General features: G+C 39.6%; 1 pseudogene; it reads right to left on the reverse strand.

The window, feature by feature from the left end:
- Positions 1-9,259: 9,259 nt before the first annotated feature.
- Positions 9,260-35,998, reverse strand: LOC129620726 (protein NipSnap homolog 2-like; annotated as a pseudogene).
- Between the last annotated feature and the right edge of the window lie 36,091 nt (positions 35,999-72,089).

Consider the following 72,089-nt stretch of genomic DNA (forward strand, 5'->3'; position numbering starts at 1 on the left):
CTTCTCCTGCTAAGATGCAACCCAGGCATGGGTATGTTGGCCTGCTTTTAAGGAATAAACCTTGGTTGTTGTTTTCAAAGGAAGGGATAGTAATAAAAGTAACTATGGAGTATTTGTTTCTAAGTGCTTGTTTCTTTGTTTTTTTAATACAATGTATTGTTTAGGGCAGATTTAGATTTACGAAAGTTTCAGTGGAAAGTACAGAGATTTCCCACATTCCCCTATTATTAACATTTTTCATTCACGTGGTGCATTTGTTACAGTTGATGCGTCAAATCGATATATTATTAACTGAAGTCCATAGTTTATATCAGGGCCCACTCTTTGTGTTGTGTATTCTGTGGGTTTTGAAAACTGTGTAATGACGTGTAGCCACTGGTACAGATTCAGAAGAGAAGTTTCACCGCTCTAACAATTCCCTGTGCTCCACCAGCCTGCTCGCCACCACCAAACCCCTGCAACCTCTGACCTATTTACTATGACTAATAGTTCTACCTTTTCCAGAATATGTCATTAGAATCATACAGTAGGCCTTTATTTTTAAGATTAGGGGTTTTTTAAGGTAAATTCACCCTTTTCAGGCATACAGTTCTATGAGTTTTAACCAATGTGTACAGGAGTATGAGCACCACCACATTCAAGACATAGACTGCTTCCATCACCCAAGCAGCTCCTTCTTGGCCTTTGCTATGAATTGTTTGATATGGACTTTCAGTCCTCTCTACAGATCTTTGAGAAAGGTGCTCTTGTCATGGCCATTTAAAAAGGGATCTAGGACCCAGAGGTCCTAGATCCTAATCAGGAATGATTAGCTCAGGGGCATACAGTTACTAAAGAGGTGGGGCTAGTATTTGAATCTTGATGATCTGATTCCACAGTTCGTTTTTTACTGCCTGGTAATAACGTCTTAATGTCCTACCTGTATACTCAAAAAACAATGAAATTGTATTTTATCATACAACATAGTATTCAAAAGAATCTCCTAGTTCACTCCAGTCGCTCAGTCATGTCCGACTCTTTGTGACCCCATGGACTGCAGCACGCCAGGCCTCCCTGTCCATCACCAACTCCCAGAGTTTACCCAAACTCATGTCCATTGCGTCGGCGATACCATCCAACCATCTCATCCTCTGTCATCCCCTTCTCTTCCTGCCTTCAATCTCTCCCAGCATTAGGGTCTTTCCCAATGAGTCAGTTCTTCGCATTAGGTGGCCAAAGTATTGGAGTTTCAGCTTCAGTATCACTTCTTCCAATGAATCTCCTAATTTAATAAAAAACATCCACCTCCTCCCCCAACAAAAAATAGAAACGGCTTTCTCAAAGTCCCAAAGTGAGCGGCCAGATGGAACCAGAACCCAGGACTCCTGACTTTAAATAAACCCTCAAGAGCATGCTTTGCTCATAGTAGGCAATTTACAAGTATCTCTTCATTGGAACTGAAATAGTCACATTCTCAGGGAAAATGAGGACAAGTCAGAATGACCATAAGTCTGAGAAGCACTGAGGCGCTGCACAACTCCAGGCTTTGAGGTCATGTAGTGATCTCATCTGTACCCTCGTCAGAATGTTGAGAAGAAAGCCTAACACAGAAGAATCTGCAGGGAAGGGGCACAACATTAGTATAAAGTGCCTTTGGGGCTTTGGGTTAGCAACAAGCGATACAGAAGAGTAGATTACACATATGAAAGTAGAAAATTTACACTACACAGCCTCACTTTTCCCCCTCCCTCCCCTTCCACCACCTTTTGGAGAAAAGTTTGACTGTTGACAGCCCATCCCTGAAGGTGGTCTAGAACTCCTGTCTCCTGCCTGAAGCTCATTAGCAGATTATTTGGCCTCTCCATAGAAGGGATACTTAGAAAATGGTTCATGTTTTGCAGGATGTTAAGTCTTTATTATGAATATTCAGTGTGGGGAGGAAGGCTGATGGTTCTAGTCTCCAGCAATATTTATGTAAGCAGCTAACAATGGCTTGTTGTATTATTACCTGTTAGTATGCCTATGATTTTTGTTTCCCTTGATTTAAACTTTTCCTAAGCCAGAGCTGAAGTAATCAAAGAAGTTCCCTTATTAAATGATAAATATTGGAGTTAAAGTTACTTTTGTAAGCAACAGTATTTGTCAACTGGCTATTAAGGGAGGGTATACCAAGCTGGAAATGAGAAGAAGTATAATTGTTTTCCTGCTCTCAACTAACTCATGGACTATATGAGAAAATACCAACAAATAACTAGAGAGCAACCAGGTTTTCTCATGTTAGCACAATAGCAAGTTTGGAGAAGAACATTCTGTTGACACTAGAGTATGTCCAGGGGCTTCATGGAGCTTGATACATCATAAGGGAGGAGTAGGATTTAGGTAAGTGGCTGAACCAATACCTGGTACCTAGAATGCTCTCAATGATCATTTGTTGAATAAAAAAAGAAGGAAAATGTGTATCTTACAGGTGGAACAGTACTGGCAGAGGCACAGAGATTGAACTGATTGAGGCCAGCCTGACCTGACCAGGGCAGAAAAATGTAGAACTGAACCGGGCAGGGTAGAGTAACACGAGACTGCAGCTGCCCAGCAGGCAGATGACATTTCACTGACACCTTCCACATGCTGCCAACTATAGTGAGGATGACTCATCTCACTCGAGTCTCACAACAGTCTCCAGAAATGAATTCTTACTATCTCTATTCATACGTGTGACTATTTCAGCTTTGAGCAGTAAAGGAATCTTAAGATAACACACTCAATGATCAATGGGTTAGTGGTTCATACCCATTCTGTCAGACTCTAAGGCCCTGGTTCTCTCCACCGTGTCACACTCTTTCTCAGGAGATGGGTTTGCAGGTAATGTGATAAAGCCTGATCACTTTTGTTCTTAAGGAGAAAAGGGATACAGGAAAGTGATTTAGGAAACTGTTCACTGGGCTGCTTACTAAAGACAAGAGTGTTAAAGGATGAGAATGGATATTGGGGGGCCCAGATAGAAAGGCTGAAATGAATAGTGGCAGCAGTGATGGGAAAGGCAAATATCAAGGCTATTTGAGACAAACTAGAGCAATGAAGCTTAGGTACAGGTTAGACATGAGGGATGACGGATGAGGGGAGCAGTTCAAGTTAATCAAAAGATTCAAGGGCTGACAGAGGAGAAGAAAATGACACTGCCTTGGAGCAAAAAGACGGTTCTGGGAAATAGAATCTTGTGGGTGAGGGGAAGAGGATGACAAGCTCAATTTGGGACATGTTGATTGGGAAGTGATAACCGGAGACATAAATGGAAATATGCTACAGGCATCTAAAAATATGGGTCTAGACAAAGATCAGGCTCAAATATAAAACGGGAAACCTTCTGCATTGAATACAGACTCCATCAACAGAGGAGTGCAGAACAGAGTTGACATCACACCCATGATGATGCAGAAAGACAAAAAGAACCCAGGAGAGCCACTACCCAGGGAGTAGTTGGAGAAGTGGAAGAACAGAGCTGATAGATAGCCAGACAGATAAGTGGGCGGAGAAGTTGTCATAAAGACAAGATGGTAGATGGGTTATGGGGAAAATGACTAGCTCCCGACACTGTCAAATGACTTAAAGACACTCTATGAGTTAGAATATTGGCTGAGATTCTCTAACTGAAAAAATCAAAATGGCCGCATTAAATGGTTCAGGGTTGGAATGTTAATTCCGCAATCATCAGAGCCCCAGGATTCTTCTACTTTATTGCTCTGCCTCCTTAACACTGGGTACAGTGGACTGAATGTGGGTATCCCTCAAAATTATGTGTCAAAATCCCAACTGCCAGCGTGAGGCTATTAGGAGGTGGGGACTTTGAGAGGTGAACTAGGAAACTATGGATTAATACTCTTGTAGAAGGACTCCAGAGAGCTCTCCCGGCCTTCTACCATGAGAGGATACCACAAGGAGGTGGAAGTTTGCAACCTGGAAGAGGGCTCTTACCAGAACCTGACCATTATGGCGTCCTCATTTCAGATTCCAGCCTCCAGAACTGTGAGAAATAAATCTCTGTTGTTTATAAGCTTCCTAGTTGATGCTCCCTTGTTATAGCAGTCTAAATTGGGCTTTGTGCTCATGGTTTAAGTCAGTTCCTCCAGTTCTTGCCATCACATCTGTATTCAAGTTTGCAGAAAGAAGGAAAAGAGGAATGGGAAAGGCCAACCTTGGAAGTTGCACGTTTCAGTTTTCCATGACTGTCCTTGGTTACAGGGAATCTGGGAAATGTAAATCTTTGTTTGGGCAGCCACGTGCTCACTGGACTCTCAGCTTCATACTTTGTAATGAGGGAAGCATGGATATTGGGGAACATTAGCCATCTCCATCTTGAATGGAAAAGATAATAATAATTCAGAAAAGATGCTTTTTGACAAGTGGTTGGCTATTTAAAAGGCCTATTTAACTTTTCTTCCTGCCTCCAGTCTTACTGTCTTCCAAACCATTGTCCGTGCAGCAATTAAAATTAGTTTTCCAAAGTGTCTCACTCTTCTGCTTAAATGCTGCCTTGACTCCTCAGCACTTTTAGGATGAAGCCTTAACCTCCAAGTGTAGCTAGGCTGTTGTCATTCGAATCCTACCTGCCTCTGAAGACTCACCTCTCTGTTCTCCTCCTCATAGAGCCTGTTACACCCTACATTGTTCCCTCAGGGGCTTCCCTGGTGGCTGAGAAGGTAAAGAGTTAGCCTTCAATTCAGGAGACCCAGGTTCAATCCCTGGGTCGGGAAGATCCACTGGAGAAGGACATGGCAACCCGCTCCAGTACTCTTGGCTGAAGAACTGCACAGAGGAGCTGAGTGGGTTCCAGTCCCTGGGGCCCAAGGAGTCGGTGCCACTGAGGACCCACTTCCACTCGCTCCCTCCCCCTGTGTCTCATGCTGATTGGCAGCTCCTCTCCCACCCTCTCCTATTCCCTCTTCTTAGTATACCTTCCCCACTTCTGCTTGGATTCTTCCCATCTTCTTTATAGCCTAGATACTGCCCCCACCAGGACACTTTCTTAGGTCTTCCAGGACAGAGTTCTGAGCCACATATTGTGGTTGTTCTTCTGTCACTCAGTTGTGTCCAACTCTTTACGACCCCATGGACTGCAGCACGCCAGGCTTCCCTGTCCTTCACCATCTCCCAGAGCTTGCTCAAACTCATGTCCATTGAGTCCATGATGCCATCCAACCATCTCATTGTCTGTCATCCCCTGTTCCTCCTGCCTTCAATTTTTTGCCAACATCAGGGTCTTTTCCAGTGAGTCAGTTCTTTGCATCAGGTGGCCAAATTATTGGAGCTTCAGCTTCAACATCAGTCCTTCCAATGAATATTCAGGACTGATTTCCTTTAGAATGGACTGGCTGGATCTCCTTGCAGTCCAAGGGACTCTCAAGAGTCTTCTCCAACCCCACAGTTCAAAAGCATCAATTCTTCGGCACTCAGCTTTCTTCACAGTCCAACTCTCGCATCCATACATGACCACTGGAAAAACCACAGCTTTAACTAGATGGACCTTTGTTGGCTAAGTAATGTCTCTGCTTGTTAATAAGCTGTCTAGGTTTGTCATAGCTTTTTTCCCAAGGAGCAAGCGTCTTTTAATTTCATGGCTGCAGTCACCATCTGCAGTGATTTTGGAGCCCAAGAAAATAAAGTCTTTCACTATTTCCATTGTTTCCCATCTGTTTGCCATGAAATGATGGGACCCGATGCCATGATCTTAGTTTCTTGAATGTTGAGTTTTAAGCCAGCTTTTTCACTCGCCTCTTTCACGTTCATCAAGAGGCTCTTTAGTTCTTCACTTTCTGTCATAAGGGTGGTGTCATCTGCATATCTGAGGTTATTGATATTTCTTCCGACAATCTTGATTCCAGCTTGTGCTTCATCCAGCCCAGCATTTTACATGAAGTGCTCTGCATAGAAGTTAAATAAGCAGGGTGACAATATACAGCCTTGATGTACTCCTTTCCCAGTTTGGAACTTGCCCGTTGTTCCGTGACCAGTTCTAACTGTTGCGTCTTGACCTGCATACGGGTTTCTCTGAAGTATATATGTGCCATATATACTTGTCCTGAAAGTACCCAGAGTGTCTTGTGTATCACTTATCCAAATCTGCCTTGTAATGCTTGGCTTCTCTGTATTACCCACCAAACTCTCAGCTCCTTGAAGGAAAAGAAGCCCCTCTGCAAGTCTGAGTGCCTGGAGGTTAGCACAGTGACTAGTATGGAGTGAGAGACTGAAAAGTATTGCTTGCATGAAAGGAAGGAATAATTCTAATGAGAGAAAAACTTAAAAGCTATTATTTATTAAAGCAGCAAAAACACTTTAGATTTCCTGCCCATTTTCTGTTGTTTCTTCGGCTCAGGCTCTGCAACATAATGAGGAACTTATTAATATGCTGACAAATGGCAAAGAAAATGAATTACTTTTACAAGAAACATTAGAATGTGGCATTTATCTTACAACCTGAAACATTGCTGAATGTCATGATTCCATGTCTTAGAGCTAGTCAGATCGTTTTTGGCAATGCCCCTTTCAAGGGAGGGAAAATTGCCTATTGTAAAGGAAGCATCCACAACCCACTATTTAGCGGAGCTGTAAGAGCTTATTTGCTTATTACCATGACAACCACCAGCCCAACACTGCACATTAGTGTACTTGTCTAGACAGTACCAAATTCATCAGCACTTCCTCTGCTGTGTGCCTGATTTTAAACAGGCAGGTGTGGCTCCAAGGTGCTACAGGGAAAGAAAAAAATTTTCTTTTCATGTGGGCAAATGAGAGTGTTGAAGGTATCCTATGAGTGTCTAAATGGCTAGCATTGAAGTATGCACTAATTTGAAAGCTCTAGTTAATCTGTGTTTTTCTTTTTTAATAAAAGCTTACTAGAAATAAAGAACTAGAAATACATCCATATGGTTTGCCAACTGTGTCTAAAAATACTTTATATGAAAGAAGGAGCTTACTAACTTTCAAATTTATGACAAACTAAAAATCAAAAATGTCTTTTAATTACACTTTTCTTCTTGTCAACAGTATTTCAACTCAAAGACACCCAAAACCATAAACCAGACATCTATTGACTTAGAGTATTTGTAGTGTTCTTCAAGGGAGGAAGCTGAGAAAGACTCAGCCCTGTGGATCCAGTCTCTTGAGCCCTGCCGAATCTCTGGGCTGGGCATTCCTTGGTCAGGGCCCTCCTGAGACTTGGTCTTAAATCTCTGGCAGTGCCGGAAAATGAAATAGCAAGTGTCCTCTGGGAATATTTTGGAATGGAGGACCTAGAAAGAACACGTGTATATTTACCCTGGAAATTGATGCAACCAGTAGTTTTAACTAAGTTCATGGGTATGAATAGAAACTTTGAATTCTATTTGTGTACAGTTAACTATGTGACTGGTAACTCTGTATGCAATTTATTCTAATTTGATAGTAAATAACTGAGGTTAGGCAGGGACATTTGGCCTAGGCCTTATATTCACAAAGGGCAGCAAACTTAGGAAGTTGACCTTGTCTCCAAACAAGGACATACAAAGAGTCAGATGTGCTGACAGAATTAGAACCAAACTGCATGCATCATATACCTAAACTTGGGCCCCTTGCTAGACTGTACTGTTTTGCAGAGCACTGTGAGATTGTAGAGTTTATAAATTCCATCATTATTGCATGGAGAGCACAATCATATCACATTAATTTGTGTGTGTAAAAAGCATTGGTTTTTTAAAGAATAAGTAAATAACATGGAAAAGAAAATGTGTTTCACATGTCTTCCTTTTTGAAAATATACGTTGCTGTTGTTTGTTGTTCAGTTGCCCAGTCGTGCCCAGCTCTTTGTGACCCCATGGACTGCAGCATGCCAGGCTTCCATGTCCTTCACTGTCTCCCAGAGTTTGCTCAAACTCACGTCCATTGAGTCAATGATGCCATCCAACCATCTCATCCCCTTCTCCTCATGCCTTCAATCTTCCCTAGTATCAGGGTCTTCTCCAATGAGTCAGTTCGCATCAGGTAGCCAAAGTATTGGAGCTTCAGCTTCAGCATCCATCATTCCAATGAATATTCAGTGTTGATTTTCTTTAGGATTAACTGGTTTGATCTCCTTGCTGTCCAAGGGACTCTCAAGAGTATTCTCCAGCATCACAATTTGAAAGCATCAGTTCTTTGGTGCTTAGCCTTCTTTATAGTCCAACTCTCTGTACATCTGTACATGAACATCTGTACATGAGCACTGTACATGAACATCTGTACATGAACACTGGAAAAATCATAGCTTTGACTATATGGACTTTTGTCAGCAAAATCATGTCTCTGCTTTTTTTTTTTTTGACATTTGATATGAGATTTACCTACACTTTAACATAAATTATTTGATCTGGGGGTCAGATATAATTTTTTATTTCAACAGGACTTTCACATGATTACAATCACAAAATTGGCACTATTAAAAAACGAAATCAGAGCTAGACAAAGTATGCAGTTTTATGCCAATTTAAATCTCAACATGCACACTCCCCTCCCCCATTCATGAACTTCGAAGAATCTGCTGTGAGCTTATTAAAACACAGGTCACAGATGACTGTTTACAGAATAAAACCTCTTTTCCTAATGCTACTAGTTTTGTTGTAGAAAAATATTACAAATAAAAATTAGTGCTGTTCAGGGTGTTCATTTCAAAGTCACATATGATACACAGGTTCAAGCCATCTTTTCCTCCCGTATAAAGATATCACAATACGCAAAATGGAGACTGAATTACTGACCAACCACTTCCCCCTCAATGATGACACAGTTTACTATGCTGACATTAAAAATGAGAGTGAAGTAAAACATTTCCAGGTATTGAGTACACATATAATTTGTTCCTAGTCTGAAATTCAGAAAAAAAAGCTATAGAAACATGATGAAATTTATATTTCTTCCTGATACAAGAAATTTGTCTAAAAAATTTGTAATTATAAAGCAAAGTTGCTCTTTATAAAGAAATGGCTAACTTTTTTCCCCCCATGGTTAGAGTCTTACTTGGAGATGACTCCAGTTTTCAGTTGGGCTCTCTTTTCCTGGGTGGGTGGGGAGAGGTGGATTGTTGTTACTATTATACAGCACATTCGATAAACCTAAGGATGTTCCAGGGGACTACAGCCCACTGTTACAATCTGCCAAACTGTAATAGTTTCCTGTCTTGTGATTATGTAAATTTTAAAGAAAAGAGGTCTCTTACAAGCTATATACAGCAGTTTACACTTCAGTGTTTCTCTCTCACACAGTTCAAATTGATTGATGACAAGCACTTGTCACATAAACTTCTGTAGGCACATCTCCATTCCGGCGCTTCACTGGAGGGGTGAGGTCTTCTGTGGGATCATGATTCTGGATTCCATTTCCTGAATAAGCGGGACTGTATAATATACTAGTTCTTCCCAGCCATGTTTATGCCATGCTGCATTCCGTGTATCTTCCCTGGTCTGAAGATCCTTGTAAGCCCAAAGATGGTGCACCATATAGAGCTGCCCAATTTGGGAGAAGAAGCCTCCAACCGCTTCATTGCCGTCCTGTCTGAAGCGAAGAGCAAGAGCCCAGTAATTGCCCCATTGAAACATAGTTCCTGGTCGGAGCTGGCAGGATCTGAGTTCATGTATGTTTGGTCTGGACCGTGGGATGGGCTCATTCCAGAAAATCAACGCCACCAGCAGCTGATTCTCTAGAGAAGCCTGTTGCTTCTTGCCTTATGGAATTCCAAAATTCCTGATTTTCTTTGAGTTTATTCATCACCTTGGTGAGGGCTGGATAGCCTCCTTCATACCCCCTGAGGCGAACAGCTTGATCCTGCTCGCCATACCACTTTCCAAGTCCCCACCAAAGTACAAGGGTAATGTTTATCTTCATGAATCTTTTGCAACACCTCTTGACCGATTTTGTTGTATGCTTCTAGGCGTTCCGGTGTCACATCGTGAAACTGTAATTTGTACAGACTGCTGGTTTCCTTTTTGGCTAGGAGGTTAGAGTGAGCATCTGTCCCTGGGTCAACTTTCTGGACAAACAAGGATTTTAGCCAGCCGTCCTCTCGAGGTCTGTTATTGGAAGATGTCAGTTTCCGGAGATGGGGCAGGAGGCGGCAGGGGCTGGCCCGCCCAGGAAGCCGCTGGCCAAGGCTGCCGCGGGTGCGCAGCCCTCCAGCCGCCGTCTTGCTCAGGTGGCTCGATCCCACCGCGCGGGCAAGGTCTCTGCTTTTTAATGTGCCGTCTAGGGTGGTCATAGCTTTTCTTCCAAGGAGCAAGCCTTTTAATTTCATGGCAGCAGTCACCATCTGCAGTAACTTTGGAGCCTAAGAAAATAAAGGTCTCTCACTGTTGCCATTTTATCCCCATCTATTTGCATGAAGTGATGGGACCGGATGCCATGATCTTAGTTTTTTGAATGTTGAGTTTAAAGTCAGCTTTCTCACTCTCCTGTTTCACCTTCATCAAGAAGCTTTAGTTCCTCTTTGCTTTCTGCCATTAGGGTGGTGTCATCTGCATATCTGAGGTTATTCATGTTACTCCCAGCAATCTTGAAAATATATAGTCTCATGAAAATGAAGAGGCCATGGTTCTGTTATGACAGAAGCCTCTGGGGTCAGGCATCACTTTTATTAGTGTTTGGTCCAAGTCTTTTTGCTTGACTTTATGACTTTTGGTGGATGCTTAATAAAACAGTTTAATACATGTATGAATGAACCATGAATGTGAATAAACATGTTTTGGTTTCTAAGCAAGGTCTCTTAAATTATATACAAATAACTATAAAATATGCCATGGTTAGCTAATAAATGTCATATACAGGGAGCAAACCCAGAAAAGTTTGATATCATCTCATTGAACTCTATAGCCAGAGAATCACCTAGAAGAACACTAATATATCACTGGTTGAGAAAAAAAACAGTGGGAGAAGTAAACTTGAAAGAATGGAAAGTGAACTGCAAAATATTTTATTTAAAAAAATGAAGTTTTATTCTTCTCAAGTTAATGTAACTCAGAATAGACTGTGATCTAATAGAGGTCAAGCTCTCTGCTTAATAATAGCAGCAAGAAGCCCTTTGTGGTGTTTCCTCCAGCTGCTTTAACAAATTTCCACACATTTAGTGACTTTAAACAATACAAATTTGGAAAAGATCTTGATGCTGCGCAAGATTGAAGGCAAAAGCAGAAGAGGGAAGCAGAGGATGAGATGGTTAGATAGCATCACTGACTCAATGAGCATGAGTTTGAACAAACTCCGGGAGATAGTGAATGACAGGGAAGCCTGGCGTGCTGCAGTCCACAGCGATCACAAAGAATCAGACAAGACTTAACCACCAACAATAGCATGTTCGTAATAGTTTGTGTTATCTTGGGAATATCGTTTAAACCTTATCTCAGCTTCAGTTGGGAATGCGTTTAGCTATAGGTAATAGAAAAGTTATCTTCATTAGTCTCTTAAATAAGGGTTTATAGTCTCACATAATAAAATCCAAAAATAGGCTGTTGAACCAGTATTTTTTTTTTCTTTTCATTCCTGGTCACATAATAGCCATGGCGGTTCCAGTCCTCACAATCACATACAAAGCAGGAAGGGAGAGTGGAGGAGCGTTTCAGCTGTAGTTTAGTTCTTTTAAGCAAAAACCAACACACGTACAACCAAAAAAGATGCCCCAGAAGCCCTAGCAGATTTCTACTTTATGAGACATGAGTCTGAACTGAAGCACATACTCCTACAGCAGGACTAGGAAAAACGAATACCTAGATTGAAGCAGGGCAATTTTTCTCTTGAACACATTGAGGATTTTGTTAGCAATGAGGTTGGGATGATGGAATGAATGGATGTCAGGTAGGCACACAATTATGTCTACCACGTTCCCACTTTGCAAAATGAAGCTAGTAACACCTAACCTACAAACTCCATAGAGTCCTATCAAGTACGTGTGTGTGTGTGTTTTGTGTTAGTCACTCAGTCGTGTCGGACTCTTCACGACCCCATGGACTGTATCCCACCAGACTTCTCTGTCCATGGGAATCTCCAGTCAAGAATACTGGAGTGGGTTGCCGTTCCCTTTTCCAGGGGATCTTCCCAACTCAGGAATCAAACTTGGGTCTCCATGAGGTTCTGATAGGATCACATGTGTGAAAGAGCTTTGCAGAATGCCTTGCAAACTATTGAGTAGTTTATTTTATGCATAAATTAGACAGTATTCTATCCTACGCTCAACTAAGTACATAGTAGGTACACAAATATTTATTTAGATTTTATGTTGAAAAGTAAACTTACCTTGTATTTCTGACAGAGGACTTTTATAAAATAATGCTATACACTGGGCTGATATGGTTTTTTCTTCTTTTGGAATGTATAGATTATCACCATGGTAATAACAGTAACCATAACAGCAAAGACTATCAACACTTCATTACAATTTAATGACAGAAAGGAAGGGAAAATATCTTGTCAGTTTAGTTGTACGGGAGAGTTTTGGTAAGAACATACTGTTACTTGACCAGTAACATCTGTACTCTTAAGAAAACAACAGGAAAAGCCAAAATATTGGTTTTATAGCTGATTGTGAAAAGTCATCATTCTGAGGCATAGTGTCCTGGGGTGTCACGTGGAGCTAGGGGCCAAGTGGGAAACACTCACATTTTGAATCGTCCACATCACTTCCTGTGACTCTGGTCATTGCTCTTCATGCTCTGGAAGGAGAATGCTTTCTGGTCCCTCAGCTAGTGAAAGCAAACTGCATCGCACCCTTAGGTTCCCTCTCATTTAATTTTTAAAGACCAATTTATAATGCTGTGAAGCTCTATTAAATATTAGGCTAAAACTTTATTAACTATTGTTATGCTAAAGCTAATGAAGGGGACAACAGAGAATGAGTTGGTTGGATGGCATCACTGACTTGATGGACGTGAGTCTGAGCAAGCTCCAGGAGCTGGTGATGGACAGGGAGGCCTGGCATGCTGCAGTCCATGGGGTCGCAAAGAGCTGGACACAACTGAGCAATGGAACTGAACTGACTGAAAGATAATGTAGTTTATGTCAATGGGGATAAAGGCTGGATTTATTTTCTTCATTTTACTAAGCATTATGACTTCATGTAGATTTAGTCAATAGAGTATAATCCATCATCATCATGGCATCTAATCCTTTATTACTTCAAAAGGCATCTCTAGACAATATTGATGTTTTCCTCCATAGATAAGTTTATATTATCTCACCTGTAAAACTGACAATTGCTCCTTAATTATTCAAGAAGTTCATGTTCAAAAATATCCAGTTGTCTCCAATATACCTTTTAGATCTGGTTTATAATATATAGACATAGATTATATATAAAAATAGACTCTATATGTAAATATCATATATATGTGTGTGTGTATGTGAAAACCATGTATCTGTATATGAAATGTATGAATTGAATGAAATAAAGAATTGGTTTATGGGATTATGTAAGCTGGCAAGTCTGAAATCTAAAGGGCAAGCTGGCAGGTTAGACACTCTCAGATGGCAGCTTCTCCCTCAAGGAAACCTCAGTTTTGCTTTTAAGGCCTTTCAACTGATTAAATGAGACCCATCCACATTATCCCATGGATAATCTCTTTTCCTTAAAGTCAAGTGATTGTAGGCATGAACCACATCTAAAAAATACATCCATAGTGATGCCTAGATCAGTGGTTAGCTGAAATCTGGCTGCTATAGCCTAGCCAAGTTGACACATAGAACTAAATTCCACAGTGTTGTTTAGCTTTTTCTTCTAGTCCTGTGGTGTCCTATATGGTGACCACCAGCTCCTAATAAGCACTTGAAATGTAGTTAGTCTGAACTGTAGTGTGAAATCCATCCCAAATTTAGAAGACGTAGTACAAATAAAGAGTATAAATGATGTCATTAATAATTTTTTTATTATTTGGTTATCATTGTTTTTATTATTGCTTATATGAAATGATAGTATTTGAGGTATGCTGGATTAAAAATGTATTAACCACTACAATTAATTTTATTGGTTCATTTTACTTTTTAAAGTGGATGACTAGAAAATTTTAAATTATATATGTGGCAACATATATATGTGGGGAGGGCAGTGCTACTCTAGCCTCTGTATTTTCTGTAACCTAGAAATTAGACTCTAAAGATTTGGTTCAGTTCAGTTCAGTTCAGTTGCTCAGTTAGATTAAGCCTCAAGTATCCCAATAAGATTGCATTGTCATGGTACTTCATATGGAGTATAAAGTATTATCTTTGTATATACTATTAGTGATTTAGAGCTTGGTCGCAGGATTAAGGTGATGAACACTGAATCTCCCATGGTAAAATTAGGTTTGTCTAATGGCCACCTCATGCGAAGAGTTGACTCATTGGAAAAGACTCTGATGCTGGGAGGGATTGGGGGCAGGAGGAGAAGGGGACGACAGAGGATGAGATGGCTGGATGGAATCACTGACTCTATGGATGTGAGTCTGGGTGAACTCCGGGAGTTGGTGATGGACAGGGAGGCCTGGCGTGCTGCAATTCATGGGGTCGTGAAGAGTCAGACACGACTGAGCGACTGAACTGAACTGAACTGAATGGTAACCCATTCCAGTGTTCTTGCCTGGAGAATCCCAGGGATGGCAGAGCCTGGTGGGCTGCCGTCTATGGGGTCGCACAGAGTCAGACACAACTGAAGCAGCTTAGCAGCAGCAGCAGCAGCAGCAGCAGACCAGAAAGTAATCCACATGGTGTCACTTTGCTGCCATAAGGACATTCTGTTTCTAATTGCCAATTTATCTAATGATTTCAGTAGCCGTTGATAATTCTTGCTTAAATCAATAATTTCATCAGATTTCAAAAATAGCTAATGTTCAATTTTGTCATTTCTTGTACATAAGTAATTATCTTTAGTCCACCAAGTAGAGGTTTCCTGTTTAACTCAGATCATTTGCTATAAATACTTATTGAAAAGATTCTTGTCTCTTTCCTTTCATTCTTACCTCTCTCCTTCAATTGCCAGTTTTCAGTGTAAAGAATTGATTTAGTGAATACCGTAAATGATGATAAATTACTTTTTTCTTGGTTTCTCTTTTTTCAATATCATTATAAACTTGTGGGTTTTCTTTACATACAGAATATCTTTCAGTCACCTTCAATCATTATTCTCTTTGATGCTTGAATTTTTATACTTCAACTATGGGTGGCCCTTCAGTTTGTTTCCAGTATCCTCTGACACAATCTCATTGATCCTGGAAAGCTTTCTTGCTTTCTGGGAAAGCGATATATCCCAGACCAGACTCACCTTGTGCCTTCCTGCTCATATTTGAATCCACCATTTCTTTTAAAAAGCCTTGTATTAGGAAATGTGTTTAGAAACTAAGATCTTGTGCTTAGAGTCATAACTTTATTTACTTGTAATTATATCTGAATTTTATGGTCATAAACTTGGGGTTTAAAAAAATGGAATTTTATTTCCCTATAAGCAACCTGAATTTCCACTGATGTTAGTAAACTCTTTCCAATCCAATTAAATTCAGTCCCTTCTGGATTTTTCTTAGGCTTAGTTGGATTTAAATTCAATCAAATTTAGATCTCTTTTGTTTCTTGCAATCCTTACCTTTTCCCCAAAGATAGTATAGATGTCAGGGCTGGGAAACACGAGTGTTTTAAGTTGTTCTAGAACCTAAAAGGAGGTGTCATATTCACGCGTAGGATGCCAGACTTTGAAAGTAATAGCACAGGATCCCTTTTCAGCAACATCCACACCTAAGATGTATGTGTTCTCTCTGTTCCTTGGTCCCCAGGTCTCTGCAGACCACTCTCCGTGCTCTCTGTCCGAGCTGCTAGGAATTTCTAGGTCTAATCATCCACTCACAACTGCTGCCACCTGCATTTGGATTGTAAGAAAATTTAGGATGCTCTCTTTCCCTCCCTCTGGGGCTCCCTCTGGGGCTCCCTCTGGGACTGTCTTCCTGTTCCTTACCACATATTTCTACTTTAATGCTGGCTTCTCTTGAAGTGTTTTGTCTCCTACCCAAGACAATAAATACCACTAATTTTGGTGTAGGAGGCCCAAAGAAACACGAAGAAAGAAAGACTTGTGTTATTGTTTCCAAATATTACTTTGCTGCACATCACTTTGGAAAGATTTGCTATTCCCTGCCTTAGCGCCTACCCTTTCTCACCTCCAGAATTTTGCTCATGTGTTCTTTTTGCATAGATTGACCTTTCCTACTCCCTCCCAGGCTCTGTATATTCAGATCCACCCATTCTTCTGGCCCACACAAGCCTAGAAAATAGTCTTTTCTCCTTCTATTCTAATTATACTTCATTTCTACCTTTCTTGTTGAACTTATTTTTTTATTCATTATTCATTCTATGAACATATACTAAGAATTTTCTTCCTACCAAGGATTGTGCCTTTAAAATCTGAACTGGATTGTATATTCTTTGGAAGGAGAATCAGTGTCTAGTTCATCATTGTATTTCTGTACTCATCAGATATTTCTGAAGGAAGGAATGGCTGAATGAATAAGCATGCAAATTGCTGACCACCCAGACTGCAGGAACCTTACATTTTCTCTAGCTCTTAGGGCTCAGATGCCTAAATTCTTGGCTTTCCATACTTCTCTTTCAAACCTACTTTCATCTGCACCTATTTTCTCTTTTTCCTCTCTAAGAGGAGAAAGAGATCCATTTTCAACCTCAGACAAGCCTTTCTACTCATCTTATGTCTAGAATACATCTCCTAATTTCCCTAGGATCTTGATTCAGCAGTGGTCTCCCTTGTTCTATCTTTGCCCTTCCTGTTAGCTCCTTCTACTGCTGCTGCTGCTAAGTAGCTTCAGTCGTGTCTGACTCTGTGCGACCCCAGAGACGGCAGCCCACCAGGCTCCCCTGTCCCTGGGATTCTCCAGGCAAGAACACTAGAGTGGGTTGCCATGTCCTACTCCAATGCATGAAAGTGAAAAGCAAAAGTGAAGTCGCTCAGTCGTGTCCGACTCTTAGCTACCCCATGGACTGCAGCCTACCAGGCTCCTCCGCCCATGGGATTTTCCAGGCAAGAATACTGGAGTGGGCTGCCATTGCCTTCTCCAGTGAGCTCCTTCTACTCAGCATATAAACAGGCTCTAGTATTTCAAATCTTTTAAAGCCCTGTCCCTCTCTTACCCTAAAATGCTCCTACCTGCCTCTCTATCTTCATCTCCTGTAACTTGCAGCCCTAAAGCTATGTTCCTGTCATACTGAAATATCTGACGCTCTATCTTAGTTCACCTGTCTTTTTTACTTTTCATATGCTCTTTTGCTTGAATATTTTCTCATTCTTTGCCTCCAAGTCTCAGCTCAAGAATTCTCTCCTCTGAGGCGTCCTCTACGGCTCCCACAGAATAGATGGTCATGATTTCACCAGTTTCAACTCCCCTCTATAATTTCACCAGTTTCAGATGTGTTATAATTATCTGTTGATTTATCTGCCTCCCGCAAGTGATTGTGGGATCCTTGTGGGCAGTTACATGGTCTTATTACTAACATGTATATTCCCAGTGGTTGGCTGTAGTAGGTCCTAAGGGCTTTAACTGATATACTGATTAATGAATGAACCAATGAGACTGACCATCTCATTGTCTCTAGCTGCTCCACTGTGCTCAGGAAAAATCCGATGGTAGTTCAAGCCAATGTGTGTTCCTCCTGTAGCCAGCTCTGGCAAGGGCACCCTGACCTTGGCAAGGTTGTGTCATGTATTGAGTAGGAAATCAACTAACTTTCTTGTTTGTGTAATACGCTGGCCAAAGGAAAGATGTCTGTGTGTGGTGAGGACAGCAAATGAAAAGACCTTCTGTGCAAGGAATGTTCCTCTCTTTCATTTCACAGGAGTTACCTCCTTGGAATGTAAACCCTAATTCAAGGAGGGTTACAACAAATCTTGCTCACAAGGCCTTGGACAAGTAGACGGTTGTGGAAATCTTTATTCCAGTGTCTGAACGTTCTGCTAAAGCAAATAGGAAAAGAAAAAGAAAAAAAAAACCTCATAATTATCCATCTTGGCTATAAGTCCTTTCTACCATTCATTGAAAACAAGTACTAGGGAAAAAATCTAAAAAATAATCTAACAAAACCCATTCATTTTGCCCACCCTAATTCACATTTTAAAGATGAAGAGTCTAAGGTCCAGAGTAGTGGGAGGAAACCTGTCCAGTGTCTTGCAACCAGTAACTGGCAAAACTGGTATTTGATCTCAGGTTTCCTGATATCCCACCCAATACCTTTTCCACTTCATTATGCTAATTATATGCATAAATAGAAAAAGCACATGAAGAGGAAAAGACTTGACCACAGCAGCTGGAATGTATTATGATACTGTAAGGTAATTTACCAGCATACATATGATTCCAAACATTACTGCATTTGTCATTTCCTAATATTGGTCTATGGAGAAGGCAATGGCACCCCACTCCAGCACTTGCCTGGAACAGCCCGTGGATGGAGGAGCCTGGTGGGCTGCAGTCCATGGGGTCACTAAGAGTTGGACACGACTGAGTGACTTCATTTTCACTTTTCACTTTCATGCAGTGGAGAAGGAAATGGCAACCCACTCCAGTGTTCTTGCCTGGAGAATCCCAGGGACGGGGGAGCTTGGTGGGCTGCCGTCTCTGGGGTCGCACAGAGTCATACACGACTGAAGCGACTTAGCAGCAGCAGCAGCAATATTGGTCTATGACCTGGTGTTGATCTTTCCTGATACTAAAAATATTTTAGTTTGAAATAATTGTTTCACATTTTGGTTCTTCAACTACAAAATGCATGGTTCTACTTTGGAAAGATCATGAAATCAATGACAGAATTAACATGTGATAATGAAGCACAGTATTTGATAATGAAATTGCCAGATTACCATTAGATAGATGTTAAGAGCTGGAAAGGGTCTGAAGTTTTACCATCCGTACAACCTTTCAAGTCAGCTTCATGGCTGCTGATGAAGACACAAAACCCCTGGGTTAGAATCACAAGACTTTATCAGTCCTGGCAAGAGCAGTAGTCAGAGTGCATTTGCCTTCGCACTGGTTTCCTAAACCCCAAGTCCTGCAGGGCAACACAAAGAAGGCTGGGTGATAGTAGCTTTCACAGTGGGTTGGTGACAGAAGAACCTGGAGGTTAGGGAATCTGAATCTTCTATAACATGGAGTAAGGCTGGCTGCCTTTTGCTGTAAAGGGAGACACCATCTCTATCTCCAAAGGCTGCCTGCTGTACAAACAAAAAATATCCCTGGAAAACTCATCTGAAACAAAGATTGTCAGAACCTCTATTTACAAAACATGCAAAACCAAGATGGATCCACAGAATATCCCCTTGTACTGATACCTGCCTACTCATTTCTTTACCGTCTTGGCTTCTGGTGATTTTTTCCATGAGTATGCCAGCAGAAGCTGGGGCCACTCTGCTTAATCTGGCTGAGAGAAGCTGGGACTGAATCTGTGAATTAGTCTTACACAGTATTTAATTAAGGATACTCTCACTAAAACTTCAAGCAACAGGATGAGGCCATCTGCTGTGCTTGCTTTAATCGTGCACCTAGGGCTCAGACCCACTTAGCTAAATAAATCCCATAAACCATCCGTGTCTACTGTAGAAAGTGTCAAGTGGTTTCTCCTTGAATTGCTTGGCCTGAGGCATTAATCCAGGTGCAGTAAGATGTATTAGTGATTGGACAGATTCCATCTTGGCCTGCAAGGAGGAAGGAAGTCTAGGAAGATTCTGTCCTCCAGACTAACTCTGGCCTGTGGATTGAGACTGACCTAAATGCCTTCCAGCACCAAAGTGAGTCATCAATCAGTTCAACTAAAGTCAGGGGGAAAATGTGTATTGTCTTTTTTAGTTGAAGGATTCCTTTTGTAGAGAAAACTGTCTTGAGGGTGCCCCTAAGTTACAAGTCAGTTCTCCCTTGAGAATTTTCCCTGAAGTAACCTTATTTTGGAGAGGTCATTGCCGCTGTCTGAGGACTACATGCTCTAGAAGTGGTATTTCTTTCAACACTTTTAGGTCTCCTATGACCATCTCTAAGGTGCAAAGCACTGTGTTTTAAGGAGGGAGGCAAGTTAGTGCCTGGCTTTCACAAAGAAACACAGTCCTGGGCAAGCCGCTGTTGTTTACCATCCTTGGAGCCCACCAGATGGGGCAGACTTCAGTCAGGGGCACAGGCTGCCAGCGCTTCACAGCCCATGTGTCCTCATGGCCAGCCCACAGTTCCAACTTCACTATAGGAATTGAATCTAATCCTTCTTTTTGGAGGAACTGCCTGAGTGTGTTCAACTTTACCAATTTGTCCACAATATCATTGCATTCATCCAGTCTATGGACAGACTGAATATCAACTATGGGGCTAGGAGTAAAGAGATCCAGAGAGGCTGGCGGATATTTTGCATGGAAAGTGCAGAAGTTGGGGCCTTTATAAGACATACAGAGGTTGTTTATGTCTACCACTTTGGCCTGTATGGGTCACTTGGCAAGCAGTGTACCCAACCAGGTGACCCTTATCCTTAGGCCATCATTGGACCATGTAAAACCCACAAGAGAATAAGATGGTAGCACCAGAATTAAGTTTGGATTCTCTAGGTTTCTGTTAATCTGGCTGCCATCAAGAAGTTGCACCAGTCAGGTTGGCCTGAGGTTGCCATTAGGGAAAAGAGAGAAGTGTCATGTCCAGAAATGTCAGGGTGGAACCTCCAGTTTTCAAAACAGATGCACATAATTCCTGATTATTACCCAGAACATGTCTGAGAGAAGATGATTCCTTTCTGGGGGTAGCCACATTCAATGAACAAAACTCCTTGTTAAAAATATTGTAGACCAGGAGGTGAGACAGGTAGAGTCAGAAATCTTTGGGCTTTGTCCTTTGAGAAGGTCAACATTCCACAGTGCAACAAGTTTATGGGTGGGAGGGAGAGTGAAAAGTCCACTGAATCCATTGACAACCATCCCACTATAGGGTGGTTTTTGCAGTAAAACTCATGTATTTTCAAACTCTAAAAAGCAGAAAACATGACATAAATTAGTTTTAAGCACCAGAATGGTATGATCAAGACCAACTGGTGGGACTGAAGCAGTAACATGGGATTTTGTGAGCATTTCAGTGGAAGAGAGGAACTACCAATAGCCCCAAGAAAAAATAAAAAATCCAACTTAGTCTTTCAGGAGCAGATGGAGACACATGCATACAGTGTGGTCTCCTTCACCTTGAGACAGACAGGTCAGCTCTTGGCAGGAATCACAAATCTGGCATGTAGCAGTAGCCTTGGAATTAGAACAAGTGTTTTTGCTTTTGCCCAATCTATGATGGTGGGCATGTTTCCATATCTGGTAAAACATGGATTTAGATGGGAATAGTATCAAAGTGCGTGGTGCAGCTTGATTACAGTTGTCTCATTGAAGAACAAGCCCTTACTGTGGGTGTCTACATAAGTGACTCAAATGGTTGAATCAGCAGCTGTAATTTATTTTTGCTATTCACAGCCCCAAAGAAGGGCTTTCCAAAATGCTAGGCCATTAGTAACAACCCACGAGTCAACAAAAATGGAACAAGGTTCATCAAAGGGAGTATTGGACAAAGAACAGCTTGAATCCTGACCACTGAGGAGAGCAACCATGTCCACTTTTGGTTTGGCATTGATGGCATTGAGATTGAAATACCACAGCAGCACCTGAACACCATTTGGTTTTAGCTGGACTGAGCCATGGGTGAACCAGTCATTTAGGGAAACCTCTGTGCATTGTTGATCTCATTGAACTAGTGGCTTTGCCTTAAGCAATGTCAATTCAGTTCAGTCACTTAGACTCTTTGCGACCCCATGGACTGCAGCATGCCAGGCCTCCCTGTGCATCACCAACTCTTGGAGTTTACTGAAACACATGTCCATTGAGTTGGTGATGCCATCCAATCATCTTATCCTCCATCACCCCCTTCTCCTCCTGCCTTCAATCTTTCCCAGCATCAGGGTATTTTCTAATGAGTCACTTCTTCGCATCAGGTGGCCAAAGTACTGGAGTTTCAGCTTCAACATCAGTCTTTCCAATGAATAGTCTGAACTGACTTCCTTTAGGATGGACTGGATGGATCTCCTTGAAGTCCAAGGGGCTCTCAAGAGTCTTCTCCAACCCCACAGTTCAAAAGCATCAATTTTTTGGCACTCAGCTTTCTTTATAGTCCAACTCTCACATCCTAACATGACTACTGGAAAATGCATAGCTTTGATTAGGTGGACCTTTGTTGGCAAAGTAATGTCTCTGCTTGTTAACATGCTGTTTAGGTTGGTTATAACTTCTCTATGAAGGAGCAAGTGTCTTTTAATTTCATGGCTGCAGTCACCATCTGTAGTGATTTTGGAGCCCAAGAAAATAAAGTCTGTCACTGTTTCCATATTTTCCCCATCAATTTGCCATGAAGTGATGGGGCCAGGTGCCATGATCTTCATTTTCTGAATGTTGAGTTTTAAGTCAACTTTTTCACTCTCCTCTTTCACTTTTATCAAGAGGCTTTTTAGTTCTTCTTCGCTTTCTGCCATAGGATGGTGTCATCTGTGTATCTGAGGTTATTGATATTTCTCCCAGCAATCTTGATTCCAGCTTGTGCTTCATCCAGCCCAGTGTTTCTCATGATGTACTCTGCATATAAGTTAAATAAGCAGGGTGACAATATACAGCCTTGACATACTCCTTTCTATATTGGGAACCACTCTGTTTTTCCATGTCCAGTTCTAACTGTTGCTTCCTGACCTGCATACAGGTTTCTCAAGCGGCAGGTCAGGTGGTCTGGTATTCCCATCTCTTTCAGAATTTCCCAGAGATTTTTGTGGTCCACACAGTCAAAGGCTTTGGCATAGTCAATAAAGCAGAAATAGATATTTTTCTGGAACTCTCTTGCTTTTTCCATGATCCAACAGATGTTGGCAATTTGATCTCTGGTTCCTCTGCCTTTTCTAAATCCAGCTTGAATGCCTGGAAGTTCATGGTGCACATTCTCCATGGCTTGGAGAATTTTGAACATTACTATGCTAGCGTGTGAGATGAGTGCAATTGTGCGCTAGTTTGAGCATTCTTCGGCATTGGAATTGAGCCTTTCTTAGGAATTGGAATAAAAACTGACCTTTTCCAGTCCTGTGGCCACTGCTGAGTTTTCCAAATTTGCTGGCATATTGAAGGCAGCACTTTCACAGTATCATCTTTTAGCATTTGAAATAACTCAATTGGAATTCCATCACCTCTACTAGCTTTGTTCATAGTGATGCTTCCTAAGGCCCACTTGACTTCACATTCCAGGATGTCTGGCTCTAGGTGAGTGATCACACCATCATGATTATCTGGTTCATGATCTTTTTTGTATAGTTATGTGTATTCTTGCCATCTCTTAATATCTTCTGCTTCTGTTAGGTCCATACCATTTCTGTCCTTTTGTGTGTATCTTTGCATGAAATGTTCCCTTGGTATCTCTAATTTTCTTGAAGAGATCTCCAGATTTTCCTATTCTGTTGTTTTCCATTATTTCTTTGTATTGATCTCTGAAGAAGGCTTTCTTATCCCTCCTTGCCATTCTTTGGAATTCTGCATTCAGATGGGTATATCTTTCCTTTTCTCCTTTGCCTTTGCTTCTCTTCTTTTCACAGCTATTTGTAAGGTCTCCTCAGAAAACCATTTTGCCTTTTTGCATTTCTTTTCCTTGGTCTTGATCCCTGCCTCCTGTATAATGTCATGAACCTCTGTCCATAGTTCTTCAGGCACTCTGTCTGTCAGATCTAATCCCTTGAATCCATTTGTCACTTCCACTGTATAACCATAAGGGATTTGATTTAGGTCATACCTGAATGGTCTAGTGGTTTTCCCTACTTTCTTCAATTTCAGTCTGAATTTGGCAATAAGGAGTTCATGGTTTCTGCCACAGTCAGCTTCCGGTCTTGTTTTTGCTGACTGTATAGAGCTTCTCCATCTTTGGCTGCAAAGAATATAATCAATCTGATTTTGGTGTTGACCATCTGGTGATGTCCATGTGTAGAGTCTTCTCTTGTGTTGTTGGAAGAGGATGACTGACCCTCTGACCAGTGAGTTCTCTTGGCAAAGCTTTATTAGCCTTTGCCCTGCTTCATTCTGTACTCCAAGGTCAAATTTGCCTGTTACTCCAGGTGTTTCTTTTGCACTTCCTACTTCTGTATTCCAGTCCCCTATAATTGAAAAGACATCTTTTTTGGTTGTTAGTTATAGAAGGTCTTGTAGGTCTTCATATAACCATTCAACTTCAGCATTACTGGTCGGGGCATAGACTTGGATTACTGTGATATTGAATGGTAGTGTAATGGGGAATAAAGTTTCCCCCAGGAGGATGGCTGTCATTTCCTCATGTCAAGCCAAGATACTCCCTGGGCTAGGTTAGCTGTATCTTGAGCATTTCATTTTCCTTTGACAAGTGAGGCCTGTTGTGATGTGCCATTCACATCCTGTTAATCGTTGTGTCTGAGTTGATGGCAGTACATAATGGAATTATCAGCCTAAAGAGTTACAAGGGCTCCATGGTCAGGTGTTCAGTGTCAACTGGAGCCCAGTAGCAAACTAAGAGCTGCTTTTCAAAAGGGATGTGCCCAGTAACTTTCTCAGAGAAGTGATGGGTCCACAACCATAGGAGTGCCCCTGATGGAAGCTTCCAGATGAAGGCATCTTCTGCCAGAGGCTTCAGTGGGCGAAATCATTAGCCAGAAGCATATAGCTCCAAGAGGCCATTAAGATTGTAAAGCCCTATTTGGGATGGGCTAGAGAGATGATTAGAAAGCAATTTACATGGTTTTTTTTTTTGTTGTTGTTGTTGTTTTTAACACTTCTCTACATGCAGCTTTTACCAATCAGAATTCCTCCTGGCACTTATGGGACAAAATGTACAAGCATATAACATATTATTTCTCTTAATAGTGTCAGCTGGAGAATCAGCAGCAACAGTACATTGAATTGGTCCAAATGCCCCACTCATAAAGTCACATTAGATTCCCTGTCCCACTGTGGGCCCTGCCAGTACTTAGTAGTAGAATTCTGATGTCCCTACCCCTCATGGAACTGGTAGAATGGTGAATTGGGCATCTGTAGCCACTCCAGTACTCTTGCCTAGAAAATCCCATGGATGGAGGAGCCTGGTAGGCTGCAGTCCATGGGGTCGCTACATGTCGGACGCGACTGAGCGACTTCACTTTCACTTTTCACTTTCATGCAATGGAGAAGGAAATGGTAACCCATTCCAGTGTTCTTGCCTGAAGAATCCCAGGGACGGCAGAGCCGGGTGGGCTGCTGTCTATGGGGTCACACAGAGTCGGACACAACTGAAGTGACTTAGCAGTAGCAGCAGTATCCAACAAAGTCATAAAAGTTTGAGTCTCTCTCCTTCCTGAAATTTCTCAGCATACTCAAATGGGTCTATCTAGCCACTGGAGACAAAAATACCTTGCCTCACCTCTAATCATACTTTCTTTTAAAGTCCTTTAGCCTGGAGAGAAGGGAGGGATCAAGGGGCAGGGAGGGAGAAGATGGCTCTGTTCCAGGAAACACATCTTTGTAGTCACTTTCTGGTTAGAGTGCCTTGGCAGTGGATCATGGTTCCATCAAATGAACTTCCAATGTTTTGGGCTCACTTAATTCTCTGGGTTGAAAGATGAGATCATCATGACAGATACCATCAGGTCAGTTTGGGGTGCCTTCTGACTCAGCTGTGGCAATCACATTGCTTTCTAGCTCAGACATATTTGCTCCTGTTGCCTGATTGGGCTTGATTCTTTGAGTGATGCCTTTTTATTTTAAAAGATTCCTCCTTAATTTGGGGCATTTCCTGATCCTTCATTGTAATAAAAGCTCCTAAATTTTCTCCTGTTTTTAATGTATGTTCTAGGAGAATTTTCCAGGGAGGTAGGGCCAATCATAAGAGTGTATCTAGATTGCTTTGGGTAAGTTTCTCATCCTCTAGTGAGTTACCTTCGTCAGCATTGTAAACCCAATATAGGGCAGTAAGCACTCATATCATAGTCAACAACACATCTATAGTTTCTTACAGGAGTTTGTCTATGGCAGAATATGTGGGAGAGGTAGCTGAGTTTAAAGGACCAGGAATGGGTTGGACAAATTCAGTAGCTATTCGATGTCTAGGTCCTCTGTCCTCTAACACAGAGGAATAGCAGGATGAATGGGATGCTAGCCCCCAGCCTATGAGCTGAGTTCAGGTGAGGTCTGGACTGTCATAGGGTCAGACACAAACAGGTATTAATATTTACTTTTTGAGCTCATCCGTTGTTAGGTAAGAAATTTAATGAGGGAACTGAGCTTAGAAGAGTAAGAGTGTATATAAAGGGACAGAATCGGGACTCAAAGATTGAAATCCCATTGGGAACTTGATATATTTGGGTGCGGATTGGGAAGAAGTCTCAGGAACATTGTTTTTATGGGCCAGTGGGTGTCAGGCTCTCTTGGAGGAACAGGTTCAAGATAATCATCTTTTACTGGTCTTCTGCAATAAAACACTAGCTAGTTTCCCTGAGTTCAGACTCTCCCCCTGCCAATACCTCTTCCAGCTGGCTGCCAGAGTTCCATTTATGAAACCCAAACCTTATTGTGTTGGTACACTGCTAGAAAACCCTTCTTTGGGCTTCCACTGCAAAATAATGAAGTCTGAACTCTTTTGTAGGGCATATAACGTACTTCACAAGTTGGACTGTCTGCTCTGCAAGCTCAGCTCTTATGTCTCCCTAACATGCACCCAGTGTTCTAGCCACATGGAATTATATGTTTTCCCCTGAATACACTGGGCTCTTTTATGCCAGTTTGCCTTTACTGTCTTGCCTGGAATGACCTTGCCTTTCACTGCCTGGAAAACTACTAGGCTGAGCTCAGTCTCCCCTCTAGATGGTTCTCTGGCCGGCAGGCTGCGCTGCTGTGGTATCACATGCACACGGATTATGATGCCGCAGGAGGGCAGAGGCCCTGTCTGTGTTGCTACCAGACTGTGCCCTTTTTGAAGGAACTTGTCTTATTGATTTTGGTAGCCCTGCTACCTACTCTAGTCTTTGGCATATAGTGGGCACTTATTCAATATTTGTTGAATCCATTTATATCTTTATGATGCACATGATTATTTCCTTGAAGCAATAAATATTTCATTTTATCATGTTAAAAAAAAATGGATAAGGACCCAAGATATGGATTATAATAAATAATAACACCAATCTATCAGATACAATATTAATGACTTTATATTAGATATTCATTTTTCATTTCCAAAGCAATCAGCAGTAACTGCTGTAATTAAACACTCTAATCTTTAAGGTTATTAAGTGTGAAATTAAGCTGAAGTCATCCAAGGGACAGTAGGTGAACATTGTTTTAGAGAATGAATGTTTATGAGTTTTTTTTTAAAGAGATACATGTCACACATATACTACATAGATATTTTTCTGCTATACTCTTTACTTGTTCCCCAAAGCAGCACCTCCAACACTCCACACAACCTTTCTCTTCATTCCTTGCCTAAAAAACAAATATCGAAAAGGAATAGAGATATTGTGTCAAAGTATCCATAAATACAAAAGATATTTATGGAAGCACTATTTGAAATGTTGTCTGAAGGAACATTTGGAAAACATTCTTGTGCACTTGGTGAGGTATTGAATCTCCAGAGGATGCACAGCATTTATTCTTCCTGAAGAACAATTTGACTAGACCATTTTCTGGAAAAGCACAGAAAAGGTCTTGTTACCTTGGAGGAATAGCCTGGTTTCTCAGTATCTTAGTCATTGGGTGACTAGTATGTGAAAAACATTCTTTGATTCTGCTAGAGACCCTTCTGGAGAAGGCAATGGCACCCCACTCCAGTACTCTTGCCTGGAAAATCCCATGGACGGAGGAGCCTGGTGGGCTGCAGTCCATAGGGTCGCTGGGAGTCGGACACGACTGAGCGACTTCACTTTCACTTTTCACTTTCATGCATTGGAGCAGGACATGGCAACCCACTCTAGTGTTCTTGCCTGGAGAATCCCAGGGACGGGGGAGCCTGATGGGCTGCCGTCTATGGGGTCGCACAGAGTCGGACATGACTGAAGCGACTTGGCAGCAGCAGCAGCAGCAGCAGTAGATACCCTTCATGCTAAATATTATCAAAGTGTAATTAAGAAAAAAATGGCATCCCTTAACAATCCTTTGGATGTCTTCCCTAGCTGGCTCGGCAGTGAAGAGAGCCACCTGCCAGTGCAGGAGACGCAGGTGGGGTCACTAGATTGGGAAGCAGGAAATGGCAACCCACTCCAGTATTCTTGCCTGGAAAATCCCATGGACAGGGGAGCCTGGTGGGCTACCGTCCATGGGGTTGCAAAAGAGTCATATGTAACTTAGCGACTAAACAACACTAATCTTTCTGATGTGACAGACTGACCCCACAAGATTCCCTGACACTGAACTGCAGCCACATGTAGGGTGCAGACCCAAAGTGCACACCCCTACACCGAGAAATATTGTACAGAAGTGCCCATCTTTCCACAAGGAAAGACTGACACAGTTAGAGCAATAACAGTCCTTCAGTATATAAGAAAGTCAACACCAGTCAACCACATTTTCCCACTGAGGATGGGGAAGTCTGCTCCTAATAAGCAGTTAGAATTGGTTTTCAAGAAAACATTTGTTTTCTGCTTTTACTCTGGTCCACAAGAATACATCTTCAAATAAGAAAATAAATCCTGGTTATGAAGAAGGAAATCTAACAAGTACTCATTGAGTGTTGTCACATATTTTGTACATGAAGTCATTCAGTACCCATTTTAACCTTCTTCCAACTTGTCTTCTTCCACTAGAGAGGCTTGAAAGATACAAATTATACTTGCATACTCCTTTGCAATTGTACTACAGACATGTGACCTAGGTGCTACCAGTCAGATGGCTCTGAATAACATTTGAATACTAAAATGAGAAACCCGAGGCTTTAGTCTTAGAGAGAGAATAGATCTTCTGACATGCACAGTAGAGTTGGAAGCTGGTTCTTTTGAAATAGCTATGATAGGAGTTGTTGTGTTCATATCTTAACATGCTCAGTACTAAATTTGGGGCAGTAGCTCAGCTGGTAAAGAATCTGCCTGCAATGCAGCAGACCCCGGTTTGATTCCTGGGTTGGGAAGATCCTCTGCAGAAGGGACAGGCTACACACTCCAGTATTCTTGGGCTTCCCTGATGACTCAGCTGGTAAAGAATCCACCAGCAATGTGGGAGACCTGGGTTCGATCCCTGGGTTGGGAAGATCCCCTGGAGAAAGGAACAGCTTCCCACTCCAGTATTCTGGCCTGGAGAGTGCCATGGACCCAATAGTCCATGGGGGGTCTGAGTCAGACACGACTGAACAACTTTCACTTTCACTTTTCTTTCATGATATGAGTTGAAAGTTTTTCCTGCCTTCGTTGTACCTGGCTTGGTAGTATCCACGTCTTGTTCTCTAGACCACATGGGGATATGAAAGCTACCAAAAATCCCCTTCTATTTCAACAAATTAGTGTCTTGTATTGTTAGTGGGCTGCCGTCTATGGGGTTGCACAGAGTCAGACACGACTGAAGTGACTTAGTGGCAGCAGCAGCAGCATTGTTTGTAAACAAGAATTCTGCTTGTCTTTGGTGTACTAAAGACATATTTCCTGTTCTTTGGTATATTCTAGAAAGGGAGATACATACTAAACACAGATAGAATGAGAAACATAATTGCCACTGTGGAGTTAAGATGGAAGAAAGCACAGGGAGGTATGGGCCCTCCCAGGTGGCGCCAGTGGTAAAGAGGTCATCTGCCATTGCAGGAGATGTAAGAGACATGGTTCAATCCCTGGGTCAGAAAGATCCCCTGGAGGAGGGCATGGCAACCCATTCCAATATTCTTGCCTGGAGAATTCCCATGGACAGAGGAACGTGGGGGGCTATAGTCCATAGGGTCGCACAGAGTGACTTAGGACACACACATAAGGAGATACGGAAAATAATGGGATTGAAGTTTGAAACTGTGGCCCTGCTTTAATCTCCCAACCCAAGTACCCATCAACCCACTTGCAACTAAGGACTAGTGAGAAACAAATGAGCATCTTGCTGCAGTATGAGCATTGCTAGATGGATCTCTTCTGAAAATATAGAGAAACTTGGGCCTTTTTTTTTCATTAATTGTCAAATGATCTAACATTGCTATTCATAAATAGGTATCATAACAGAATACTAAAACAGTTTAAAGCAAAGGAAATTAGAGTCTGCATGATAACTATATAATATACGTATCCCTTAGCCCTAATACAGCACCATTGTTCTCAACTCTGACCAGATAGGAAACAGTTAATGAAGAATCTTACGTTCCTTCTCTGGTTATTAATTAAGTACAACAAAGATGTAAAAAATTATAATGCATTTATTGAACTACTCATAGTTCTTTATATAGTTCTCTATATCTTAATCTTTTTCTACTTTGTGGAATTAATTTATTTTAACTAATCTATACCCTGTGCACCTACCCACTCAAGGCCACATAACTGAACACTGTGTGCTAAAACTTACCTGGAGAAAAATATCAATGGTGGATGCAAAAATTATACATGAAATTCTATACACTTTTGAAATATGAGATCCAAATTTGATGAATTTCCTTGGTCACACTAAAATTTGAAATATAATAAACTTCACGTAAAAATCCTATTAAATTCCTAACAGGATTATATCCTCATCAGTTTTAACATAAATCTGCCCACTCATCTATTTCTAAAGATAGAAAGCATAATGTACTTGAAAGAATATAGGCTTTGAAATCAAATAGAACTGTTTGCATTCCGTTGTTGCCATTTACTAGGTCTATGGCCATGATCATATTACTTAATTTCTCTGAATATCACTGTATAATGGAAAGAGTAATACCTACTTTAGAAAGCTTCAGTTCACTTCAATTCAGTTCAGTCATTCAGTCATGTCCAACTCTTTGTGACCCCATGAATTGCAGCACGCCAGGCCTCCCTGTCCATCACCAGCTCCCAGAGTTCACTCAAACTCATGACCATCGAGCCGGTGATGCCATCCAGCCATCTCATCCTCTGTCGTCCCCTTCTCCTCCTGCCCCCAATGCCTCCCAGCATCAGAGTCTTTTCCAATGAGTCAACTCTTCCCAAGAGGTGGCCAAAGTACTGGAGTTTCAGCTTTAGCATCAGTCCTTCCAAAGAAATCCCAGGGCTGATCTCCTTCAGAATGGACTGGTTGGATCTCCTTACAGTCCAAGGGACTCTCAAGAGTCTTTTCCAACACCACAGTTCAAAAGCATCAATTCTTTGGTGCTCAGCCTTCTTCACAGTCCAACTCTAACATCCATACATGACCACTGGAAAAACCATAGCCTTGACTAGACGGACCTTTGTTGGCAAAGTAATGTCTCTGCTTTTGAATATTGGTCATAACTTTCCTTCCAAGGAGTAAGCGTCTTTTAATTTCATGCTTAGATATTAATAAATATTAATATTTCCTTTCCCTTTTTCTCTAATTACCACTCCCTCCTCTGGCTTCTCAGAATTTCTGGAAAATAAGTGTTCATTTAATTAATCTGTTAACTAGTTTTAAAAGAAATTGTTTATCTATATGTATGTGTTTATTTATGTGTACAGTTACATGCCATCCTAAAATTAAACTCATAAAATACTTAAAAATGCACTTGTAACTAAGAAACATCTGTTAAGAAACTAATTGATTAGGCTCTTATTTGTCATGTGACTTCATAAAATAAAGATTTTATTAGATTAAGTAAGAACTTGAGATTTTTAAGTCAGAGAACATATTGAATTACTCCAGACTCCTCCTAGGAAATGTAAAACAGTAAGAATTAAGTAATTTTTTGAAACCCCAAAACTATCCGTGACAAGTTATACTATACTCTTACAAAGAAATATCAGTTCAAATAAATACATATTTTTCATTAATAATGGAATTATAAATAGTCATAATTAATGAATAACTTTACATCTGATTATGAATCAAATAAAATAACACATTTGGAACTATATAGTATATGTAATGCTTTTATTGAACTATTTGTAGCATTCAGATATTCAATGTAACAGTTAGATATTCTTCTTTCTTAGGGAATAAGTGTATTAGAGAAAAATAAAAGATAAACATACATGAGAGTTTTAATTGAGTCAGAATTTGTTGTTGTTGTTATTGAGTCACTAAGTCGTGTCCAACTCTCTACAACCCCATGGACTGCAGCATGCCAGGCTCTTCTGTCCTCCACTATCTCCCAGAGTTTGCTCAAATTCATGTCCCTTGAGTTGGTGATGCTATTCAACCATCTCATCCTCTATCACCCACTTCACCTCCCACCTTCAATCTTTACCAGTGTCAAGGCCTTTTCCAATGAATCAGTTCTTCACTTCAGGTGGCCAAAGTACTGGCGCTTCAGCTTCAGCATCAGTCCTTCCAATGAATATTCAGGATTGATTTACTTTAGGATGGACTGGTTGAATCTCCTTGCAGTCCAAAGGACTCTCAAGAGTCTTCTCCAGCACCATGATTTGAAAGCATCGATTCTTTGGCTCTCAGCCTTCTTTATTATCCAAATTTCACATCCATGCATGACTGCTGGAAAAACCATGGCTTTGACTATATGGACCTTAGTTGGCAATGCAGAAGGAAATGGCACCCCACTCCAGTACTTTTGCCTGGAAAATCCCATGGATGGAGGAGCCTGGTAGGCTACAGTCCATGGGGTCGCAAAGAATCAGACACGACTGAGCGACTTCACTTTCCTTAGCTGGCAAAGGAAGTGCTGTTTAATAACTCTCTAGTTTTGCCACAGCTTTCCTTCCAAAGAGCAACCATCTTTTAATTTCATGGCTGCAGTCACCATCTGCAGTGATTTTGGAGTCAACAAAATAAAATCTGTCACTACTTGCAATTTTTCCCCTTCTATTTGTCATGGAGTGATGGCATTGGCTGCCATGATCATTGGTTTTGAATGTTGAGTTTCAAGCCAGTTTTTTCATTCTTCTCTTTCACTCTCATCAAGAGGCTCTTTAGTTTCTCTTCACTCTCTATAATTAGTGTGAATTTAGTTAATTACAATTGTCAGGGAGCTTCATCAGCTACTGGATTGGGCAGTAGATAGAAAAATATATATGAACATCCATGGTTTTCAGTTTTATAATTTTATTTTATTATTATTTTTTTTACAGATTCCAGTTCTCTGTTGATATTCTTCATCTTGTCATCTATGTTTTACACACACTAATGGCAAGTATCTTAAAATCCTTGTAACTACAATTTTTTTTTCTATTGATTTTGACTATTTGATCTTGTTGCCTGGTATGCTTGGCATTTTAAAAAATTATCATTATTATTTCATGGTGGACAGTGTCTATGTAGAGTAAATTTCAATTTCAAGCTGTGAATGATTTTAGGGTCCTACCGAGAGTATTTTCTTTAGATTTTGGTAGGCAGGCAGAGTAAAGGCAGCTCACCTTCACCCAGTCTGATAGGAAACAGATCCGGAGCTGAGTTTCAGTCTTTGTAAGGACTGTTCTACTTCTCATCAGTCTTATTTCTAGGATGTAGCCTTTCTAGGGGTCCCAGCTGATAGTCTGGGGGTATTTACCAGGGTTTTTTCTCCTCAAGACTCTTTTCGGATCTTCCCTGGTGGCTCAGACGGTAAAGCGTCTGCCTACAATGCAGGAGACCTGGGTTCAATCCGTGGGTTGGGAAGATCTCCTGGAGAAGGAAATGGCAACCCACTCCAGTATTCTTACCTGGAAAATCCCATGGATGGAGGAACCTGGTTAGGCTACAGTACATGAGGTCTCAAAGACTCGGACACGACTGAGCAACTTCACTCTCTTAAGGCTCTTTTCAGCTTCAGTCTCAGATATTCTCCCAGTCTCTGCCCCTTGCCTCTAGCTCCTCAGTTTCTCAGATCTACTGTAAATTTACAAATACCTTCAGGGAAAAGTAACACTAAATTTTAACCTCATTCTTCCATACTTCTCCTCCTTCCAGGGTCTTGAATTTCTAATCTTCACTGCTTTTGTAGCTCTCTGATGCCTTCAGAGAGTTGATTAACATTTTTCCCCCATATTCTCTGGGGAAATTTTCAGTGGGAGAGTTGGCCTGAAACAAGCTAGTATATACCCTAACTGAAATTAGCCTATGCTTCTATAGGTGTATATTGATATATAGGCAACTGTTGCTAATACAGAATTTGATTAACCTATTTGCAATTAATTGTGGCTTAAAAATAGTAAAAAGTGCATTAAAATATATGTATATACAGAAAGTATTTCATATTTCTAATATGTTTTCATATTTCTAATATGTTTTCATATTAGAAAGGTTGTTGGTGCTGTTTAGAAAGCAACACAACCTACCTAATTTTGCAGCAACTTGGGATCATTCTGCTCCATAAAAAAAAAAAAAAAAAATCAATATGTATATATAAACATTTTTTCCTCCTGTAAACAGACTTTTCTGAGTCCTAAACCATAGCCGGGCAAGTAGCAAAGGCAAGATAGATCGAAGTAGCTTCCAGTACCAGAGTCAGGCTGTGATGCTGAACAAATTAGATGAGGAGAGAAAGGAACATGAAACTAGTCATATCTCTTGCCCTGCTTGCTTCCTGTTTCTATATGTTAAAAAAAAGAAAAAAGAAAACAGCTCAGTTAAGAAATACCAGAAACAGACATTTCAATAGAGCAACTGTTGGTATTTGGTTTTCTCAAGAAATTTCTTTGATGTTTTTTGCTCCTAAATATTTGTACTTTAATGTGTTTCACATAGTTGGATTTAGATTAATAAATATAAATGTGTCCCTAAGTATGATTACACTGGTAACTTTAACTCAGATTACATTAAATCTATTTTAGACCACATTTGTAGGTTTCTTTTTTCATATACACATCCATGACTTAAGCAACTCATTTAACACCAAAGAAAAGCATTGGTTTTCTTTAAAAGAAAGGGTGTAAAAAAATGGAACTAAAATGGGTCAGGAGCTGTGTTTCATATTTCACACTCCTGATCAGTCATTAGGTTTCATAATTCCTCACAGTCCCAATCAGAAGTATAGAAATAGTGTCACAGAGAAAGCGCGTGAGTCTCACGGGGCTGCAGCTTTGCACAACCCCAGGAGGCACCGACAGTGGGCTGTGTGCCTAATGGCTTCTGAAGTCCTTATGGGGCCGAAGCCCTGTGTCTAAGGCCAACATCTTGTCTGCTGATTCTCAGTCCTAACTATGTATCTGAATTATCTAGTGAGCTTTGCCAAAACTTTTATTCCAGTCCTACTGAATTAGAATCTGAAAGATTGGAACCCAAAGATTTGTCTGTGTTTTTGAATGTAATCCAGTCATTTTTGCAGCACAGCCACGTTTGGAAACTTGTAGTCAAATTCATTCCTACCTCTGTTTCTAAGATGTTGTTACAGATTTAGTTTTGTTGTTCTCAGATATCATCTTTACCTGATGATTTTCCTTATCTTTTCTCAATAATCCACTTTAATCCCTGACATCTTTTATCAAAATATTTTTCATATCTTATCTAATAACACTAATATGTAATTGTGGTTTTTGTTAGTCTTAAACAATGGAGAAAGACAGATCACACTTACACGATTTCTTATTATTAAATATAAAATATTTTAAGTGGAAATTACTAAAACTAATATATCTATGATCAGTGATACATGTACCAATTTTCTATTAAAAAAAAAAGCAAATTGAGCTATAGCCTTCCCTCATCCCTTTCCATTCCCTCCTTTACCAGAGGTAAAAGAAACTGGTGTTTATCATTTTCATACATAGTTTGGTAACTGCACCTTGGAGACCTGCTGTGGATATAGGTACAACCCCGGGCAAGATTTACAGCCTCTCCCCTGGATTTTGAAGGGCCAGCGAGAACTCACCGGACACCACTAGAACTGCTGCGATTGTGCTCTACATATACACAGTCGATCCTCATTTGCTGAGACTCATTTGTAACCCCCAAGTCTACACTCATGACGCTTTTGCAGTCATGTACAGAGTAGTAGAGTAGTGAAAGATTTGAGTGACTGGATGTGTGCATTCGCAGCTAAGATTGGCCAAAGGAAGTTCTGTTTTCTCGTTTTCATTCTCATCCTATCAACAGGTGGTCTTTTTCTGGTCTATTTAGTGCCTTTGTTTTGCATTTGCATTTTTGTGCCTTTCTTTTATGATGATTTTGCTGTTTAAAATGTCCGCTAAATTTAGTATTGAAGTGCTGTCCGATGTTCCTAAGGGCAAAAAGCCTGCAGCGTGCCTCAGAGAGAAAACACATGCGCTGGGTGAGCTCTGTTTAGGCGTGAGTTACAGTGCTGTCCTTGTGTAGTGCTGTTTCATATTTCTATAAAATACACTGTCTATAAGCACATATTGAGAAATGATTACCACATTGATTTTAGTTAATATCTATCTCCTCATATAGTTACAAAAAAGAAAAAGAAAAAAATACTTTTTTCCTTGTCAGGAGAGCTATTAATATTAAAATTTACTCTGTAAAACTTTCACATATACCATACAGGAAGATCCCCTGGAGGAGGGCATGGCAACCCACTCCAGTATTCTTGCCTAGACAATCCCATGGATAGAGGAGCCTGGTGGGCTACAGTCCATGGGGTCACAAAGAGTCGGACACGACTGAGCGGCTAAGCACAGCACAGCACAGCAATGCTAACTATAGTCGTTATGTTTTACATAACATCCCCTGTGCTTATTTATAACTAGATGTTTATACCTTTTGACCATCTTTATCCTATTTGCCCACCCCTCGTCTCCTGTCTCTGGTAACCACAAATTTCATCTCTTTTTCTATGAGTTGTTTATTATTTCTTTTTCATGTGTTTGGTGTTTTTTATTTTTAATTCCGCATATAAGTAAGATCATGCAATATTTGTCTTTCTCTGTCTTATTTCACTTAATGTAATGCAATTACATTCATTCAATCTGTCCCATATTGCAGATTTCCTTATTTTTATGACTGAATAGTATTCTATTTTATTTATCCATATCACATTTTTAAAAATCCAGTCATTTTTTTGTAGGCAATAGACTGTTTTAATGTGGCTATTGTAAACAGCCAGTTTGTCTTAAATTGTCCCTCTGAAGACAATGGGTCTTTTCCCCCCTCTAACTGCTTTTGAGATTCTTTTCTTTGTCTCTGATTTTAAGCAATTTCACTCTGATGTGACTAAATGTGGTTTACTTGGATCTTACCTTGTTTAGGCTTTATGAATCTTAGATCTGGATTGATATGTATTTTCTGTTCCTTTTACTCTGTGCTACAGTTTGAATCTTTTTTTACTGATCCAGCTTCTATATTACTAGTCATTTCTTCTGTTCTGTCTTACCTTCTTTGAATTCTTTACCAGCTTTGAATTCTTTATTTCCTTGATTGTGTTTTTCAGTTTTAGAATTTCCATTTGCTATTTTATAGACACGTTCTCCATTGAAAAATTTATCTTTATTAATTTTCCTCAACATATTTATAATAGTTTAAACAAATCTTTGTACAATAATCATTGTATGCCTGGTAATTCTCCTTGAGTGGCAGAAAGCAAATAAGAACTAAAGAGCCTGTTGATGAAAGTGAAAGAGAGTGAAAAAGTTGGCTTAAAACTCAACATTCACAAAACTAAGATCATGGCATCCGGTCCCATCACTTCATGGCAAACAGATGGGGAAGCGATGGAAATAGCGAGAGACTTTATTTTGGGGGGCTCCAAAATCACTGCAGATGGTGGCTGCAGCCATGAAATTAAAAGATGCTTGTTCCTGGAAGAAAAGCTATGACCAACCTAGACAGCATACTAAAAAGCAGAGACATTACTTTGCCAACAAAGGTCCATCTAGTCAAAGCTGTGGTTTTTCCAGTAGTCATGTATGGATGTGAGAGTTGGACTATAAAGAAAGCTCAGTGCCGAAGAATTTATGCTTTTGAACTGTGGTGTTGGAAAAGACTCTTTAGAGTCCTTTGGACTTCAGGGAAATTAAACCAGTCCATTCCAGAGGAAATCAGTCCTGAATATTCATTGGAAGGACTGATGCTGAAGCTGAAACTCCAAATCTTTGGCCACCTGATGTGAAGAAGTGACTCATTGGAAAAGACCCTGATGCTGGGAAAGATTGAAGGTGGGAGGAAAAGGGGACAACAGAGGATGAGATGGTTGGATGGCATCACTGACTCAATGGACATGAGTTTCAGTAAGCTCTGGGAGTTGGTGATGGCCAAGGAAGCCTGGCGTGATGCAGTCCATGGGGTCGCAAAGAGTCGAACATGACTGAGCAACTGAACTGAACTGACAACCAAAGTTATTGTTAAAATTACATAGGCTGCAGATAGTTTTTCTTAAGGGGTGATTTATTTTTTTTCTCCTGGAGAGAAGTTAAAGGATAATCAACTCAATCCAATCAAATATGAAGTTGGCTCAAGGGTGAGTTTCAGACTTGTCAATTTCCAGTTTTTTCTTAATATTATGGCATAACCCAGGCTTCCCAGGTAGCACAGTTGGTAAAATCCACCTGCCAATGCAGGAGACGTGGGTTTGATCTCTGGGTCAGCAAGATCCCCTAGAAGAGGAAATGGCAACCCACTCCGTATTCTTGCCTGGAGATTCCTATGGACAGAGGAGTCTGGCAGGCTACAGTCCATAGAGTCACAAAGAATCAGACACGAATGAAGCAATTTAATATGCACACATTAACTAATTATTTTAGTTAATTAATTTTTTTTTTTTCTATCACTAATTCCCCCAGAGTTTGGTAACCCACTCCAGTATCTTGCCTGGAGAATCTCATGTACAAAGGAGTCTGACTTGCTGCAGTCCATGGGGTCACAAAGAGTCAGACACAACTGAGTGACTGAACAGCAACAATCACTAATTCACTGCATTCTTTTAATTTCTTTCAATATTTTCCATAGTCCCTGTACTGTCTTTAAACCTCCCAAATCCAATAATCTCCAGTTCCTACCAACTACTTACCAGCATCACAATGCTGGTAGGACAGTGTATTTTCTCCCACTAACCCCCACACTAATCTGCCCTTCCAATCTTTTACAAGTACTTTCTTTCCAAGCCTGGCTGTTTCTTTAAATCTCAGTCTTTCCCAGCAGAGGATGATGGAGTTGTTTGTAGTTAGTAACCTCCTAAAGTCTTCCAAAGCAGCCAGCACTGTTCCTGGTAGATAGTAGTTGCTCAATAAATACCCATTTATTGCACAAGTCAGTAAATGGCAGACAATGTCAAATTCTACCCTGAGAGAGTATTTTAATCCTGTTTTTGTTATTGTTCAGTTGCTAAGCCGTGTCAGACTCTATTGTGACCCCACAGATTGTAGCCAGCTAGGCTCCTCTGTCCATGGGATTTCCCAGGCAAAAACACTGGAGTGGGTTGCCATTTCCCTCTCCAAGGGATCTTCCCAACCCAGGATCATACCCAGGTCTCCTGCACTGCCGCAGATTCTTTACCGACTGAGCCACCATGGAAGCCCAATTTTAATCCTACTATTTTTCAAAAGATTGACAGAAATCAATCAAAAAGCAAGTCATTACAAGCAGTAGGGAGGTAAAAGTTATTTTTCTGTCTTTGCTTTTTTTTAAAATTAAGCTCTTGAAATGGTGTATAATTATTTTTACTTTATTATATCCTATAATGTATCCTGGTATGAGAATAAATAAGAAATCTTGCTTAAACACTTGCCTGTTCCTTGTGTCTTGATCAAACATTTGAAAATGTGTATAAATAAATAGATAAAGTAAAAAACTTAACTCTCTTTGAATAAGTTTTCTTTTCTTTTACTGATCACATCTGCAGAAGTTCAGTGTCTCAAGTTAACATATCAAATAATCTAAGGACGTTATATTTGTATAACTGAAATTCATGCTTTTTGATTTGCATATGACTACCAGTCTTTAGTAGAATCCTAACCAGACAAATACCTCTGAAACAAAGAAAAACTGGCTGTAAGTTTTAAGACCTTCTTTTCTCCAACACTTGCATAGTTTGGTTGTATAATTATTAATTAAAATTATTTAAGGGTATAAACACAAAAGAACTGCAATGGCAGATTCCACACCTGTGGAATCTGAAAACCATCAGACACTAAAAGAACTAAGAAATAGCATTTATTGTGCTTATGTATATTAGTCCTTTGTTTCCTGAGAGGATAATAAGATAAGTCAGCCAGGAAATTATTAACGTGATTACTCAAAACAAAACTCTGCAGCACTTTGTCTCAAAGTGATTGCACTCACTCCCACTCTCTTTCTTTCTCTCACTTTTGCTCTGTGGTAACCATAACAACCATTTCCTTTCAAAGAGGTCAATTACTAAAAAGAGTATGATCTATATATCATGCAATGTGATCATCTGTAAAGTAGACTTTGGACAATATTCATTTTTTACATAAATTGTTTTTAAGGCTGTGGACAGGTTCTAAAATTGGAGGTTAAAATAAACGAATGAAAATCTATAGGCGTATCTAGAAAATCAAATGGAAATGACAAATTAGAATGTAAATGGTCAGTTCTATTTTTTTAACCATTATCACTAAACATTACAATTTATCCTCAAACAAAACTGTGAGGCTTTCTAATTTGCAAAAAATATTTTAAGTATTAAGTTTGTTTGTTGAAAAAGGAACAACAGAATGACTTCTTTGTGCCTCTAACGTATATGCCATATGTCTCAAGATTCTTTGAGAGAAGTCTGTAGATAGACTTGCCCTCAGGAGGCCAGCCCTGCCACTTACCACCTAAATAAACTTTATGGGCCTCAGAATCTTAGTTTGTAAAATGAAAGTGATAATACCTATTTCATATGTTGACTCTCAAAGTCAAATAAGATACTACATGTGAACACAAAAGGTAAAGTAACTATAAAATGAAATACAACATAGTAATTAAAAGCTAGCATTTTGAGTTAGGCTGGCCTAGATAAATTTGACTCAAAAATGTACTATTGACTACTACCAAGTTACTGAATTGCTTGGATCTTTAGTGTTACACCTACAAAATGAGATTAAGTCATACTCAGCTCTAAGAAATTGTGACACACACAAAAAGTCCTAGGTAAGGTATGTTATTATTAATATTATACAAATATGGTACTTATGCAGCATATAGTATAGTTAGTAACTATACTAGAACTACCACTTAAGCTATATATTGAGTTGGCCAAAAGTTCCTTAGGGTTTTTCCTTAACATCTTACAGAAAAACCCAAACCAACTTTTTGACCAACCCTATCAAACCAGTCAATCCTAAAGGAAATCAACCCTGAATATTCACTGGAAGTACTGATCCTGAAGCTGATGCTCCAATACTTTGGCTACCTGATGGGAAGAGCTGACTCATTGGAAAAGACTCTGATGCTGGGAAAGATTGAGGGCAAGAGGAGAAGGTGGTGACAAAGGATGAGAGGATTGAAAACAACCGACTCAATGGACTAGAATTTGAGCAAACTGCAGGAGATAGTGAAAAACAAGGAAGCCTGGCATGCTGCAGTCCATGAGATTGCAAAGAGTAGGAGTTAACTTAGCGAATGAACAACATAGAAATGCAAGTTTGAGTTATACAATGTGAGAATGAGGCCCTGGAAAATGTTAAGGATCATATGTGCTTGCTTGGCATGAAAGTGAAGTCGCTCAGTCGTGTCTGACTCTTTGCGACCCCTTGAACTGTAGCCCACCAGGCTTCTCCGTCCATGGGATTCTCCAGGCAAGAATACTGGAGTGGGTTGCCATTTCCTTCTTCAGGGGATCTTCCCAACCCAGGGATCGAACCCAGGTCTCCCATGTTGCAGGCAGACGCTTTAACCTCTGAGCCACCAGGAAATAAAGATAAAAGGTTTGTCTTATAAAATTTTGAAAACCTGTTACTTTAAAATCCTTGGCTTAAATTGGTCAATAATATGTTGATTATAATATAGAATTAGATTTTGTTTTGTGTTAAAAGTAATACCAAAGCAGCTTTTCTTCATGCTCCCTTTTTAAAAGCCACGTTAAATGAAGAAATTAAGACATACTTATATTTTGAAATATTTTTATTTTCAAAGATAATATTTTATGACTTTTGCTTAGGTGGAAATAATAGTAAGAATATCTAAGCCACGATATATTACTCTCTTAAGAATTAGAGTAGGACTTTGCAAAATAAAAACCATTTCAGGGACCAAGTTGAGATGAAACAAGTTGAACCCAATTTCATCTAATTGAAAAAATTAGCCTCTAATTTTTTTAAGTTATATTTACCTTTTGTAAACTGATCATTGTTTCTCCAGGACCAGGCATCAGTGAGGATAAGACTGAAAAAGGATCAGATCACTGCCTCTTATTTTAGTTATTCATCACTGTGTAGAAAACAAACCCTTTATGAGAACCCCAGTCATCTGAAACTGATAAAAGCTGCAGCCAGGTCTGAGCTTCAGTTTAGCGCTTGCGTCTCTGAAAAAAGGCTTCTCTGATGTCAAGAGAAGAATAAATATACGAGGAGAATGTTTGTCCTCCTCCAGAAAACTCTTAAAACTCTTTAAGTCCTTTCTTCAGGAGTTGATGAGATTGTACCCTGATACTCCCCAGCCTCTGAGACTGGATGGAAGGCCAAAGACAAGTTCAGATATAGGTAACTTGCAGGAGGTATATTCAATAAAATTTGAGGAACTGTACACCTAAGAGTTTCTATTTTGGGTGTGTATATATAAAAGGGATTGCAAAGCCCTTTTTGAAATAGGTGAGGCCTGAGTTCAGGAACTCAAAAAGAGCAATCTATTCTGGACTTCTTTGCTATAGGATCAGGAATGACAGCTGACCAAGCACATAAAAATGTCCTCCAAGCTGAGGTTGAAGACAATTCATGTGTAGTGGAACCTATATTCATAACTGTTTTATTTTCTCAGTGGTACTCAAAATTCCAATAATATAAGAGGCTATTTCACAAGTAATCTGAGATCAGGTCTTGCAGAATAATAGGCGAAGGGCAGGGGAACATAGAGATTAAGGCTGATGGCAAGAAAGGGATTGAAGTGGGATAACTTGGGTCCTGACTGATTAGAGAGGAAAGGAATGTCTAGAGGAATCTGAAGTTTAGGCGAGAATGGAAGCAAAGATTAAGGGCACGGGTCCACTGTTCATTCCACATCATTCTACTATTTTTTCTCAACAACGTGTGGTTTTCTCCTCCACAATTATTTCTTGTAAGGCTGCTTGGATTTTCTTTTCCCAGTGAACACCAAGAATCCATTCCCTCAATTAATTTACAGAGTATTGACCAGATAAGCCAAGTAATTTTCGATAAGTATGCAGTACTTGTAATACAGTTGAAAAAATTACTTCAGCCAACATTCAATCTTACCTGTCAGTGTTGAAACATAATTATAGTGCTCACACAATTCAGTAACAATTTTGTACAAAAGAATATAAAAAACTCAGTATGTATGAAACTTGTTAAGAGGGAAACCATTTTTAGCAAAGCAAGATGCTCGTTCATTCTTTGCGGTGACGGAACGGCTTATAAAATTTCAGCACCAGAAACTGCATGACACAGAGGCTGCATTGTGGCCTGTGTGGTGAAAGTTATTTCTATTTTATGAATTCCCTCAAGTAAAATTGAATTTCACTGTTTTATAAACTTAAAATGAATCTGTGTGAAGTCTTTCAGAGTGATGCTAATAGAGATTCACCCAGGGTATCTTAAATCAAAAGGCATGATTATTATAACAGTGTGTTTGGAAATAAGGAAGTTTCAGATGCTGACCATATATCACGCCTTTTAGAAATATCACGCCTTTTAGAAATGAAACGAGTTGTACGTTTGATTTTGTGAAATCTGGCTTATGGGTCAGGGAATGAAGGGTGACTTACGGGCCAGCACAGCACATGTGACCTGGGTATACCATTGCACCACATCAGCAGAAGGTTAGTAATTCCTGATCTGCAACTGCTACTAACTACCTCACATTCTATTCTGTATATGTTTCTGCTTCTTCTTACTAAACAGCTTCTGTTGCCTCATGGACTCTGCACACATGTCTTATTGCCTGCTTTTCACCTATGTATCTACTGTTTCCTCTCTAACTTTCTCTTTCTCTCTGCCTCTCCTCTCTCTCCCATCTGGGTCTATTTATATCTCTGGCTGAAACTTTATCTGGCTCACCAATATTTCATTCAGATTTCCTTAAGAGACTGATTTGATTGGTTCCTAGATCCCTGTTGTCCACATGAGTCATAACTTGCATTCCTGGTTGCTTCATAGATTCTAGCATATTTCGAGGTTGATTGTTATTTTATCAACCCCTCCAATATGAACATACTTATGCATACATGCACATCAGGCACAGTCAGCAAGGTGACAAAATTTATATATCAGATCAGATCAGATCAGTCACTCAGTCGTGTCCGACTCTTTGCGACCCCATAATCGTAGCATGCCAGGCCTCCTTGTCCATCACCAACTCCCGGAGTTCACTCAGACTCATGTCCATCGAGTCAGTGATGCCATCCAGCCATCTCATCCTCTGTCGTCCCCTTCTCCTCCTGCCCCCAACCCCTCCCAGCATCAGAGTCTTTTCCAATGAGTCAACTCTTTGCATGAGATGGCCAAAGTGCTGGAGCTTCAGCTTTAGCATCATTCCTTCCAAAGAAATGCCAGAGCTGATCTCCTTCAGAATGGACTGGTTGGATCGCCTTGCAGTCCAAGAGACTCTCAAGAGTCTTCTCCAACACCACAGTTCAAAAGCATCAATTCTTCGGCGCTCAACCTTCTTCACAGTCCAACTCTCACATCCATACATGACCACTGGAAAAACCATAGCCTTGACTAGACGAACCTTTGTTGGCAAAGTAATGTCTCTGCTTTTGAATATGCTATCTAGGTTGGTCATAACTTTCCTTCCAAGGAGTAAGCGTCTTTTAATTTCATGGCTGCAGTCACCATCTGCCATGATTTTGGAGCCCCGAAAAATAAAGTCTGACACTGTTTCCACTGTTTCCCCATCTATTTCCCATGAAGTGATGGGACCGGATGCCATGATCTTCATTTTCTGAATGTTGAGCTTTAAGCCAACTTTTTCACTCTCCACTTTCACTTTCATCAAGAGGCTTTTAGTTCCTCTTCACTTTCTGCCATAAGGGTGGTGTCATCTGCATATCTGAAGTTATTGATATTTCTCCCAGCTATATTAACATATATTACATATGTTAACATTACGTAACATGACTTTAACCAAGAAGACTTTAGGCGGAGGGAAAGGCTGTAGCAAAAACTCTATAGAAGGGAACTATGGATGTGGTAGGTCTTTTTAGTGTAATCACAGAATCACCAATGAACATCAGTTTGTCCAGAGTCATCTAGATCTAGACTATGATGATTGGCCTAACTCAAGTGGAAGATACAATTAGAACTGGAGGACCTAAGAATAGTAGGAAGAGATTGTATTAAAAAAAATGAGACATAAGAAGCTGAATCTCTGTTATGTAGTAAATTAAGTGGCATTAAAAGGTTTTTAGCAACAAGATGAGAAAGGCAGAGTTTAAGAAAGGCCAGCCTGACAGTGATTCAAAGGATGGAGTGGAGAGTGAGAACCTGAAAGAAGGAGGCTGCTTGTAACTAAAATTATTATAATTTAATACTTCTTCCTCAATGAGTAGTTCTTAAGTGCTCACTATCTTCCAGCAATGTCACATGCTGAAAATAGAAAGGTTTAAAAGGCGGCATGGTCCTGCCATCATGCGGCTCACATTCTGGCAGAAGACTCAGAAAAATGAAACCACTATTAAAATCTGATGAGTAAAAGCTATCATAGGAACAGTGTAGATTTCAAGGACAGCATGTAAAAGCGGTATCAAACCCTGAAGTTCAAGGAAGGCTTCCTGAAAGGGAATATCATAAAAAAAACTGAGACCTATGAGCTAGATAGAAAGTATCCAAACAGAGGATTGTGGAGAAAAAGGGGTGGGGTATTCCATTCTACGGAGAAGGCAATGGCACCCCACTCCAGCACTCTTGGCTGGAAAATCCCATGGACAGAGGAGCCTGGTAGGCTGCAGTCCATGGGGTTGCGAAGAGTCGGACACGACTGAATGACTTCACTTTCACTTTTCACTTTCATGCATTGGAGAAGGAAATGGCAACCCACTCCAGTGTTCTTGCCTGGAGAATCCCAGGGACAGGGAAGCCTAGTGGGCTGCCATCTCTGGAATTGCACAGAGTTGGACACGACTGAAGCGACTTAGCACCATTCTGTTCTAGGCCAAAGCAAAGTTGCTAACCAAAACAGTTGTGCCTGACTACCTGATATAATTGAGAAGAAAGTTTTTGGTTTTGTTTTAAACATCAAATGTTCAGCATTTCAGCGAAAACTGGACATATAACCCTGAACAAGACAGACATGCCTCCCTCCCTGGCAGAGAATTGCAACAGAGTGGGGAGGGCAGAGGAACAGTTATTATAAGTGTGGAAAACATTCTGAATAGCAGACAGAACTGAGATGCAGGCCCATTGGAGGGGAAACTAACATAGTCTTGGGTGTCACACAAGTAAAATTTTGGTGGCATTCTTACAGATAACTAAAGGTTAGCCAGGTGAGGAAATAAGAAGATTCTTGCTCCAGACAAAAAGAAGATCATGTGTATGTGTCTAGAGGCAAGAGAGAATAAAAGACTATTGAGAGGTTGTGAAGCAGGAGAAAAAGTCACCTCTAACCTTCCCCAAAGGGGAAACTGCATTTATGCTTTATTTAGTTGAATAATTGAGATTAAAAAGCTTTGTTTTGTTATTATGATGAGCCTTTTCCTCTTTTAAGCACCATCTTGGTGGGTTAACTTCACTCATGGAAATGCTGAGTCATTTCTATGGAAATTTTTATAAACTTATAAAATGTAAGGCATGTTGCAAAAGTTTTCTAAATTGTCCTTGAAAGTTTGTTTTTTTTTTAAGTTCTTTAGGTTTCTTCAGAACTTCTAAACATAAACATGAGACTCTCACTCAATTATTTCAATTCTAATAAAATTAATTTCAACTTCTATTGCTTTTCCTATAATTGTCTTTAAAACTTGCTACCTTTAAAGTGACACTTTGTTAAAAAATGAGAGATTTTTTAAATAAAATGTATTTTTATGAAGTATAAACTTTTATAATATGGTAAAATTGGTTGATTTGTTTTAATCAATAAGGATTTACATAATATTTGGTAACTTTTGGGCAAGGTTCCTTCGTGTTTATTAGTTATTCTTAAGAGTCATCTGAAAGAAAAGTTAGGATTGTTATTCTCCAAAGATTGAATAACCTGATGGGCTGTAATAAAGTTAGAGATTTTTTTCCATCTTATGAGAGAGTTTGCACTAAAATTGAGCCTCATATGAAGAATCTCAGACTTTCCAGTTGTTTAACATTGAGTCAACAACTGTGAGAGATGTAAGACTTTATTTAGGAGTTATTTTTAAGCTGAAGTCTATAATCAGATACATGAAGTTTTTTTTTTTTTTTTTTTTTAAGATAAATGAGATTTAATTATCTTACAAGCAGCCTTGTAAAGACATCAAAATTTGCCAGCCCACATTTTTTTTTTAAATAGACTTTCCAAGTTGCAAATTCCCCAGCACAGTCTGTTCCCTCTCCTCCAGCCAAAAGCCACATCAAGTCTGGCTTTCCGTGGCGGTCCATGCAGGCCCAAGGAGGACTCAGGGCTCTACTTCAGGAAGCATGGTCCTGGGGGTCCTATTACAACACCAGAAACCTGCTACCAAAACACATCTTCCTATCCCATTCATCCATACACATTTAGATCAGGCTTGTGACTCAGTCCACCATTTGGTTCACTTCTGGGGATAGAATCAGAGAGAGCCATTCAAACTCATAATAGAGAAAAACAGGTTCCTCCCTCAAAATAAACAAATAAATAAATAAAGGGGGCAAACTTTTTGATTGGCACTGGAATTGAAGTAGTCAGGGTTAGAAGGCCTGAATTAGATGCTTATTATTCTTCCCATGTTGGATCAAGAATTCAAGGTTAAGTTGATCTCCAGGGCTGGAGATTGTAACAAACTGAGTAATTCATCCTCCACCAGTAACACTTGGTGAGAAATTATTTTTCTCTTCTTTATTCGTCTCTATGTCCTTCTCAAGGTGCTAATTTACTATGACAGAATATGAACACACAACTGTAGATCTATTACCCATGGAGAAGCATTGAAAGTCTATTCCTTCTCTGCAGTGGGTCTGTCATCCTTCTTGATGAAGGGTAGCACATATTTTTTAAAACCACATGAATCTCCTCTTTCTTCCTGTATGGAGATATTTTGGGATAGCACAGAATCAAACTGTTTTGTTGTTAGGGCTTTATCATCAGAGGCAGCGATACCCATCCGCAGTGGAAGCTGAGCCTATATGCTCTTTGACTCAGAGGTGCAAGTGGCGGGACAGGACTAGATACATGCAGCTATTCCTGTCCCTAACATATAGGTATATGTATGTTCTCTCTATCACAGCTTTTTATTTTGAAGTTCCAAACTTTCAGAAGAGAGGCAATAATAAGATAATAATATTCATATACTCTTGTCCTAAGCTCACCAATTGTTAACATTTTGTCTTATTTTCTTAATCTATTTCTTCCTGCTCTCTCATAATAAACACACAAACATTTATTTATTCATTCAGTCATTAATTCATTTATTTGTTAAAGCACTTGAGAGCTAATTACAAGCCTTGTGATACCACCCACTTCAGTATTCTTGCCTTGAGAACCCCATGAACAGTATGAAAAGGCAAAATGATAGGATACTGAAAGAGGAACTCCCCAGGTTGGTAGGTGCCCAATATGCTACTGGAGATCAGTGGAGAAATAACTCCAGAAAGAATGAAGGGATGGAGCCAAAGCAAAAACAATACCCAGCTGTGGATGTGACTGGTGATACAAACAAGTTCCGATGCTGTAAAGAGCAATATTGCATAGGAACCTGGAATGTCAGGTCCATGAATCAAGGCAAATCTGAAGTGGTCAAACAAGAGATGGCAAGAGTGAACGTCGACATTCTAGGAATCAGTGAACTAAAATGGACTGGAATGGGTGAATTTAACTCAGATGACCATTATATCTACTACTGTGGGCAGGAATCCCTTAGAAGAAATGGAGTAGCCATCATGGTCAACAAAAGAGTCTGAAATGCAGTACTTGGATGCAATCTCAAAAATGACAGAATGATCTCTGTTCGTTTCCAAGGCAAACCATTCAATATCACAGTAATCCAAGCCTATGCCCCAACCAGTAACACTGAAGAAGCTGAAGTTGAATGGTTATATGAAGACCTACAAGACCTTCTAGAACTAATACTCCCAAAAGTTGTCCTTTTCATTAGAGGGGACTGCTATGCAAAAGTATGAAGCCAAGAAACACCTGGGATAACAGGCAAATTTGGCCTTGGAATACGGAATGAAGCAGGGCAAAGGCTAATAGAATTTTGCCAAGAGAATGCACTGGTCATAGCAAGCACCCTCTTCCAACAACATGAGAAGACTCTACATATGGACATCACCAGATGCTCAACACTGAAATCAGATTGATTATATTCTTTGCAGTCAACAATGGAGAAGCTCTATAGAGTCAGCAAAAACAAGACTGGGAGCTGACTGTGGCTCAGATCATGAACTCCTTATTGCCAAATTCAGACTGAAATTGAAGAAAGTAGAGAAAACCACTAGACCATTCAGGTATGACCTAAATCAAATCCCTTATGATTATACAGTGGAAATGAGAAATAGATTTAAGGGACTAGATCTGATAGATAGAGTGCCTGATGAACTATGGATGGAGGGTTGTAACATTGTACAGGAGACAGGGATCAAGACGATCCCCAAGGAAAAGAAATGCAAAAAAGAAAAATGGCTATCTGGGGAGGCCTTACAAATAGCTATGGAAAGAAGAGAAGTGAAAAGCAAAGGAGAAAAAGGAAGATATAAGCATCTGAATGCAGAGTTCCAAAGAATAGCAAGGAGAGATAAGAAAGACTTCCTCAGTGATCAATGCAAAGAAATAGAGGAAAACAACAGAATGGGAAAGACTAGGGATCTCTTCAAGAAAATTAGAGATACCAAGGGAACATTTCATGCAAAGATGGGCTCGATAAAGGACAGAAATGGTATGGACCTAACAGAAGCAGAAGATATTAAGAAGAGGTGGCAAGAATACACAGAAGAACTGTACAAAAAAGATCTTCACAACCAAGATAATCATAATGGTGTGATCACTCACCTAGAGCCAGACATCCTGGAATGCAATGTCAAGTGGGCCTTAGGAAGCATCACTACGAACAAAGCTAGTGGAGGTGATGGATTCCAGTTGAGCTATTTCAAATCCTGAAAGATGATGCTGTGAAAGTGCTGCACTCAATATGCCAGCAAATTTGGAAAACTCAGCAGTGGCCACATGACTGGAAAAGGTCAGTTTTCATTCCAATCCCAAAGAAAAGCAATGCCAAAGAATGCTCAAACTACCGCACAATTGCACTCATCTCACAAGTAATGCTCAAAATTCTCCAAGCCAGGCTTCAGCAATATGTGAACTGTGAACTTCCAGATGTTCAAGCTGGTTTTAGAAAAGGCAGAGGAACCAGAGATCAAATTGCCAACATCTGCTGGATCATCGAAAAAGCAAGAGAGTTCCAGAAAAACATCTATTTCTGCTTTATTGACTATGTCAAAGCCTTGGACTGTGTGGATCACAATAAACTGTGGAAAATTCTGAAAGATATGGGAATACCAGACCACCTGACCTGTCTCTTGAGAAACCCGTATGCAGGTCAGGAAGCAACAGTTAGAACTGGGCATGGAACAACAGACTGGTTCCAAATTGGAAAAGGAGTACGTCAAGGCTGTATATCATCACCCTGCTTATTTAACTTATATGGAGAGTACATCATGCAAAATGCCAGGCTGGAAGAAGCACAAGCTGGAATCAAGATTGCCGGAAGAGATATCAATAACATCAGATATGCAGATGACACCACCCTTATGGCAGAAAGTGAAGAGGAACTAAAAAGCCTCTTGATGAAAGTGAAAGAAGAGAGTGAAAAAGTTGGCTTAAAGCTCAACATTCAGAAAAGGAAGATCATGGCATCTGGTCCCATCACTTCATGGGAAAGAGATGGGGAAACAGTGGAAACAGTGTCAGACTTTATTTTTCGGGGCTCCAAAATCATGGCAGATGGTGACTGCAGCCATGAAATTAAAAGACGCTTACTCCTTGGAAGGAAAGTTATGACCAACCTAGATAGCATATTAAAAAGCAGAGACATTACTTTGCCAACAAAGGTCCATCTAGTCAAGGCTATGGTTTTTCCAGTGGTCATGTATGGATGTGAGAGTTGGACTGTGAAGAAAGCTGAGTGCCAAAGAATTGATGCCGTTGAACTGTGGTGTTGGAGAAGACTCTTGCAAGTCCCCTGGACTGCAAGGAGATCCAATCAGTCAGTTCTAAAAGAGATCAGTCCTGGGTGTTCATTGGAAGGACTGATGCTAAAGCTGAAACTCCAATACTTTAGCCACCTCATGTGAAGAGTTGACTCATTGGAAAAGAGTGTGATGCTGGGAGGGATTGGGGGCAGGAGGAGAAGGGGACGACAGAGGATGAGATGGCTGAATGGCATCACCGACTTGATGGACATGAGTTTGAGTGAACTCCGGGAGTTGGTGATGGAGTTGGACAGGGAGGCCTGGCTTGCTGCGGTCCATGGGGTTGCAAAGAGTCGGACACAACTGAGCGTCTGAACTGTACCTGTACTGTACTGTGATAATTTATCTCCAAATACTGGTGTATGTGTGCGTGCATGCTAAGTTACTTCAGTTGTGTCTGACTCTTCGTGACCCTGTGGACTGTAGCCCGCCAGGCTCCTCTGTCCATGGGATTCTCCAGGCAAGAATACTGGAGTGGGTTGCCCTCCTCCAGGGGATCTTCCCAAACCAGGGATTGAACCCACATCTCATAAGTCTCCTGCATTGGCAGGTGGGTTCTTTTAATGCCACCTGAGAGGCCTCACTTAAGTGTATATTAAAAAATGTTTTACATAAACACAGTACAATTATCACATGAAATTTAATATTTATCTCTACACAGTTCATATTTTAATCTCATCAACTTTCCCAATAAGGAATTTTACAGTTTTTTGGATTTTTTTTTTAAGTCACATTTCCCATCAGGAGTGCTATATAAGGGATACTGTGTCCTTCTCCAGAGAAGGCAATGGCAACCCACTCCAGTACTCTTGCCTGGAAAATCCCATGGGTGGAGGAGCCTGGTGGGCTGCAGTCCATGGGGTTGCTGAGGGTTGGACACAACTAAGCGACTTCACTTTCACTTTTCACTTTCATGCATTGGAGAAGGAAGTGGCAATCCACTCCAGTTTTCTTGCCCGGAGAATCCCAGGGACGGGGGAGCCTGGTTTGCTACCGTCTATGGGGTCGCACAGAGTTGGACACGACTGAAGTGACTTAGCAGCAGCAGTGTCCTTCTCAATGTGTCAGTCAGGGAGCTCACATTTTAAAAGTTACTTGATTCTTTTTTATTCCCTTCTGTATGCTTATGTTATTTATTTCATATAGCTGAGTTCATTTATTTCTGTTTGAATTGGAGTCTGGATCGTCTTATCCTTTGTTATTTAACTTTGTTATTAAATAAAACATTAATATGGCTCAATATTCAAAACTATATTAGGTCATGTAACCAGTGAAATCCTATCCCATCCTCTATAACTTCTACTGTTTCCTATGAACAACAGATTTCATATATGTAACAGATTTTTTCCTATACACAACAGATTTCATTATTTTATTGTTGTTTAATGTAGCTCAAGAGGCTTCCCCGGTGGCTCAGAGGTAAAGAACCCACCTGCCAATGCAGGAGATGTGGGATCCATCCCTGGGTCGGGAAGATCCGCTGGAGAAGGAGATGGCAAGCCACTCCAGTATTCTTGCCTGGAAAACTCCATGGACAGAGGAGCCTGGAAGGTTACAGTCCATGGGTAGCAGAACTGTCAGCGATTAAACAGCAACAACAATGTTCTTCAAATTGTTAATTGTATCTTTTATTACATCTGGATTTTGAGTCATAGTTAGAAATGTTTCCTTACATTCTGGCCTTGAAGGAATTTACTGGTGTTTTCTTCTAGTGTTTTTATAGTTTTATTTTATTTTTAACATTTAGATTGCTGATCTATTTGAAGTTTATTCTTGTATGTGTGGCTTAAGGTATCTTTTTCCAACAGACTATCCAGGTGTTCCAAATCATTTATTAAATTACTTATTCCCCTAATGTGTTAAGATACCACATTCAACATATACTAAATTTCCACATGCCATCTTTTTCTAGATTTTTCTCTCTTGTTCTGTGACTCTAAGGAGTGCCAGTGCCGCATTATTTGAATTCTAGAGATTTTAGTTTAAATATCTAGTGACATAGTTCCTCCTTCATTTGTCTTATTTTTCTCATTTCATCTCAAATTCTTCTTCACTAAGCCTTTCCTGACCACTTCAGAAGGTGTTTCATAGCAAGTTTGGAACCAACTTGTTAGTTCCGCAGTGGAAGGGGAAGCATTACTAATTTCACTGGGGTTGCATTACAGGGATAATCTATGGAGAAGTCGTATTTGTATGATCTTTATTCATCTTATTCAAGAACAAGGAATCTTTTATTTTATCAAGTATACTTGTGTGTCACTGAGAAAGACTTTCACATAACTTGTTAAGATTATTCTTGTATGTTTTATCTTTTGTGTCTATGTATTACTTTTTTAATCTTCCCCTTCCAAATGTTAACATTAATATCTATGAGGGATGTAACATAAAATGACATTGAAGAACTTGTATCAAGAAATATAACTGATAATATTTCCAAGGGATTTCTAGGTGATAGGGCTATTAATAATGCTGAATATTCTTGCTTTGTGACAAAAATAAATATTAATAAGCATTTAAAATGCGACCTTGTCTTTCTCATCGTAAATGCTCTCATCATAAGAGCATCAACATAAATGCTCTGAGCAATGAAAGATAAACAACATCTCTCCTATAAAGGGAGAACCCCAAACATTAGAATATTATCAAAATGAGTATGTAATTAAAAGGAAGCAGATAAAAGCATCAGGAAAGAAGATCACTGGAAAGATGTGTACAACACTTAGACACAGCAATTAGCTGTCTACTGAATGTGTATTTTAGACAGAATATTCACTTGGTTCCTGTAGCTCTATATCAATCTGGATTTCCTAATACCTCTCTGAATTAGTCTTCTCTGCCTTTGGTAACCACCTCTGTCAGTTTTTGCCAAGATCCTCTCTGTTTAAGGCTTTTTCTTTGGAGGGTTCACCTATTTCTATAACTTCATTTCCTATCCAGATTAAATAAAACCCCTACTATTAGACTTTACCAAAGTCACAATTTCTTCTGACCTCTGACTGTATGACTGGTAAGAATGGCACTTAATAGTTTCCATGGACTTGCTCCACAGTTATATTAAATTCACCTTTCCTAAAACCTGATATACTTCTGAAATCTTTTAATTTTTTCTTTGACACATCATTCTCCAAGTTTTTGATTCCACTGTTTCATAGTCATTTGTAATCAGTCAACAAATCCTGTTAATCTTTCATCATATTATTTCTTGCTTCTGTTATTTCAACTTCATTCTCAGGGTCGTTGTCCAGTCTGGTCCAGTTTTGCTCAAAGGGCCATCAAAGGAGCCCATAGTCCCTTGCAGTCCACTAAATATTCTGCATGATATTCTGCATTTTCAGAGACAAAAGATTTGACATAATTTTTTCATATACACTTTATATATTTTAAATATAAAATTGACTCTAATTAAAAATTTGTTTCAAAATAATTTTTGTCCTCTAACACATGCTGAAGACATGCCAGTTTGCTTTGGCTAGTGTTCAAGTAGTTGGCTGCACCTTAGCTGATATTTTTCACACCATTGGTGTATTGTTTTTTATATCTGTTAAATTTTATTTTTTAAAGTACTTGCTGATGTTGTCCCCTGTCATCTCTCACCTGGAGCTCTGTGATATCATGCTCACTGTCTTTCCTGCTCCCCACCTCTCATTTCAACATCCTCTCCTACATAAGGCACCGGCTCCATTTCTTAGACATGTTCTGCTCTCTCTAATGTTTCAACACTAGACCTCACACTAAAAGTCTTCGACTACGTAATGACTCACCTGTTTCTTTTGTCCAAAACAAATCGTCTCCCTACCGTCCCTTCCAACACTGTATTTGACACACATTCATAGATTCTTTGCCTTCATACCATCCCACTTAAACTCATGCTCAGCCAAATTTTAGTTTTCCTTTAAGGCTCTATGCAATTCTTCTTCATTAAACCTTTCCTGACCACTCTAGGCAGCACTGTCTTCTCCTTAAAACCTATAATAGTGCTTGTTAATCAGAGGTACTCATCAGAATCCTCTACTTTACATTAATAGATTTTTTAAAGTGTAAATGCTGGTGGTCTCTGTCTCTAGATTGTGACTTCATAGATCTGAGAAATTTTTTAAAACTCCATCAGTGATCAGGGATAGCTGCATAATTTGCAGGATTCCCCACAGAGCAAAAATGCAAAGTCCCTTGTTCAAAAAGCAGGGGTTCATGTTGATGTATGGCAAAACCAATACAATATTGTAAAATAATTAGCCTCCAATTAAAATAAATAGATTTATGTTAAAAAAAGAATTCAAATAAAAAGAGTTTGCTTTCTAAAAAAAAAAAAAGCAGGGAGAAATGCCCTTAAAAGTACTAAAATACTATAAAGCTTTTTCCTTTTTTCCCCATGTCTCTTTCTCTCTTTAGTTACCATGATAATTTTTACCTGCTATTTAAGGCTGTTATTTTGTAAAGTACAAAATTTGAAATCATTTGACTGAATTTCATTGTTTATATTGTACAATGCCAATTTTAAATACAAATATAAGAGTGTCTAACTTAACTCAACTCCATAGCTTGTACATCATATGTACTTTTTCTTACCAGAAGAATAGAGAACTTCACAGACTAGCTCAAAGATTCTTTCAGGTTTTGTTATGCAGACATTCCATCAATACTCTAACCTTCCACTTACTTCTTAGTAAGCAAAGATAGACTGAAAGGAAATGGACTCACGAAAGGCTTTAACTTTCTCTTTCCTATTATGTCATTGTTTAATGTTTAAGTGTTTGGCGAACACTGGGAAGTAACACAAGTAAGAAAGGAAATTATAGGATTCCATGATCTCCATTACTTACTTTCTGCAATTTTTGGCTTGAAAAGAAAGTATTGTCTCTTGGGGCTGTCAGAACCCCTCTCCCTCGATACACACACACACACACACACACACAAACACACACTCAGTCATGTTGTAAGAGCGAAAACAAATAAAAAATAAGAGGCTTAGTTCTCCCTGTTGAAAATACGGGAAGAGACTTCTTCCCTTTCTTTTCTGAAAGCATTTACTTTAGAAAACTTGCCATTGCAAGTTCTTTCTTTTGTCCCTTTGAAATGTATATAAATATTTTATTTTATTTTTTTATTTTTATTTATTTATTTTTATTTTATTTTTAAACTTTACATAACTGTATTAGTTTTGCCGAATATCAAAATGAATCCACCACAGGTATACATGTGTTCCCCATCCTGAACCCTCCTCCCTCCTCCCTCCCCATTCCATCCCTCTGGGTCGTCCCAGTGCACCAGCCCCAAGCATCCAGCATCATGCATCGAACCTGGACTGGCAACTCATTTCATACATGATATTTTACATGTATCAATGCCATTCTCCCAAATCTTCCCACCCTCTCCCTCTCCCACAGAGTCCATAAGACTGTTCTATACATCAGTGTCTCTTTTGCTGTCTCGTACACAGGGTTATTGTTACCATCTTTCTAAATTCCATATACATGCGTTAGTATACTGTATTGGTGTTTTTCTTTCTGGCTTACTTCACTCTGTATAATAGGCTCCAGTTTCATCCACCTCATTAGAACTGATTCAAATGTATTCTTTTTAATGGCTGAATAATACTCCATTGTGTATATGTACCACTGATTTCTTATCCATTCATCTGCTGATGGACATCTAGGTTGCTTCCATGTCCTGGCTATTATAAACAGTGCTGCGATGAACATTGGGGTACTCGTGTCTCTTTCCCTTCTGGTTTTCTCAGTGTGTATGCCCAGCAGTGGGATTGCTGGATCATAAGGCAGTTCTATTTCCAGTTTTTTAAGGAATCTCCACACTGTTCTCCATAGTGGCTGTACTAGTTTGCATTCCCACCAACAGTGTAAGAGGGTTCCCTTTTCTCCACACCCTCTCCAGCATTTATTACTTGTAGACTTTTGGATCGCAGCCATTCTGACTGGTGTGAAATGGTACCTCATAGTGGTTTTGATTTGCATTTCTCTGATAATGAGTGATGTTGAGCATCTTTTCATGTGTTTGTTAGCCATCTGTATGTCTTCTTTGGAGAAATGTCTATTTAGTTCTTTGGCCCATTTTTTGATTGGGTCATTTATTTTTCTGGAGTTGAGCTGGAGGAGTTGCTTGTATATTCTCGAGATTAGTTGTTTGTCAGTTGCTTCATTTGCTATTATCTTCTCCCATTCTGAAGGCTGTCTTTTCACCTTGCTAATAGTTTCCTTTGATGTGCAGAAGCTTTTAAGGTTAATTAGGTCCCATTTGTTTATTTTTGCTTTTATTTCCAATATTCTGGGAGGTGGGTCATAGAGGATCCTGCTGTGATGTATGTCAGAGAGTGTTTTGCCTATGTTCTCCTCTAGGAGTTTTATAGTTTCTGGTCTTACGTTTAGATCTTTAATCCATTTTGAGTTTATTTTTGTGTATGGTGTTAGAAAGTGTTCTAGTTTCATTCTTTTACAAGTGGTTGACCAGAGTTCCCAGCACCACTTGTTAAAGATATTGTCTTTAATCCATTGTATATTCTTGCCTCCTTTGTCAAAGATAAGGTGTCCATATGTGCGTGGATTTATCTCTGGGCTTTCTATTTTGTTCCATTGATCTATATTTCTGTCTTTGTGCCAGTACCATACTGTCTTGATAACTGTGGCTTTGTAGTAGAGCCTGAAGTCAGGTAGGTTGATTCCTCCAGTTCCATTCTTCTTTCTCAAGATCGCTTTGGCTATTCGAGGTTTTTTGTTTTTCCATACAAATTGTGAAATTATTTGTTCTAGCTCTGTGAAGAATGCTGTTGGTAGCTTGATAGGGATTGCATTGAATCTATAGATTGCTTTGGGTAGTATACTCATTTTCACTATATTGATTCTTCCAATCCATGAACATGGTATATTTCTCCATCTGTTAGTGTCCTCTTTGATTTCTTTCACCACTGAAAATTGGGGTGACCTTGACATTAAATATTTGGTTTCATCCAGAGGAAAAATAAATTTCTCATATATTTACCACAGGAGGTAGTTTTGGAGAGGAAGCTGAAGTTAGGCAGCCTATCCTGCCATAGAAACTGGGAGCTATGGGACTATTTCTTGAAGATTACATTTCAAATGAATATGTTCAAGTCTTTGAAAAAGACATTCCTTGAGCTATGGCAAAAGGATTATTTAGCTTCTAAAATATATAAATATATATATATATAAAATATATAAATATATAAAATATATAAATATTTTAGAAGCTAAATAATCCTTTTGCCATAGCTCAAGGAATGTCTTTTTCAAAGACTTGAACATATTCATTTGAAATGTAATCTTCAAGAAATAGTCCCATAGCTCCCAGTTTCTATGGCAGGATAGGCTGCCTAACTTCAGCTTCCTCTCCAAAACTACCTCCTGTGGTAAATATATGAGAAATTTATTTTTCCTCTGGATGAAACCAAATATTTAATGTCAAGGTCACCCCAATTTTCAGGTGAATTTAACAAGTGGTGCTGGGAAAACTGGTCAACCACTTGTAAAAGAATGAAACTAGAACACTTTCTAACACCATACACAAAAATAAACTCAAAATGGGCTAAAGATCTAAACGTAAGACCAGAAAGTATAAAACTCCTGGAGGAGAACATAGGCAAAACACTCTCCAACACACATCACAGCAGGATCCTCTATGACCCACCTCCCAGAATATTGGAAATAAAAGCAAAAATAAACAAACGGGACCTAATTAAACTTAAAAGCTTCTGCACAACAAAGGAAACTATAATCAAGGTGAAAAGACAGCCTTCAGAATGGGAGAAAATAATAGCAAATGAAGCAACTGACAAACAACTAATCTCAAAAATATACAAGCAACTCCTACAGCTCAACTCCAGAAAAATAAATGACCCAATCAAAAAATGGGCCAAAGAACTAAATAGACATTCCTCCAAAGAAGACATACAGATGGCTAACAAACACATGAAAAGATGCTCAACATCACTCATTATCAGAGAAATGCAAATCAAAACCACTATGAGGTACCATTTCACACCAGTCAGAATGGCTGCGATCCAAAAGTCTACAAGCAATAAATGCTGGAGAGGGTGTGGAGAAAAGGGAACCCTCTTACACTGTTGATGGGAATGCAAACTAGTACAGCCACTATGGAGAACAGTGTGGAGATTCCATAAAAAACTGGAAATAGAACTGCCTTATGACCCAGCAATCCCACTGCTGGGCATACACACCAAGGGGATCAGAATTGAAAGAGACATGTGTACCCCAATGTTCATCAAAGCCACTGTTTATAATAGCCAGGACATGGAAGCAACCTAGATGTCCATCAGCAGATGAATGGATAAGAAATCAGTGGTACATATACACAATGGAGTATTACTCAGCCGTTAAAAAGAATACATTTGAATCAGTTCTAATGAGGTGGATGAAACTGGAGCCTATTATACAGAGTGAAGTAAGCCAGAAAGAAAAACACCAATACAATATACTAATGCATATATATGGAATTTAGAAAGATGGTAACAATAACCCTGTATAGGAGACAGCAAAAGAGACAGTGATGTGTAGAACAGTCTTTTGGACTCTGTGGGAGAGGGAGAGGGTGGGAAGATTTGGGAGAATGGCATTGAAACATGTAAAATATCATGTATGAAACGAGTTGCCAGTCCAGGTTTGATGCACGATACTGGATGCTTGGGGCTGGTGCACTGGGACGACCCAGAGGGATGGAATGGGGAGGGAGGAGGGAGGAGGGTTCAGGATGGGGAACACATGTATACCTGTGGCAGATTGATTTCGATATTTGGCAAAACTAATACAATATTGTAAAGTTTATAAATAAAATAAAATTAAAAAATAAATAAATAAAAATTAAATTAAATTAAAAAAAAACAAAAAGATGAGCTATATATGACAAATAGGGCTGACAACTCCTCTTACTTGAGGACTAGCTTTTGTTTATCTTGTAATTATCTCTTGTGCTGTTCTTAGTCCGCTTAGTTCTGTCCAACTCTTTGCAATCCCATGGACCGTAGCCCACCAGGCTCCTCTGTCCATGGGGATTCTCCAGGCAGGAATACTGGAGTGGGTTGCCATGTCCTCCTCCAGGGGATCTTCCTGATCCAGGGATTGAACCCTGGTCTCCTGCATTGCAGGCAGATTCTTTACCATCTGAGCCACCAGGGAAGCCCAAGAATACTGGAGTGGGTAGCCTATTCCTTCTCCAGGGGATCTTCCTGACCCAGGAATCGAACCAGGGTCTGTTGCATTGCAGGCGGATTCTTTACAGACTGAGCTACCAGGGAAGAATTGTCTCTTCAGTTCAGTTCAGTCTCTCAGTCATGTGCGACCCTTTGCAACCCCATGAATCACAGCACGCCAGGCCTCCATGTCCATTATCAACTCCCAGAGTTCACTCAGACTCACATCCATCGAGTCAGTGGTGCCATCCAGCCATCTCATCCTCTGTCGTCCCCTTCTCCTCCTGCCCCCAATCCCTCCCAGCATCAGAGTCTTTTCCAATGAGTCAACTCTTCACATGAGGTGGCCAAAGTATTGGAGATTCAGCTTTAGCATCAGTCCTTCCAAAGAAATCCCAGGGCTGATCTCCTTCAGAATGGACTGGTTAGATCTCCTTGCAGTCCAAGAGACTCTCAAGAGTCTTCTCCAACACTACAGTTCAAAAGCATCAATTCTTCGGTGCTCAGCCTTCTTCACAGTCCAACTCTCACATCCATACATGACTACTGGAAAAACCATAGCCTTGACTAGACGGACCTTTGTTGGCAAAGTAATGTCTCTGCTTTTCAATATGCTATCTAGGTTGGTCATAACTTTCCTTCCAGGGAGTAAGCGTCTTTTAATTTCATGGCTCCAGTCACCATCTGCCGTGATTTTGGAGCCCCCCAAAAATAAAGTCTGACACTGTTTCCACTGTTTCCCCATTTATTTCCCATGACGTGATGGGACCAGATGCCATGATCTTCGTTTTCTGAATGTTGAGCTTTAAGCCAACTTTTTCACTCTCCTCTTTCATCTTCATCAAGAGGCTTTTGAGTTCCTCTTCACTTTCTGCCATAAGGGTGGTGTCATCTGCATATCTGAGGTTATTGATATTTTTCCCAGCAATCTTGATTCTTACTTGTCTCTTACTTGGCTATAAAAAAGGGTGAGATTTCTTTCTGTCTTTGCAGTGTCTTTAGTGCATTGCCTGTGATTCGCATCACATTTTGGTTGAATTCTTACTTAATAAAAAAGGTTTTTTTCCCCTCTTTTCCCTTTGAGGAAATGTTTTATGGGTTGGGAAAAGATTTTTTAAAATATACCTCCCCAATAATATTCACAGTCTCAGTGAACTCCCATGCTGCTGCTGCTAAGTCACTTCAGTCGTGTCCGACTCTGTGTGACCCCGTAGACGGCAGCCCACCAGGCTCCCCCGTCCCTGGGATTCTCCAGGCAAGAACACTGGAGTGGGTTGCCATTTCCTTCTCCAATGCAGGAAAGTGAAAAGTGAAAGTGAAGTCGGAACTCCCATGAACTCCACCAAAATTCTGTGCTCATGGCACATTGCAAACACTATAGGCAAGTGAGGAGGCAACAGATGACAGGAGATACACATGCACGTGTGCCATTGTTCCACGGGACTTCACTTAGAAACACAAGTTTAAAGATATAATGATTGAGAACTTCAAGATGGCAACAGCAGAGGATTCAGCCAAGTGTGGGACCTTTCTAAGCAGGGGGGCCTGTGTCTGCAGAGATAGTATGTCCAGGAAACCTGCTCTATCGGTGATTTTAGTATGAACTCCTGATCTACAGTCACGACTTACAGCAGATACTGTCTAAACCACTGGACTTCCACTCTAATAGAATGCTTTAAAAAATGAAAATGCCAATGATTTCTCTGCATGCTTACTACTTTTAAAACTTTATTTTATTACATATAAAAGTCCAAAAATGACAAAATTCTTTTACTGAATTTCATTATATCTACCTTTTTGAAGTATACTTTTTGTTTGGTCTTGGAAACATTTACAAATAATTTCCCAAGAAAATAACACTTTTCCTGGTTCACAGTTTATGGAACCAGAAATAAGTGACTATAACTTTGGACAAACATATTAGAAATAAGTGGTATCAGGCCCAAGTATTGTTTTTTTTTTTTTTATTCTTCAATGGAGATACGGACCTAATCTCAGACTTTTATGTAAATATTTGCATATACAGTATTAATACAATAGCAGATTGGAAGCATGTAGGAAATTTAGGCACTAATAAGAGTAAGAGTAGAGCAGAGGGAGAAAACAAAAGAGAAGGATTTTAAAATAATTGTATGATAGAGTCAATTGTCTCAGAGCCAAAGACCATCAACATCTGTCTGTCTCATGTGGGATTTAACATTAGATAATGCCAAACCTCCCAGGAAATGTTAAAATAGCTATGGTATTCTCTACTGACCAAGGTGTAAACATTTTAAATCCATTTCCAAAGATTTTTGTATTTCATTTTTAGAAAGTTGGGAGCTTAAATAACTTAATTTCCCATTTCTCTATGGTCTTACATAAATAGGAGTTTACCTGTCTTTCAAAATCCAGTAGTACCAAAAGAAATAATCTTTTCAAATAACCATATCATTATACTCTTCAGGTCAAAATATCTAAGTTAGGTCATTAAATTTAAGGGGAAAACTTATTATTTAATTAGTTCCCAGTAATCTGTGCTTAATATAAAATTGCAAAGAATAGCATGGTATAAAAGTGACAAAATGAATGATTTCTCTGTTTCTGGCAGCCTTGATATCTTTTCTTTTCAGTTTTACTTTCTAAACTTTATATACTTTTCTTAGTGCTCCTTTTACCTATTACTTCCCGTCTTCCATAAATGTGTTCTATTGAATTGTATAAAATCTGCCTCTTGCTATTATGCTCTTTTTTTCCCTAAGAAAATCACTTTTTCTAAAGAGGATGAAAGTCCCATCCTCATGAGGGCCTTTGCATTTGGAAGGCTATTCTGACTCATTCAGGCTTCGTCCAGCTCTAGCATCTCAATTATCTTATTTAGCAGTCTCATTTCATTTGAACATAAAGATGGCACAGTTTTGGACTCATTTGACATCCGAAACACTGCAACCAGCAGCCCTGCTACTGGCCTCCCCAGTTTCGCTGCAGGGACTCTAAGAGCTCCAGCACAATTATCAGCTTTATATTTAGTATCTGAAAGTTCGTATATTTAAGTGACAAACTTCATAAATTCAAGGGAAGACTCCCATCCAGAACATGGTGCTTGTAAAGTCTGGACTCCTTCTCAAGTTGTCTTTTCTTTTCTAAATTCTAGTTTTATATATAAGCTTGATCCTAAAAGTGCTAACACTTTTCATAGGATAACAATTGGGTCAGTATTGCTCCACCTAATTTTAAGCTGTAATTAAAAATTGCAATTGCAAGACAATAAAATGTCACAGTATAAATATAAGCTCTGAGCTTTTTTAACCATTTTTTTTAACTTGAAATAGTAATGAATTTTCAGTGTTGTGTTAGCTTCAGGTGATGAGCGTTTCAGTATTTTTTCTCTGGCATCTGCATAGTGCCTGCCTCATAATAAATGCTCAAAAAATAAATGTTTGTTGAAGGGGTGAATTTTTGAATCTCAGTTTTCTTTCCTAATCTGTCCCACAGTCCATGTGTATTTATTAATACCATTAATGAGTGTTTACTTTCTTTTATTTATTTTTATAGACACTACTGTGTTTTCTTGTCTCCTTGGTAAACACTGTCATTCCTTAGACTCTTCTGTTTTTTTCTTAGCAGTTATGGATCCCACTGATTCTTCAGTTTTTAAAATTATTATCCAATTTTACAGCAGGAAGAGCAACCCCCTAAATGCAATTTAGTTCTTATTTATCAGTTTGGTAGTGTTTTGAAAGGTTTCATACAAGGTAAAGTTGACTGTGAAATGTGATTTTTTAAAATTGAAATATAGGTGATTTACAATGTTGTTTTAATTTCTACTGTTCAGCAAAATGGCTCAGTTATACATATATATATATATATACACATTCTTTATTAATACTCTTTTTCATTATGGTTCATCACAGAATACTGAATATTGTTCCTTGTGCTCCACTGTGGGACCTTGCTGTTTCTCCATTCTGTATGTAATAGTTGGCACCTGCTGATCCCAAACTCTCAGTCCTTCCCTCTCCCATCCCCTCTCCCTGTGGCAACCAGAAGTCTGCTCTCCACATCTGTGAGTCTGTTTCTGTTTGATAGAGGGGTTCACTTGTGTCATGCTTTAGATTCCACATGTAAGTGATATCATAGGGTATTTTTCTTTCTCTTTCTGACTTACTTCACTTAGTATGATAATTTCTTTCCATCCATATTGCTGAAAATGGCATTATTTCATTCATTTTTATGCTTGAGTAGTGTTCCATTTTACATATATATAAAATATCTTCTTTATCCATTCATTTGTTGGTTGACATTTAGGTTGTTTCCATGTTTTGGCTATTGTGAATAGTGCTGCTATGAACATAGGGATGTGTGTATCTTTGTGAATTATAGCTTTGTCTGAATATATGCCCAGGAGTGGGATTGCTGGGTCATATGGCAACTCAATTTTTAGTTTTTTGAGGAACCCCATACTGTTTACCATAGTGGCTGTATCAGTTTACATTCTCACCAACAGTGTAGGAAGGTTCTCTTTTCTCCTTATCCACCATTTATTTGTAAACTTTTTGATGATGACCAGTGACTGGTGTGAGATGGTACCTCACCGTAGTTTTGATTTCTGCAATGGGATTTTAAGCTTCTTGAGAGGACGGGGAAATGCCAGAAGCCCCTTTGTTGTACTTACAGGTCACATCAAAGTATTAGTCATTATATTCTGAATATTTGACTGATTAAGTCAAATGAGTCATCTATTAGCAGTTATTCATTAATTCCCCAAATATTTACTGGGCCAGACTGTGATACCACAGTTGGTTTGAGTAGACACTTTTTTCAAACTATTTTCCTTTGCCAAGACTGTCCTTATATGCGCTGTCTCACAATATGACAAAACAATAATTATTATGTAAAGAAACAGAAGCCCGGATCTTGTCTTGGCTCAGCTTTCTTGGCTCAGTGACTCTGAGATGCCAGTTAATGCAGTGGTTGTGGTGGGCACAACGAGTGTCCCTCAGAGATGTCACGTCGCCTCCCCAGAACTTCCCCGACAAAGGCACTTTGCACATCTGATTACACGAAAGACTTTAAGCTAGGGAGATTAATCTGGGTTTTCCAGGTGGCCCAATGGAATCACAAGGGTCCTTAAAAACAATGGAAGAAGGAGGTAGAAGGATAGGAGAAGGAGGTGTGAGAACAGAAGCTAGATGTGAGAGAAAAAGAGAAAGAGGTAGGGAGGGAGGAGGAGAGAGAAAAAGAAAGGGAGAGAGGGATTTGAGGATGCTATACTGTGGCTTCAGAGAAGGCAATGGCACCCCACTCCAGTACTCTTGCCTGGAAAATCCCATGGATGGAGGAGCCCAGTAGGCTGAAGTCCATGGGGTCGCTCAGAGTCGGACAGGACTGAACGACTTCACTTTCACTTTTCACCTTCATGCATTGGAGAGGGAAATGGCAACCCACTCCAGTGTTCTTGCCTAGAGAATCCCAGGGACAGGAGTGCCTGGTGGGCTGCTGTCTATGGGGTCGCACAGAGTCGGACACGACTGAAGCGACTTAGCAGCAGCAGCAGCAGCAGCATACTGTGGCTTTGAAGACGGGCCCTTAGCCAAAAATGCAGTTGACTTCTAGAAGCTGGAAGAGGCAAAGAAACAAGATTCTCCCTGAGAATCTCCAGAAGGAATGCAGGCCTGCTGATGTGGTTTTAGCTCAGCAAACGTCAATTTGGACTTTCGACTTCCAGAACTCTTAAGATAATACATGTGTATGGTTTTTAAGTTTGTGATAATTGATTACAGCAGCGATGGGAAACTACTGTGGTTGCCATTCAGGCTTCTCCACTCAAAACCACGGCTCTACCTCACTTATTCTGTCTCCAGACGAGAATAATGAAAGCATGTTCCTCTTAGATAATTGCTTAGTTATACTTGACTTTTAATAAGTATTTGCAAGTATTCTGTTTTCAGTTGATTTTAAAGCATCCATTGTAGGTGTCATGTATGTATTTTTAAGCCATTTAATTAGCTACTCCTGGAGGAATTAGCTACATTTTACCAAAACAATCTACTCTCAGAGGTCTTAGTATAGTTTAATGGATGAGTCTTTTTTTAAACAAAAATATGTATTACTGGATTTCAAGGTTAAATATAAATTATTTGGCTTGAATATTAATAATAATAGTAACAGAAACTTTACCTCCTATTCAGTTTAGAAAAACATTTTTTAAAATCCTAGACTGTAAAGGACAGGTGAAGCCAAATCAAAAGGATGATTCAAGCAACTGTGGAAAAACTTTGATGTCAAGAGAAATGGTTCAGAATAATTCAGACTGATTGTCCACACAGCTTGAATTTACCAAATGAAAGCCAAGTTTCCCCTACATTCCGCTGTGCAGGGCTTCTTTGTGAAGCAGCATCAGCAAAATCACCTTGATGTTTCCTACAGGAATCAGCAGTCTTGAATAGAATATAGCCATGAGGTGGCCAGTCCACTCCCTGACTGCTGACATACTCATTTTATTTATTCGTGTGTATTCATTTAATAATGATCCATCTGTGCTTTCCCGTCTATTCATACAAAGTGGGAAGATTAAGAGAGCAGGTTTTTCTCTTTCATTGCAAAATAGAGACATTGTATGGTGGAATATCAATATTTCTTTATATGTCATTATAATGCTACTTGGCCCAAAGATACTTATACCTTATAACTGTTTTAAGGCAAGGCAATTCTTTATATCAAATTTTTAATATTGAATTTTGAATGAAACACTTACTAATCTGTTTTCTGTTAAAGATGGATGCTATAGATATCACTGAATTCAGAAATTTTTTATGATAAGTATTCACTTATCAACTTTCCTTGATAATATTGGGTGTATAGCATTATGCAAGAGAGTGAGGAGGGTTGCTAAAACCTAACACTTTACAAAATGAAAAAAATTCTGTCGGGAAATGCCCATATTTCATTTGAATTCCTGCACCCACTTCACTGAGTGGCTTGTGGGGATCCTTGTTATTTGATACGCCTGGTTATAGTTTCTAATCAGTACCACACACCCCCTTTCCCTTGCAAAGGCCCATTTGTATCCTTTATACAGTGATGTTTAACTGCAAAGAGCTGGGAAAACTAAAACTCAGAAAGAACCAACAAATAATAAGAAACATCATCACAGAAGAATTTTCAAATCTTAATGTGGCTTTAATATGCGCCAATTTAGGCAGCTGCCAACTGTATTACAAATGACACACGTGAAAATAAGTTACAGTTGCATCACCAGCAGAAATGAGTTTTACTTGTTCATTTTATTCAACTAATTTCTTCTTGCTTTCTCCTCTCCCTTCTTGTTCTTTTCTTTTTTCTTTCTCTTATTTTCAGATGCTGAAAAGTTACCAAAATATTTTTTTCTACTGGTTCTGTGACAACTAACCACTTTCCTTTTCAAATTATGTAGATATTATTTATATAAGCAAAGTACCTTGGAGAGAAGAAAACTTGCTTTGCTCTTTTCTCAGAAGGGCCCTATTAGAGTAGATTCTAAGTTACCTACTTTGCTAAAACCATCTAAGAGAGACTGTCAGGGTGGTAGATAAGTAAGTAAGCATTCATGCAGGCCATAAAAGCTTATATAGTCATAAAACCTGGGCTGTAAAATGGACTCTAAGCTATCAGTTAAATGTGAATTTCTTATTGTCAATCCATTAAAAACAACATATTGGTTCAGAGAAACAAGTAGTTTCTTTATACCTGGGTCTAAAGCAAATTATTTCATGTTAATAATAAAAAATAATTCTCTTTTTCTCTCTCTCACAGATACACATAGATATACATAACACACACAAACTATTGGGTATTTGTATTGATGTGCACGTAGCTGCAGAATGTTCTTGCACTGAGATCTCTGGGGAATACCATTGTCAGACGAGGAGTGGCTGTAGAACCTTGAGCAGAGACCACTACAGGTTGGAACTAGGGAAGGAGCACAGTGAGGGCCTGTCCGGCAGGATTGAGACTATGAGACGGAGATGAGCTCTGAGGCAGCAGGTCCACTGGCTGCCCCTGGTTCCATGTGGTCCACTCCAATATAGAAAAGTTTAATCATTTTTTCCCTGTAAGGAGATTAACATTACCAAATCTCCAAAGATCCTAATTCCCCAAAAGTGCTATTTTCAGGTACAACAGCATTAATTACATGTTGTACGCTGATTGCATATACTTCATACCAAATTTTAAGAAGCGCATTGGATACCAGACATGTATCCGGGGACGAGTAACCAGAATGGAGGAGTTTCTCAAATTATCATATCTGAGGAACATGTGACAGGGTTAGTGATATTTGGAGCAGAAAAATAAACAGTGAGTTCATACTGTCAGTAAACATTTAGAAGAGTCATGTTGAAGACTTTTTCTATATAGTTCAGGAGGCCAGGAAGGAAATGTTCTTGTTCAGAATGTTCTAGAACTAGAACCAACACTGAGGACAGATATGTTAACAAATGTAAGAATGGACCCTCTAGTAATTAGAGTTGTTTGCAAATTAAATAAGCTTCTTTGAGAACTGCATAAGCACCCTGTCACTAGAAGCAAATGATCAGAAACCAAAGGAACATTAATGAAAGATAGAGGCTCTTTTAGAGGAAATTGGATAAGAGGCCTTTAAGGCTCTTTCCAGTTTCTGAACACCATGATGGAAAAGTAGAAAATTCCATTTATTTTTCTAGCTGTTGCCGTCATCTTCCCTTCGCATCTCTTTTCCCCTGCCTTACCATCTCCTTCTTGTAGTTTACATGTAAAGCTTACATGTAAGAGCAAAGGGGACTCAAGAAGACATAAGAGTGCTTTAGATCTCACTCCTGCCCCAGGGTTGCCTCTCACCCTCCCCATTCCCACTCATTGCTGTTGATAATCCACACTTTCCCCAATCTAATAGAATGTGCAGGGACAGGCACAGCTTCAAGTCCTCTTTCTTCCTTCCACCAACTCACCACTTCAAGCCACTTCTTATGTATAAATTCTGGACTCATCATGCACCTATTTTTACCAACAATAGCTTCCAAAGCTTGGAGTAATGATTAGTCACTTTAAGATAGAAATTAGTTATATCTGAGTGCAACACCTCATCTTTAACAAAATCATGCTTCTTGTTAATGAAAAAAATCATGATGGACATTTTGTGGTCTAAAGAATCTGTATTAAAGGAAGAAATGAAACAGGATTTTGCTAGGAACACTTCCTCTTATTTCTCTCCAGGAAGATAGGATTCAGCTTCTGGCCTTCAGTTTCATACACATATCTGGTATTCTGTCTAGGCAAACTACTCAGCGACTCCACAGCTCCACGCTTGATGATAGCACCAGGGGAGCCCTGAGAATATAAGGCTTCCCTCGGCTGGGACACTTGCCCCCTTTCCAGACACACCCCGCCTGAATTCGTGGAAAGGAATTTTGTTCCCAGGTAGTATCATTGTATTTCTTTATAAAAATAAGTGAAATTAGTGATCATTGCCACACCTTGAAAAGTGTAACTTTTTGTTTAATTCCCATCATTGAGTATCCTTTGCCCTAATAGTTCTCAAACCAACCTCTGTGGTCTTTATAGATAATTTGCAACTGAATAAGATTTGGAAATCCTTCACATTCTATTATTCTTGAAGAGTCAAATACACATTAATATATCAAAGGCCAAGAAGTTCTGCAGCAAAGAACATTTTTTAAAAATATGTTTAAACTAAAATTTCCTCAACTTATTTGGCCACGCAAACCCTTTTTTTCAAAGACCATTGGTGATGCAGGACATCATTCCTCTTCTGGATATAGATGAGAAATGCTGCATCATAACAGACCAAAGCTAGTAAAGCCTACATATAGCCAAATACCTGGCTCTAAATGGCCTCAGCAGACATCTTCACTAAAATCTTTTATTTTGCATCCACCTAGCTGACAGGGTTAAGGATAATAATGACCAACTGCATTGAATATTTGGATCAAATAATCTCCTATTGTATATTTTCCCCAACATATAGAATATATATGAGGTAATATTAGAAAGATTTTTTTACCTTTTAAGAAAATTAAAGTTTCAAATTACAAAGCAATAAGACAAGAATTTATATAGGACCCCAAAGTTAGTGCGTCTTCCCTACTCCATCTCTCATGGGAGCAGTCAGCATAGAGATTTAAAATGGAGATATTGTAACCAATTATATAGTTGGTAACTCTATTGAAAGTGTCACCTATAGTTTGGGAGTTGCCTCCTGCTAATACTGCAGAATAATTAGGCCTTTCTAACACAAGTTCATACAAAGCCTGAAAAAATCTATTAAAAAAATATGGTCCTTTGTTTTCCTACACCCACGTACTTGAATTTTCCATTTATTGTGTATATGACAGGAAATTTGTGGTTTTTCTCTGCTTTACTCATCAAAGTATTATTTTTAGAGATAATTTAGAAGAACTCTCAGATGCCCAAAAGATTTATTTTCAGCTCTCTTTTACAGAAGAGTCAAAAGTTTCATATAGTTAAGTATAAATGAAATTAATCATGCAAAATGTAAGAGAGTCTAATTTGAAACACACATTCTCCAAGTTATTAATATGTTCCACCAAAGTTGGCAGAGAGTATGATCACATCTGTAAGGATTGCCATTCTCCAGCACAGGCAGAGGTGAATTCATGCCCTTTGAGCCTGGTAGCTAATAAATCACTTTAGGGTAGGACATTTTGAATGAGTTCAATTTTAAAACTCACTAGTCACACTCATAAGCTGACAATTCCATATACTCTAGAATTTTCTGTCCTCTCCTTATGGAAATCGAGGGATGTAGCCCTAGAAATAGCAGTGCAGAATTTAATAATATGGAATCATATTATTAGTGTATGAAGTGTATTAGTTCCTTAGTGTATGAAGTCACTTGTCTTCTCCTTGGCTGTCCTTGAGATCTACTTTTTTATGCCTAAAATATAAAGCAACACCTCTCCTGTCTTGGTCTTTTCTGGCTGCTATAACAAAATACCATGGACTTATAAACAGCAGGAATTTATCCCTCACAGTTCTGGAGGCTGGAAATGTGAGGTCAGGCTGCCAGCATGATTGTGTGAAGATCCTCTTCTGGGAGGCAGACTTCTCACTGTCAGATAGTGGAAGGGGCCAGGGGTCTCTGAAGCCTTGTTTATAAGATACGAATTCCATTCTGGAGGACTGCACCTTCATGATTTAAACACCTCCCCAAAGCCTCAGCTCCTAATATCATCATCTTGAAGGGCTAGGATTTCAACTTATGGATTTTATGGGCACTCAAACATTCAGACCAGAGCACCTCTCATCCTTCCTTGCACTGGTAGCCTTAGTCTTTTAGGCTACAGAACTCTTAAATTTCAAAGAATAGTACTTGGGTTCTAACAAGTGCCATGAAAACAGATATGACCCAATCCTTTAAGCTTAAGAGAGAATTAATCCAAATTTCATTACAAAGTTCTTTAATTTTTTTCTGGAGATCCTGGAA

This window comes from Bubalus kerabau, chromosome 10, assembly GCF_029407905.1.
Source record: "Bubalus kerabau isolate K-KA32 ecotype Philippines breed swamp buffalo chromosome 10, PCC_UOA_SB_1v2, whole genome shotgun sequence".
NCBI classification, from domain to species: Eukaryota; Metazoa; Chordata; class Mammalia; order Artiodactyla; family Bovidae; genus Bubalus; species Bubalus kerabau.